The sequence below is a fragment of the Carcharhinus amblyrhynchos genome, chromosome 4 (genome assembly GCF_965287045.1).
Source record: "Carcharhinus amblyrhynchos chromosome 4, sCarAmb.v2.hapA, whole genome shotgun sequence".
NCBI classification, from domain to species: Eukaryota; Metazoa; Chordata; class Chondrichthyes; order Carcharhiniformes; family Carcharhinidae; genus Carcharhinus; species Carcharhinus amblyrhynchos.
Genome location: NC_137327.1, coordinates 49,434,483 through 49,493,252, shown reverse-complemented (window position 1 = coordinate 49,493,252; position 58,770 = coordinate 49,434,483). Strand labels below are relative to the sequence as shown.

Here is a 58,770-nt window from a genome sequence, read left to right as displayed (position 1 = left end):
GGACCCTCCATGAATGACTCTGAGTTATAGACAGATGCTTTGGAGAGTTGCACAGTGCTTACCTGGCTGGTTATCACAGAACTGCTACAGCACAGAAGGAAGCCATTGTGTCTGCACCAGTTCTCTAAATGAGCAATTCATTTAATGTAATTTTCCCACCTCCTCCCTGTAACCCTGCACATTCTTCCTATGCAGATAATAGTCCTGTTCCTGAACCTTCCTTCACCACACCCTCAAGCAGTGCATTCCACACCTTAACTACTCGCTGTGTAAAAAAGTTTATTCTCAAGTTGTTTTTTTCTCTTTTGCCAATTACTTTCAATCTGTACCTGATCTTTTTGATCCTTTCTTGAGTGGGAACAGTATCTCCCTTCCCACTCTATCTAGACCCATCATGACTTTGATTACCTCTATCAAATCTCTTCTCACCTTCTCTACGCCAAGAAAAACAAACCTAACCTCCAATCTATCTTCATACCCTGGAAACATTCTCATGAATCTTTTCTTCACATCCTTCCTAAAGTGCAGTGCCCAGAATTGAACACAGTAGTCCAGCTCCAGAAAATATTAGATAGTTTAACGCCTAAACTAATGCCCGAGTAACTGCACAACTGAACTACCCCGCATTACCCCTCCAATAACCCGACTATTCCTTCCCCTCCCCCAACCTGATAACCCTCCCTACCACACCCCCCTACCCCACCAATCTGACTACACCCCTGACAACTCGACAACCCTTCCCAACCCCAGACCCAACCTGAATGCCACCTTGGCCACCTGATTACCCCCAACCCAACTACACCCCTAACCTAACTAACCCTCTGACCCTCCCAACCAATGCCCTGGCCACCCAGCCACCTGCCCCAACTACGTCAAACCCTACCAGAACACTATTCCCAATAGATCTTTTCAGTACAAAACTGGTCATGGACACTGAGCTTTACAAGACAGTTATGTTTTGAAACATACCTTTAACTCAAAGTGAAACTGAGAATTCTGGATAAAGACCTCATATTGGAGACATGTCCATCTGATCCAGTTACCACAGGGAGAGCAGTTCAAACAGAAACCCATTGAGGTGGGGAGGGAGGACTTCAGCTTTCACACCTTTCATAGTATCTCACTGAAAAGGGACAACTGCTGTTTGAGGCGCAGTCAAAGAAGATACTGCGTAGGAGAAGCTGGTGGAGATGCTTTTGTTTGTTTCCCAACAGGATGCTGGGGAGTGTTCAGTTTCTGTTCAAAAGAAAGACAACAAAGACATAGCTCTTCAAGATTTAAGGGATGGAGAATCAACCAGATATGCCTCAGTGGTAGTAATTGTACCTGGAAAAACTTAAGTTGAGTGGAACAATGATTGAAGGATTCTGGAATGTTTAACCTGGTGTGGTGAGGAGAATTAAACCTCCACTGGACAGCTGTAAGTGACTGCTCCTGGAATGCTACACCTCGGCCAGAAGCATGCTACTGTGGCAAAGTGTTTTGGTGATACATTTTTATTGTTTTAGTCAGTGAATGCAAAACTTCTGTTCTCCACAGATGCTGCCAGACCTGTTGCATATATTGAACATTTTCTGTTTTTATTCCTGTTCTCTGTTGATTTTAGTTTGCTTGTTATAGTAAATGCCTTGAAAAGTGAAACCTTGTCCACTGTTTTATTTCTGTTGGATGTTTGAGAAATTAGTTTCTCTTTTTAAAGTTTTCCACCTCTACAGCCATTGTACTATAGGCCCCACAGTGGCCCAGTTGTCAGCACTGCTGCCTCACAGTGCCAGGGACCCAGGTTCAGTTTTGACTTTGAGTCACTCTGTATGGAGTTTGCATGTACTCCCCGTATCTGCACTCTGGGCACTCCAGTTTCTTCCCACAGTCCAAAAGATGTGCTGGTTAGGTTGATTGGCCATGGTAAATTGCCCCTTCGTGTCAGGACAATGAGCAGGGTAAGTATGTGGGGTTACAGAGCTAGGAGCTGGGTGATATTATAGTCAGTGCAGGCTCAATAAGCAGAATGGCCTCCTTCTGTCCTGTAGGGGATCTATAATCTATTTCAAGGCAATTACTTTGGAAAATATTGGATTCCATGCTTCACATAAAATGCATACACAACACATTCTTGAGTAGAGTTACACTTTATTAACTTTAAGAAAGTACAAAATGATTTGTATTTTTGTCAATATTTATACAAAACAAGATAATTTCACAGGCTTCAGAGCTTTTCTATTGGACTGGGAGGCATGGGACTTACAGATGACTAGTCTTGGCTTTTTCTCTGAATGCTCATTGGGCTCAGATGGGAAGAATATTTAGCTGCAGCCTGGAGCCAAAATTAAGAAGGATGGTGCTTGACATTGAAAACAGATATGTGGGATGAAGCAAAGAACTTGCAGGAGGGACATAATCGATCAACCAAGCCCAACTCACTAATACATGCTTCAGCTACATACTGAAATTTGAGGCTGAGGCATTGCAGAATTTGTGCAATTTTAGAAAGGTGAAAACGTCTTTTAATTTGCAAACTACTCAGTTGAAGGGTCAGTAGGGATGAGCAATAGATACTTGTAATCCTGAGAATGAAAGTGAGATTTTTCATAAACCAGAAACCAAACACAGACAGGCAACAAGCTCATCAAGGGCTGTAATGTAGAACTGGTGACCTATTCTTTGCTGATCACTTAGTTGAATACCTTCTTTACTTATCTTCATTTTACCTGATTGCTTGTGTCCAGGAAAGGTTTGAGATTGGGGAGGTAAATGGCATAGTGATGGTGTCACTGGACTGGTAATCCAGACCCAAAATAATACTCTGGGTTCAAATCCCACCAGATGGTGAAATTTAAATTCAATAAAAATCTAATGATGTGTATGGGCCCTTCTCTGAAACTATTCCAATGAATTAAAGCAATGTACGGTGATGCCAGCAGATACAGGTTTATGTTGTTCTATTGCTTTCTTATATTCCAAACTCTCCATCTGTTCAACTGGGAAAAATTCAAGATGGCGATGGCAGTTCCACCTAACATCAATAGGCAGTTTTAATTAGTGGTAGCTGGTTCTGATTTCCCTTTTTGTTTTGTGAGCTCTCCCAGTTTAATTTTAGCATGATGGGTTTCAGTTGTTGTTAGAATGATTCCTCCTGCTCAGTGAAGATTTGTTTCTGCTTAATGAGGCAGTCAACAAGAATTGTACATATATAGTATAATATTGAACAGTGATGATAGGAAGTATGACAATTACTTTTGACTCTCGTTTAGTCATGCTCCGTGTTCTGCTGATTATATGGAAACGATACGATATAATTTTTAAAGTGTATTATTTGTGTGGTGCAGTGGTGAAAATGCTCAGCACCTGAAATGTAGGTGGGATTCTCACTCTATCCCTGTGATTAGCCTGCTCAATACCCATCTTCTTTTTATTCATTCATGGAATGCTGATATCTACTATTGGCCAGTATCTATTGCTCATCCCTACTGACCCTTCAACTGAGTAGTTTGCAAGGCCATTTAAGTGTTAATCACATTGCTGTGGCTCTGGAGTCACATATAGACCAGGGCAGGAAAAGGTGGCAAATTTTCTTCAGATGAGTTTTTAAAACCATAGAATCCCAATAATACAGAAGGAAACCATTTGGCCCATCAAGTTTGTACTTACCACAATCCCATCCACGCCCTATCACTGTAATCCCAATTATTCACCTTGCTAACCCCTGACACCAAGTGTCAATTTAGCGTGGCCAATCAACTTAACCTGCACATCTTTGGAATGTGGGAAGAAACCAGATTTCCCAGAGGAAATCCACACAGATACAGAGAGAATCTGCAAACTCCACACAGACAGTGACCTGAGGTCAGAATTGAACCTGCAACCCTGGCACTACAAGGCAGCAGTGCTAACCACTGTGCCACCCAGTTAACAATCTTTTCATTGTCATCATTAGATTATCACTTCTAGATTTTTATTGAATTTAAATTTCACCAACTGCTATGGTGAGATTCAAACCCAGGACAACAGAGTATTATCCTGGGTCTAGCTGGATTACTAATCCAGTATTATTACCAGTAGACCATTCACCTCCCCAATCTCAAACCCTTCCTGCACAAGAGTAATCAGGTTAAAATGAAGATACATAAACAGGGTATTCAACTAAGTGATCAGCAAAGAATAGGTCACTCTCATTCTCAGGATTACAAGTACAAAATAAAAGACATTTTCACCTTTCTAAAATTGCACAAATTCTGCAATGTTGTCAACTGAAGGAGATAAAGAGGATTCTATCAGTGCACGTTGACTGATTATAGCAAATCAATAGGAACCAAATGAAAGATTTGAATCTTACACAACACAGCTGGGCACGTATGTGATTCTGGATCCATATAAAATATTTCAATTCAGCAGGTTTTGCATCTATTTTTGCTGATTTTGACTTGAAATTGCGAAGCAGCTGGAAACATATAGCTGGTTGTGAAATTAAATCCGTGCTTTTCAGAATTTCAGGAAGGTTTGTTGCTGATGTAGATCTTGTGATTTTTATAGTGATGCTCTTGCAGTATTTGCAAGGTTGGTAGAGACAAGTCAGCTGCAAATGAATTACCTGGACAATGAAAAGAGCTGATGCAACAATTTTAACAGCGGTTATACAGTAGGAGAAGGAGTGAGGGGAGGTATTCTGGGGGCTTACCCCAGAATAATTTTAGTTTTGGTATTTCATTTGGTCTATTTTACAATACATAGCAATTGGAAGGATTATGTTCTTCATCAACAGACACCACTGAAGTGAAGTAAAAAGTATTAAGTGTGACTCTTGGATTGTGTGGTAATTATTAGCAAAATCTTCATCTTTGAATAACTTGTCAACTTTTACGTGCAGTCTTCTTGTAATGACTTGATGGCTCCCAAATCTCTTTGGCCTGATATGGAGTTCAGGGTCTGTAGGAGACGTGCAGGGGAGCTCAGAACCGCAGTCTCCCCAGTTAAATGGCTCACAGATCAAACTAGAAAAGGGCCAGAAACAAAAAACAGAAAATGTTGGAAAGTCTCAGCAGAACTAAAGAGAGGGAGAAATGTGTTGGGTATTAAATTGTGGCTGGGACAGATTGCAACAAGATGCAGCAATATTAAGAACAAGAGACAGGTGGCTTGGTGTTGTGAGAGGGGGTTGAAGGGAGGGATGATTTTATATTGAGACAATAAATGTATGGCACATAAAAAAGGGCTTAAGATGGATCTGCATGTTAGCAGGGTAAATATGTGGGGTTTTGGGGACAGGGACTGGGTGGAATTGTTGTCTGTGCAGACTCAATGGGCCAAATGGCTTCCTTCTGTACTGCAGGGTTTCTGTGGAGGAGAAAAATTGCAGTTTAATGCTGTTGAATTCAATGTTGAAAAGGACCAGGATCTCCACCATTTCGCTCCTCCCAATTGTGAAGTCTGCATTCTATTATGGCACCTTAAGTGACCACTAATTGGACTGGATTTCATGGATTCAAATTTGACATTCCCCGCACCCCCCCCCCCCAACATCCCCCAAGCCAGAATATTAAATACTCCATTACAATGATGCCCAGTTGGCAACATAACATCACCATGCCAGTCTCAGTACGGAAAGTGAGCAGATGCAGAATTCAGAAACCCATCACCCATTTCAAAACAACCAATTAACAAACAATTGTTACATAGCCAATAGTCTGCAGTTCTTCACTGCATTTGTTGGTCATTGGATGGGGAACAAAAATTTGGAAGTGTCTCAGAGCAGGTATGGGGAGATAGAAAAGGGCAGTGGAAAAGGCCTGTCACTAGGTTTTGAGTCTGGCATTAGACATAAGGAGAGGTTGAGGTGAGCAAGGAGCCTGTAAATTTGTAATCACAACCAATTTCCTGTTCATGGCATAACCCTCTACGACATGGTCTAGACTCCAGCTGATTGGGCATGGGCCCCTCCACCATCACCACTGCTAATAGGTTTTCAAAGGTATTTATTAGTATCACAAGTAAGTTTACATTAACACTGCAATGAAGTTACTGTGAAAAATCCCCCAGTTGCCATACTCCGAGTACGCTGAGGGAGAATTTAGCATGGCCAATGCACCTAACCAGTATGTCTTTCGGACTGTGAGCGGAAACTGGAGCATCCAGAGGAAACCCACACAGACACGGCACAGTAGCACAGTGGTTAGCAGTCTCTTCACAGCACCAGGGACTAGGGTTCACTGTCTGTGTGGAGTTTGCACATTCTCCTTGTGTCTGCATGGTTTCCTCTGCGTGCTTTGGTTTCCTCCCACGGTCCAAAGATGTGCAGGTTAGGTTGATTGGCTAAAATTGCCTCTTAGTGTCCTGAGATGCATAGGTCAGAGGGATTAGCAGGTAAATGTGTAGGGATATGGGGGTAGGGCCTGGGTGAGATTGTGGTCAGTGCTGACTCGATGGGCCAGATGGCCTCTTTCTGCACTGTAGGGTTTCTATGATTTCTATGACACAGGGAGAATGTGCAAACTCCACACAGACAGTGACCCAACCTGGGAATCGAACCCTGGTCCCTGGCGCTCTGAGGCAGCAGTGCTAACCACTGTGCCAGCCAGCTTTCTATTGCCCAATAACTTAATTCTTCATGCTGAGATAGTGGGGGCAGGATTGAGCAGACAACTCATTTTCCATTCCACTTCCTCCACCCCACTAAAAACTGTAAAATCACTATTTCAAAAACAGGTTTGAGAGTGAAAAAAAATTTGGAGAATAAAGAGGGGCAAATCATTTACAGTGAAACCAGTCATAACTCAGCCTGTTTTGGTTCCCTGCCAACAGAACATATTTTGTTTTGCAAAAGTGCACTTCATTCATAAAACATCTATCTGAAAGATGATGACACAACATGGGCAGCACGGTGGCACAGTGGTTAGCAGCGCTGCCTCACTGCACCAGGGTCATGGATTCAGTTCCTGTCGTGGGTGACGACCTGTGTGGAGTTTGCACGTTCTCCCCGTGTCTGCATGGGTTTCCTCCCATAATCCGAAAGATGTGCAGGTTAGGTTGATTGGCCATGCTAAATTGCCCCGAGTGTCAGGGGAATTAGTAGGATAAATATGTGGGATTATGCGGATAGAGCCTGAATGGGATTGTTGTCAGTGCAAGCTCAATGGGCCGAATGGCCTCCTTCTGTACTGCAGGGATTTTATGATTTCAACAAGACTATCACAGTGCAATCATGTTTAACTTTTCTGCATAGATCCTGTTGAAGCTGGAGATGCTTCAATGCAATCAACAAAAACCCTTTTTTTAACCAACAGAATATCATCCTGCTGGGAAAAACTAGTTCAAAACTGTCAAATGGTAGTAAATAAATAGTCACCAGTAATACTGGAGTACCATTTAAGGTGGACAAGCAACCATAATTTCCAAGTTTTACTGTGTTTTTTTTTGGGAAAGGGATTGGAGAAGCAGGTAGCGATCAGTAAAAAATATGATTTCACTTTATTAGTTTCCTCTGGTATACAGTCAGCCCTTACTGCTTTGTTTTTCCCCTGATCTGACGACCAATCCTCGGCTTATTGGTTTATTTGTCAAAGGCGTACCAATGGAATTCCGAGAGGGTGTTGTTTCTGTGTCTCTCTAGGCTCGATTGGTATAGGCTGGTGTGTCTTGTTGTGGCTGCTGTGCTCGCCATGGACGGGCTGAGTGGCGGCGTGCGTGTTTCACGTCAATTTCCCTTTGGAACTCAGCCTTAGTTACATTGTATCCGCCACGTTCCACTGACTCCCTCCCCGGCCCGATCCCGCTCGCTGGTCTGAATCTCCCCGGCCCGATCCCGCTCGCTGGTCTGAATCTCCCCGGCCCGATCCCGCTCGCTGGTCTGAATCTCCCCGGCCGGATCCCTCTCCCCGGTCTGTCTCTCCCCGGCCGGATCCCTCTCCCCGGTCTGTCTCTCCCCGGCCCGATCCCGCTCGCTGGTCTGAATCTCCCCGGCCGGATCCCTCTCCCCGGTCTGTCTCTCCCCGGCCCGATCCCGCTCGCTGGTCTGAATCTCCCCGGCCGGATCCCCCTCCCCGGTCTGTCTCTCCCCGGCCGGATCCCCCTCCCCGGTCTGTCTCTCCCCGGCCGGATCCCCTTCCCCGGTCTGATCCCTCTCCACCTCCCTGGCTCTCTCTTCCCGAGTTATGAGAGCTGGGAAATGATTTCCAGGACTGGCCTCTTTCTCCTCCTCTCTCTCCTCGCCGTTCCCTGCCCTGGAGCTCTCTCCTCCGGCTGCACGGACAAGCCACCGCCGCCGGGTTGCTCCAATGTGAGCAGACCTCCTGTCGTGCTGGGTGAGTCTATCTGTATGTGAGTCGGGTATTTTAATCATTGGTTTAAGGTGTGGGGGGATACATTTTCTCTTTTTTTGGCAATAAATCCATCGCTAGTTACTGTGATCAGTTTATTTGGAGTGGGGGACCTGCTGTTGAAGGTATCTTTCTCCTTTTAGGTATGGTTTCCTTTTAACAGTGTGAAAACAGATTGTTTTGGGACTGATTTAATTATGTTGACTTCTCACAGCCTCCGCCTGACATTCAATTGTGAAATGTTCTTTGCCTGGACACTTTCTTTTAACATCCCCATAGATTGGGCTAATAATGTGCAGAGAATGCTGCTGTGGTCTTAACACAATCTTAATGTTGGCCAAACATTTTTCTCATTCAGTTGAAAACACCGAACTGTTTAAGTAAACAGCTAAGAATAAGCTGGTTTTTGTTTTGGTAGCTCGCCAGACTGTGTTCGAGAGTTTTCCTTATGATCAGGAATGTGTCGTGACTAAGAGGAGCCTCAAACCGATGAGAATAGGCAGTCCTTTTGAGATTATGCTTCCAAAGATAGGTACAGGTGTCTGTCAGCTTCTCTATACATTTAGAATGCTCTGGAACTAGGGAACACATGTTGAGACATCATAGTGGCAGTTTAACACCATAATAACTGTCTTACAGTCGCTTGGAGCTGGCGTTAAGAATTTGTTGTGGCCTCTCACGACTTTGGTATTATCGCAAAGCACATCGAGATGCTTGAAGTCTAGTTCCCTGTTGAAATATAGGAACACACAGCAGTCAGAAGACTACGATAATTAGCAAAGGAAGTAACAGCCGCATGAGCAAAAGTTTATTTTACGCAGTTAAGTGGTTAGAGTGGGAATGCAGCGCCTGCAAGCATGGCAAATTCAACCATGGGCTCTCAAAAGAGAATTGCATGATGATTTAAAGAGGATACAGGGGAAAAGACCAAAAGATATAGGAGCAGAATTATAGGCCGTCCGGCCCATCGAGTCTGCTCTACTATTCGATCATGGCTGACTAGCCATAAATCATTAGTTGCCTTACCCTTGCAGAGAGCCTTCTACACACGATTGGCAGAATGGCTTCCTCCTGCACTGTTACTAAAGTGCCAAATAACCTGTTTCAGTGATGTTGGCGAGGGACAGATGTGGACCAGGACAGCAGGTGAATTTTATTCTTATTTCTCTAAGATGGCCTCTGTTTATTGTCTCACCCTCCAGGAGAACACTTTCTTTATTATTGCACTGGAGAGTTAGCCTAGGTTTTGTGCTCAAGTCACTGACTTGTACTGTCTACAATATAATTCTCTATTTAAACATCTAGGCGAAGCTCAAAAGATTATCTAAGTTGTTGGGAACAATAAAGCCTGTTGCTCATTTGCTTTTTGCAATTATTAAAAAGTTGAAGTGGATCTGGCTGAGCCACAGGGAGCTTGGTTTCAGAGCTTAGAAAGATGCCTTCGTGCAGGGTGAGGCCAGCACAATGAGGGAGCCTAATGTATGCATCTACTCCTACAATTCTGTTTATATTGCATTTTGCTCCAGTTTGTAAACAGGTGGCCAAGGTGTTTAAGAAGGCATTTGACGTACTTGCTTTCATCAGCCAGGGCATTGAGTATAGGAGTTGAGAAATCATACTGCAGCAATTTAAAATGTTGGTTAGGCTGCATTTGGAGTATTGCGTGCAGTTCTGGTCATCACACTACCAGAAGGACATGGAAGCTTTGGAGAGAGTGCAAAGAAGGTTCACCAGGATGTTGCCTGGTCTCAAGGATGTTGGCTATGAGGAGAGGTTCACTGGAAAGACAGGCTGAGGGGAGACCTGATAGAGATCTATAAAATTATGAGGGGCAGAGATGGGATGGATAGTCAGAGGCTTTCCCAGAGGGTGGAAGTTTCAATGACAAGAGGATACAGGTTCAAAGTGAGAGTGGGAAAGTTTAAGGGAGATGTGTGGGGGAAGTTTTTCACGCACAGAATGGCGGATACCTGGAATATGCTTTCAGGGAAGGTGGTGGAAGCAGGTACATTAGTAACATTTTTGACAAATGGAGAGAGTGAGCCTTAACTAGTGTTAGTGTAACTGGTCAGGCCTACCTCTCACCTCTTGATTCAGGTGATGTTGGGTTAAAATTGCAGTCCAATGCAAAATTTTGATTCAACTGTCCATTAAACACTCTCCCCTGCCCTGCCCTCACCTCACCCCACAACATTTTTATTACCAGACTTGAATGTAAGTGCTAATCTGCAGAGATTTATTAAAGGCAGTAGATCTGATATTATGCACTTTACACTTTTTCTGCAATGTCAAAATGACCTCTCTGGACTGGTGTGTGTAATTAAGCATTGGCACTTCAGTACAAGACTGAAGCAGTGCTGCATTGCCACATGTGCCCTCTTTCAGACAAGATGTTCAATTGTCTGTCCTGGTGGTTCATTAGATCATAAGGAATAAAGGAAGGCTATTTAGCCCATCGTGCCTGCTTCACCATTCAATACAATCATGTGCTGATCTGATTGTGGCGTCACTTCCACACTACTGTCTGCTACCATAACGTGGACGCCTTGGCTGATCACAAATCTGTCTGACTCGGTCATCGATATATTCAATGACCCAGCCTGCACTGCTGCCTGGGGAAGAGAATTCCAAAGCTTAATATCCCTCCAAGAGGGACATTTCCTCAAAGACCTGGGATCAATCTCAGCCTTGAGATTCTGTGTGGAGTTTGCGTGCTCTTCCCCATCTGCGTGGGTTTCCTCTGGATGCTCCAGTTGCCTCCCACAGTTCAGAGATGTGCAGGTTAGGTGGCCCCTTAATGTCCCAAGGTTAGGGGGATTAGTGGGGTAATGCGTAGGGGGTGTGGGGATAGGGTGGGGGATGGGCCTGGGTAAGATGCCCTGTCAGAGAGTCAGTGCAGACTTGATGTGCTGAATGGCTTCCTTCTGTACTGCAGGGATTTTGTGATCAATAGGAGATGCCTTGTTTTTAATTGTGCCTATTGGTTCTAATTTCTCATGAGGGGCAACATCCTCTCAGCATTCATTCTCAAGCCCCCATCAGAATCTTGTCTATTTCAGTAAGATCACCTCTCATTCTTCTAACTACAAAGAATATAGGTTCAACCTGCTCAATCTTTCCCCATCAAACAAATCCCCTCATCCCAGGAATAAACTTAGTGAAGCTGCTCTGAATTGCTATCAATGTAACCATGTCATTCTTTAAATAAGGAGACCAAAACTGTGCACTGTACTCCAGCTATAATCTAATGAATGCTCTGTACAGTTGCTGTAGTAAAGGTGTTCCTTCTGCCTTTTTAATGACTTGTTCTGGTAAATGTTGACACTTTTCAGGTGACAGCAATGAGTTCTTCTGGTGCTGAGGGCAAAATTTCTCCTTTAGTTCACACCATAGAGAAAGGAGAACCTGGCACACTTATTGACTGCCTACATTGCAGGAGTCACTGCACATGAGATGTAATTCATTAAGTTGTACAAGACTTGATGATGTCCTAAGCATCTGACAATTAAATAAATTGAAGTTCTTTGTGTCGATTTAACGGAGGTAGTTGGGGAAGGGCAGTTTGTGTTGAACAGTTAACTCATTCTTTTTGGCCCCAAATAAAGGGCAAAGTGGAAAAATATTCAGTCTGTCAGCAGTGCCTTGGTTGGGAACTGAACTGCTTCCAACGCCTATTTAAATTGAAGTTGAGAGCTTGTGACCACAGTTCATGTCATGTGCTTTTAACTTTGATTGCCATGTGCTATATTTAAGTGGCAGGACAGAGTGGGAAAAGCTGTTTATTGTTATCGTTGATTCTATCATTAGCCAGCTTGATGTACCTTTCTCTCTTACTGATATTTGCTATTGTTTGCAAATTTTTTGCTTTGCTTAATTCTGCAGCCAGCAGGGAAAGGAATGTCAGTGTTTGTGGTTAAAATATTTTTGTACACTGTTACCAGTATCAATCTGTTCTGCTTTGTATACTCAAAACTCATTCTGCATTTCTTCACTCAAAAGATAGTGGAAATTTACACATCTCTGCTCCAAAGTGGGCAGGGTCAGTTAGAAAACTATGACAGAATTTTATGAGAAACGGTATTTGGGATTATAGAACCAGTGAGGGTGGATAGAGTTAGGTCACTGATCAGCTATGATCTAATTAAGTGGTGGAACCAGCTTGAGGGGCTTGTACTTTCGCAGGACCCTTCCATTGTGTCAATCAATTTTTCCCAGCCATTTGTGTTCTTTTCATAATATTCATAGAATCCCTACATTGCAGAAGGGGGCCATTCAGCCCATCGAGTCTGCACTGACCACAATCCCACCCAGGCCCCATTCCTGTAACATCACATATTTATCCTGCTAATCCCCCTGACACTAAGGTCAATTTAGCATGGCCAATCAACCTAGCCCGCACATCTTTGGACTGGGGGGGCGGGGCAATCAGAGCACCCAGAGGAAACCAATGCAGGCTCATAGAAAATGTGCAAACTCCACACAGACAATGACCCAAGCCGGGAATCAAACCCAGGTCCCTGGCGCTGTGAGGCAACAGTGCTAACCACTGTGCCACTATGCCTTGCTGGATGAGATTGGGAATCAGTGTTATGGTATGCCCAATTCTGTGCTGTTGACTGTTCACTAGGAATGCAGTTAGGACTGCTGTAAGCTATCAGGAGCCTCAAGCCACGATGAAGAATTTAGGAGTAAGAACATAACTTGGTGAAAAAAACCTTTTTATCCAATAGGTGAAAAAATTGAAGTAAGTTTGTGAGTGCAAGCCATTGAAGTAGATTGAGACAATTGAGTGGGTATGTAAAGGATTGAATTGCAGTAGGTGGGATAGTTCTAACAAAAGCAGAGAGAGACTTATTGAACCTAATAGATTTGAACAATGCAAGTAAATGCTATGAGTACAACTTTTTGTTATGATCTGGAAACTGATGACACATTCGCAGCTATATCTAGCATCAGTTTTTATCTGTAATTTTTTTTTCACAACTCTCTCAGCCACCCTGATCAGAAAAATCCTGTGATTTGATCTTTAATCAGTATAGAACTATCTGATCTCAATCAGATGTGGTCAAAGTGCTACAACCGGCCCTATGCTCTAAATCCAAGAGAGACCGATGATAATGGGTCCTCCATCTTTACAAAGTTTGGTAGCTGAGTCATTAATTAACCGGATGGGTTTTCAGAAACAAAAATAGGTGGTTCCAAGATGAGAGGGATGGTTACTCTTTAAAGCTGTCCTTGCTGAAACAGTAACTGCAAGAGGCTGGGTTCTTGAAACTAACCACACCATACTGTGTTTTTCATCTACGGGTTTATCTGCCTTTGGCGTCACTCACTGAAGTCTCTGTTCCCGGAAGCATGTCTCTGTTTATCTTTCATGACATCTTCCTGCTTTCTCTATCTGTTTTCCCATTTGTCTTTCTTGCTCATGCATACATTTCTCTGTTCTGTGTCTACCTCTGCCTTTCTTTCACTCCTCCATCTGCCTCCCCGCTTTGAGGCAGCGGCATAAAGGTATTGTCACTGGATCAGTAATCCAGAGACCCAGGGAATGTCCCCGGGACCCAGGTTCGAATCTGACCACGGCAGATTGTGAAATTTGAATTCAGTAAAAATCTAATGATGACCATTGTTGAACCCATCTGGTTCATTCATGTCCTTTTAGGGAAGGGAAACCTGGTCTGGATGTTGACTCTGAAATGGCCTAGCAAGCCACCCACTTAAGGGTAATTAAGGATGGGCAGTAAACACTGGTACAGCAGCGATGAATGAATAAAAAAATTCCCTCAGTCTGCCACTGATAACTAAGGAACTTATGATTACAGTTAGATAATCAATTATTTAGAGAAAGAAGCTGAGTATATCTGTTTAATTCACAAGTACTTCCTCAAATCCGCCTCTCTTCATATCCTTAAATAAAACATGCACACAGCTTCATCCCGTTGATATCAGGTGCAAGCCAGTCTGGAATACTGAGTGCAGCTGAAGTTCTTGGTTGGGAGGTGGGGTAAGGTTGTTTCCTGTTGCTCTCTGTACCACAGCAATGTGTAGTAAATAGGCTGTGTCTCACTCCTCGCTGTTTCACAAGGTGCCCAGCCAAAAGAGCCACTTTGTGGGCAGAACCTCAGTTTCCCAGAAAGGAAGCAAGCTCTGGGATATTCCTACCTCTGGAGAATTCCTACAGTGCAGCAGTGACTACGCTCCAAAAGTATCTTTCATTGGCTTGAGTGCTTTGGGACTTCCCACGGTTGTGAACGATGCTATATGAATGCAAGTCTGTCTTTCTCAAATGTGGAGCAGCAAGGGGAGAGAGTGGGGTTAGGACAGAGCAGAACTGGTGATGTTCCAGAGCTGACGAGGTCAATTTAGGATCAGCAGAGAAGACAGATGTTTCAACAGCGGTGTACAGCTTGGCACCTCATGACTAAATAAATAATCTTTCAACATCATGGGATTAGATTGATCTCATCAGGGCATACTACCTTATGTATGGGAGATCTCCTGTAATGTTGTTGGCTTATAGATTATCTATGATTTTAGCTGACTATGATTTTACTTTGAAGCCATGTTTAATGAGGCCTACCCCTTTAAGGCTGCTGTTGGGGAAATTGATCTGAATAAGCAAATCTGAGGATTTGTCACTGCCTGCAAGCTCCTGGCATCAATTAACGGGAATCAAGTCTGACTAGGTATGCACACACACCTCTTCCTAGTCCTAGCAAAAAAAAACACATTTAGATGTGATACCAACGTCCAGACAAAGCATTGTTATAAAAGCAGGTCAGAGATTTGAACTTTCCAATTGGTGCTGATGGAGTTGCTTGGTTAAAGTGACCATTGTCCTCAAATATATCTTGTGGTGTTAAACTGCAAACTTGCCAAAATGCAAGAATTTGTAAATGTGTATAATATTTCCATTTTCTCATGACTGCGTATTTCCATTCAGGTGTTCAAAACTGCTAAAGATCAGCAGTTCAGAAAATGTTTTCTCTTCAATTCTTCCCCATCCTCCTCATCTTAAAGAAACCTCTCACATCAACATGCATAAAAAACACACAAATACTGTCTGAATTAATGGCTCATTGGAGACAAAGTTCTTAAGTTTTTGCATTAATTACAATTATTCAACTGTGTGAATGTTGGAATGGCAGTGCTAGAAATAGTTGGAAACGGAGACCAGCAGATTGATGTTAGCAAAGAGGGGGTGAGCATGTGCCTTGAACAGCTGTAGCCCATCTGGTGAAAATAATGAGATCTTTTGGGATAGGAGTAGGAATGGGCCATTCAGCCCATCAAATCTGTTCTACGTTCACAAATGTTGTGGCTATCTGATTGAGACCCTAACTCCAATTTTCTGACTGCCCCATAAACCTTCAGCTTCTAATTACAAACAATCCCTTGTTCCAGTTGACAGAGTGAACCTTACACTCACAGTGCTGTTAGGTCAGAAGCTCGATATAACAACAGTGGAGAAACACTTTCCTTTCAGAGTCAGAATGGTGTCCTGGGAGGGTGATAAATGGGGTGAGTGGTGCTATTTAATCTGTGCTCACTGGACTTTCAAAAACACTTGCAGCCGGAGAAGAGCAATTCCTTTTGCCGTTTTTTTCCTTGCATGTGTTTATAAGTCAGTGCTTCATTTTGTGTTGAAGGAGGTGAACCTGGGGTCTTCCTGCAAGGAGGGCCACACACTTCAGTCAGACGACTGACTGTTACATTAAGATGAGCATTTCATAATTGCACATCACAAAGGGGAAATTAAATTGACAAGGAATTCAGGTCAGGTTCCTTGATGGAAATCCCTCAGATTTTAGGTCACATCATATGTGGAATAAATGGAGCTTTTGGACTGATTTTAACCCCAGTCAATTACTGTGATGGATGAGAGATTAATAGTGTGATGAATATCTACTGGTTACAATGTTTAAGCTTTCCTCCTGCATATTTATCTTGAATAATGAGGGAGTGAGTCATAGATTTATGATGAATCAGAATCCTTACATAGGCCTAAGGGGTGCCCCTGCCTCTGGAAACAATATGGGCTCCCCAGTTCAATCTTGTGTATATTTTAAAAAGCCAATGAATGCCATCCTGTCTGATCCTTACTGTCCAGTTTATTTATAAGTAAGGTAGTTTCACCAGCAGCAGAAATGCACATGCATTCTTCATGATAAATTTGTTGTTAGAAAACGAATCAAAAAAGAATACCAGAGGAATTAAAATACCTTTGTCTGAAAATTAGCCAGATTTCTAAAGGTCTTGTGCTGTCTTCCTGCTGTGTAATTTGCACATGGGAGATGCAACTTCAAACTTGATCCAACGATCCATGTGTAACGAGTTGGGTGGAATAAACTGAAGTTGAAACAGTCTTGCCTTTCTTCTGAAGGAGCCTTTTTTTAGAATCATCGAATCCCTATAGTGCAGAAAGAGGCGATTCAACCCATGAAGCCTGCACCAACTGTCCAACAACAATCCCAGCTAGACTCTATCCCCATAACCCCACATATTTAACCCACCAATCCACCTAACCTACACATCTTGGGACACTAAGGGGCTATTTAGCATGGCCAATCAACCTAACTGGCACATCTTCGGACTATGGGGGGAAACCGGAGCACCTGGAGGAAACCCACGCAGACACTGGAAGAATGTGCAAACGCCGCACACAGTCACCCAAGGCTGGCATTGAACCCGGGTCCCTGGCTTTGTGAGGCAGCAGTGCCAGCCACTGTGCTATTGTGCTGCTTTGCAAGTGTTAATATCAAAATGATGTTCCTTTCAATTACACCCTATGTGACAATGCCTAATGCAAGGTTAGCAACCTTTAAGACCAGGAAGAATTATTTTTAAAATAGCCTCAAAACAGTATTGTCTGGAGCCAGAAGAGAAAATGCTGGAAAATTTCAGCAGATCTGGCAGCAGCTGTAAGGAGAGATGAGAGCTGACATTTCAAGTCCAGATTACCTTTTTTCCAGCATTTTCTCTTTTGGTTTCAGATTCCAGCATCCGCAGTGATTTGCTTTTATGCACTATCTGGAGAATCGCATTGCTGTACTCATATGCCTATAATAATGAAAAACAAGAGCAGTGTGTTTATTGATCCCTATGCAACACCAATTTACTGATGCTCAAACATGTAAATGCATTAATTCAAATACTAATCATTATTGCATTATGCTGGGCTGCTACTTTGCTATCAATTCAGCCACGGGTCTTTGCAGACAAACCTGATCCTCCCATCAGCTAGTAAACGCAGATGTGCAATTTGCAGCCAGGGTCACTGGTAATGATGTGGATCGGATACATTGGCTGACCAATTTCCACTGGCCCTGCCCGAGGCCAGGCTGAGTATGGCCCTGGGCAGCATTTTGAGGTCAGTTGATTCTGCACAGACCAAAAAAAAACAGCCATCAGGCATTTCCAAACTGGCTGAGCCGAGCCTTCAAGGGAGTTGTTAAAATAAAACTTGTAGAAATAGTTGAGAACATGTGACATCACACGTTTGGAATGGGAATTTGAATACTGATTTTTAAGTGTAATTTTTTTTAAGATAATGTCACAAGTAGGCTTATGTTAACACTGCAATGAAGTTACTGTGAAAATCTCCTAGTGTCCATTAGGCACAGGTTTATGTGAGTAAGTTCTTGCTTGAGTCCTTTTTAATAAAGATTCTGATTCCAGAGTTAAATATTTAGCCTGTAGGAGTGGATTTCTTTCTATTTACTGTTTATTATGGTGCACTTGCTGTCAGTAAAAAGACATAGGACACCATCCTGCAGTTTTCCTGCATTTGTTGGTAATATGCTACAATGTGGTGTAACATATTCAACATATTGCAAAAGTTTGATAGCATTGCTGCTGTTAGTTAACTTATCTTTGTTACAGCAGGATTTCATAATATTGGTGGATTGAGGCAGCATTATCTTAAGATGCAGGTTTATTGCAAGAAATTACCATGTTCTTAAGATTACATATTTTTTAGTGGATCAAATCCAAAAGCTATTTTGCCTAAACGTAGAAGATGGAATTATTCCAGAAACTTATTATATTTCAGTTGGCAATCATGTTTCGTTTTGATAAAAGGGCCAGTGACTTTAAAATAAAAACAAAACGGTGTGGACACTGGAAATCTGAAATAAAAACCAAAAAATGCTGGAAAAATCCAGCAGGTCTGGCAGTATCTGTTGAGAGAGAAAAACAGACTTTATGTTTTGAGGCCAACTTTTCTAAGTGACCTTTGGGATCAGTCTGATTGCAGTCGTAATATTAATGCCCAGTTTTGGGAATACCCGCAATGATTGCATGACTGGTTCCACATGCTGACCCACACTGAAAGCACAGTTAGTAAGAGATCTCAACTTCCTACAGCTCTTGTTATTTTAAATCCCCAGTGGAACTTTGTCTCATATACTTTCCCTGCATCACTCCCATGTAGCAAACTAAGGGATGGATTCTCAGTTTGCATTCTCACAAAACTAAACATTCCTACCACACCCTCTATTGTATTGTCCTGTTGAATAAAATGTTTTAAGGGGCTATTAACCTTGGGAGGTTGCCCAACTCTCCAGAGCATGTGACTGCTGCAACTCTTGCTGAGAAATCTGAAAGACTCTAAATGTGTCCAAAGATGTGCAGGTTAGGTGAATTGGTCATGCTAAATTGCCCCTTTATGTCCTAAGATGCGTAGGTTAGGTGGATTAGTGGAGTGAATGCCTCAGGTAAGATGTCCTGTCAGAGAGAGTTGGTGCAGATTTGATGGGCTGAAAAACCTCCTTCAGCACTGCTGGCAAACTGTGAATACAACACAGCAGCAATTTAGAAAACAATGGATTAGATGTGAATGTAGAATTGATGGCCAAGTGATGCCAAGTCAGTCACACGAGGGATAAGCTGAGAGAGGAAAAATGTCCCATGGTCTTGGAGCCCTGTACTGCAAACAATGGAGCTGGATAGTGATCTTTAGTATAATTATCCCCACACATGGTACTTGGCATGTAAAAACAACATCTAATGTGTTATAAAACTCAGATTATAATGTGAAGGAATTCAGAGAATCGGTATAAGGCTTAGCCATAGGACTCCATTTATAACGGGGTTAGAAACTTAGAGTTAAACGATGCAAAATAATGTCAGAGTGGCTTTATGATGGAGAAGATGAGATGGATCGATAAACTTAAACGCAATGTGGAAAATTTATAGATGCATTTGGGAAACTATGGTAAGGTTTCCTGCAGGAAATGTGCCATTAATTTCTGAAAAAAAAATTTGGAGAGATTGCACACCTTACACTTGTCTCCAGATACTGGAGATAGGGACGGCACGGTGGCACAGTGGTAAGCACTGCTGCCTCACAGCGCTAGGGACCCGAGTTCAATTCCCGGCTTGGGTCACTGCCTGTGTGGAGTTTGCATGTTCTCCCCCTGTCTGTATAGGTTTCCTCCAGGTACTCTGGTTTCCACCCACTGTCCAAAGATATGCAGTTTAGGTGCATTGGCCATGCAAAATTCTCCCTTCAATGTACCCAAACAGGTACTGGAGTGTGGCGACTAGGGGATTTTCACAGTAACTTCATTGCAGTGTGAATGTAAGCCTATTTGTGACTACTAAATAAACATTATTGTTTACATTTGCATGGAACATTTTCCTCCATTAAAGGCCCCAACCTGCTTCACATGATCACTATCAACCAAAATGTGACATTTAGTCACGTAAGGAAATGTTTGAGCAGATGGCCAAAAGCTCGATCATTAAATGTAAATATTAAACAGCATCTTGAAAAAGGAAAGCGAGGCAGAGAAGCTTAGCAAAGGAATTCCAGATGTTAGGTTCTCTGGCGAAGCGGTTAAAATTGGGGCTATGCGAGAGGTCAGCAAAGGAGGAACACAGATACCCTGGAGACGGTTAGAGGTATTTGAGAACAAGAGGAAGAATTTTAGAATTGAGTTGTTGTTTAGCCAAGTATCAGTGTCGGTCAGTGAGCACCAGGCTGATGACTGAATGGAATTTGGTGCCAGTTAGGACAGATGCAGTAGAGCTTTAGATGAGCTTGAGGTTGGAGGGTGGAAGGGAGGCTGACCAGGAGTGTGTTGGAATCGTTCACTCTGGAGATAACACAAAGCACAGATGAGAGTTGTGGTCTATGGATTGGATTGGATTTGATTGGATTGGAATAAAGTTTAAAAAAAACAGTCAAGTTCAGACTGGAGCATGTTGGGAGTGTTATGGCAACAGAGATATTGTGTTCTTGGTAATATGGGGATGTGATCAGCAACTGATCTTGGGGTGGTACATGTGGAATCAGATGTGTTTACAGGTGATATTGTCAAGGGGCAGCATGCAGGCGAAAAATGGGAGAGGGCCAAAGAGGGGCAGTTAATTGAAGAATTTACGGCTGTCATTATTTCCATTCTTAGTCATCCAAACTTGGAATGTTTCTGGTGGTTTTGTGGTTTCATACTAAGGAAGTTGAAAGGAGTTGCTAAAATGTTCAACTTTTGGCAATGTAAAGCATTCTGTAACTGCTGGATGCTATTGTCTACATCAGGCCAGAGTCTGGCCAGAGTCCAGAGTATTTTAAAACAGAATAATTGGAGTTGTTGAAAAGGCCGTGAGTGTTTGTGCTGGTGTAGTAATGGAGAATAATACAAGAGGCAGAAAAAGTGGATGAGCTGGTGGCGCATATCGACACAAATGGATATGATCTGGTGGCCATTACAGAGACGTGGCTGCAAGGTGACAGGGACTGGGAGCTGAATGTCCAGGGGTATCAAGTGTTTAGGAAGGATAGGTGGGAGGGAAAAGAGGGGGGCGTAGCTCTGCTGATTAAGGATAGCATCAGGGTGGTAGCAAGGGATGATATTGGAACCAAAGAGCAGAAAGTGGAATCGTTGTGGGTAGAGATTAGGAACAGCAAAGGGAGGAAGACGCTGGTGGGTGTTGTCTATAGGCCCCCGAATAATGATCTGGAGGTGGGGCGGGCTGTTAACGCGCAAATAAGTGCGGCGTGCAGGAATGGGACGGCCGTAATTATGGGGGATTTCAATCTGCATATTGATTGGTCGACCCATGTTGGATGCGGTGGGCTCGAGGAGGAGTTCTTGGAATGCTGCCGGGATAGTTTCCTTGAACAGTGTGTGTTGGAGCCGACGAGGGAGCGAGCTATCTTGGATCTGGTGCTGTGTAATGAGGCGGGTAGAATCAGGGACCTTGCGGTGAAGGATCCTCTTGGAGAGAGTGATCATTGTATGGTGGAGTTTCTGGTGCAGATGGAGGACGACAAAGTGGGTTCCCAGACACGCGTCCTTTGTTTGAACAGAGGGGAGTACGGTAGGATGAGAGAGGAATTGGCGAATGTGGACTGGGGGAGCGCGTTGGAAGGTAGGTCTGCTGAGGAGCAGTGGAGGATCTTTAAGGAGATCTTTCTTGGTGCTCAGCAGAAATTTATTCCGATGGTCAAAAAGGACTGTAGGAGGAGAGGTAATAAGCCGTGGATAACGAAGGAGGTGAAGGAAAGTGTTAAATTAAAAGTGGAGGCGTTTAGAGTAGCTAGGAGTAGTGGGCGAGAAGAGGATTGGGAGAGGTTTAAATGTCAACAAAGATTGACAAAGAAATTGATAAAGAAGGGTAGGAGAAACTATGAAGCTGGGCTAGCGCTTAATATAAAAAAGGATAGCAAGAGTTTTTATAAGTATATAAAAAGGAAGAGGCTGGCTAGGGTGAACGTTGGACCCTTAGAGGATGAGAAGGGGGACTTAGTGGTAGGGGATGGGGAAATGTCTGAGGTCTTGAATAACTTTTTTGTTTCTGTCTTCACGGAGGAGGATGTGAATAATTTGCCGGGTGTTAGCGATGGAAAGGTGGTAGGACTGGAGGGTCTCGATGACATTACTGTTACTAGAGAGATGGTGCTCGACAGACTGGAGGGACTGATTGTGGACAAGTCCCCAGGACCGGATGGAATGCATCCGAGGGTTCTGAAAGAAATGGCGGAGGTGATAGTGGATGCCTTGGTGGTTATTTTCCAGACGTCGCTGGATTCCGGGGAAGTGCCGGAAGATTGGAAAGCGGCTAATGTTACGCCATTGTTTAAGAAGGGTGCCAGGCAAAAGGCGGGGAATTATAGGCCGGTTAGTTTAACGTCTGTTGTAGGTAAAATGTTAGAATCCGTCATCAAGGAGGAAATAGCGAGGCATCTTGAGGGGAATTGCTTGATAGAGCAGACGCAGCACGGTTTCGTTAAGGGGAAGTCGTGTCTGACAAATTTACTTGAGTTCTATGAGGACGTGTCTAGGGCAGTGGATAGAGGAGAGCCGGTGGATGTGGTCTTTCTTGATTTCCAGAAGGCGTTTGACAAGGTACCTCACAAGAGGTTATTGCAGAAGGTCAGGGGACATGGAGTTGGGGGTAGGGTGTTAGCATGGATAGAGGACTGGTTGTCAAATAGGAGGCAGAGAGTGGGGGTTGGTGGGTGCTATTCAGATTGGCGGTTGGTGACTAGTGGAGTGCCTCAGGGGTCGGTGCTGGGGCCTCAGCTATTTACCATTTATATAGATGATCTGGAGGAGGGAACCGAGTGTAGGGTGTTGAAATTTGCTGATGACACCAAGATTGGTGGAAAGGCAAATTGTGCGCAGGGTGTGGAGAGTCTGCAGAAGGATCTAGATAGGCTGGGCGAATGGGCCAGGAACTGGCAAATGGAATTTAATGTTGGCAAGTGTGAGGTGGTCCACTTTGGTAGGAATAATGGTAGGAAGGATTATTACTTACGTGGAGAAAAACTGCAGCAGGCGACGGTGCAGAGGGACCTCGGGGTCCTTGTGCATGAGTTGCAAAAACCCAGCTTGCAGGTGCAGCAGGTGGTCAGGAAGGCGAATGGGATGCTGGCCTTCATAGCGAGGGGGATTGAATATAAAAGTAGGGAGGTCTTGCTGCGGCTATATAGGGCATTGGTGAGGCCGCAGCTGGAGTACTGTGTGCAGTTTTGGGCGCCGTACTTACGCAAGGATATTTTGGCCTTGGAGGGAGTGCAGAGGAGGTTTACTAGGCTGATGCCGGAGTTGAGGGGGTTGAGCTATGAGGAGAGGCTGAATAAACTAGGCTTGTACTCGTTAGAGTTTAGAAGAATGAGGGGAGATCTCATTGAGACGTATAAGATGATGAATGGGATGGATAGGATAGAGGTGGAGAGACTCTTCCCGCTCAAAAAAGACAGTAGGACTAGGAGGCACAGCCTCAAAATAAAGGGGGGGGTGGTTTAGAACGGAGTTGAGGAGGAACTTCTTCACTCAAAGGGTGGTGAATCTCTGGAATTCTCTGCCCATTGAAGTGGTGAAGGCTACGTCGCTAAATATTTTTAAGACGCGGGTTGATGGGTTTTTGATAAGAGAGGGGATTAAGGGTTATGGGGAGAGGGCGGGAATGTGGAACTGAGCCACGAAAGATCAGCCATGATCTTATTGAATGGCGGGGCAGGCTCGAAGGGCCAGATGGCCTACTCCTGCCCCTATTTCTTATGTTCTTACAAGAATGGTCTTTACACAGCCCCCAGTGTGACCAGGAGTCAATCTTTCTCAATCTGACTGCTTTCTACATTCCATCAGCAATTCCAATATTCTTGGGTACTGTGGGAATGCCACATGAGGTCTGAGCCAGTAGTGACGATGGAAACATTATGGATGTGGTGCTGAAAGTGACTGAACACCTCATTAGGAACGTACTGTGTTCCGCAGTCATCATATTAGTCAATCCACCGACAGCTTGGCAGTCCGCTTTCCATCTCCCAGAAAGTGCTTTTGTGTGCATTCTGGTTGAGTGGATGATGTGTGTTGATTAGCTAGGGGTGGAGGTGGTGACTAGGGGAATATAGATTTATCAATGAGCTTTTGTAATTGCGTTTTTGTTTTTTCGATCTTTTTATCCTGTGTCGCGCTCTTGACACAGACAATGAATGGGTTAAGTTGCCAGTTCACAGGTGAAATGCCCTTTTGATTCATAGCTGGTTGTTGGAACAAGGGTGGACTGCAAGTCCTCATGAGATGTTCATGTGCTTTTTGTCTGCTGACATGGTAACACTGCCATAACCAAATTGGATGCACCACTTCTATGCTGGATTGGTTTCTGACAGATACTTTATCATTGATTGTTATCTATATATAAAAAGTCTTGCATCTAGAGCGCACCTTTAATACTCTTGATGTATGTCATGAGCACCGTGAGTACATTTGAGATGTGTTTTCGGGATGAGGGTGCCACCAACCAGGCTGGCACATAGTCCTGTTGGTGTAGTGTTAGGATCACATCCAGACCAGATTGTGAATGAAGGGCAGCCTTCCTTTCCAGAAGGACATTAGTGAGCCAGTTGGGTTTTGACAATAATCCAGAAAGGCTTCATGGTCACTTTCACTCAGGCCAGCTCTAAATTTCTAGATTTACAAAGAAAATGGAATTCAAATTCTCAATCCAATTCCTACCCATCAGCCCTTCTGGATGTGCTTGTGGCTGGAGTGATGACCCCCTCCCACCCCCCAATACAGCCTCACACATACTTGACCCACTACCAGTGCGACAAGGCGCTCCTATGATTCGTTCACGCACATCTCGCTTCTCACGACAGCAAAACTAATCCTCTTGCAAAATCCAAAATCTTCTATGATAAAACATAGTCCAAACATAACGGAACACCTATTAGTCAAAGAGAGTAATGTACAGGATATACATGGTGCTGGAGAAGCACCAAGTGATGAGGACCCCTCTGAGGGCTAGCTACCCTCCCCTATGCATTGCCACCCTTGGGTTACGTGCTGAAGAGTTGTTCCCACGATCCACAATACTGACCAGAATCTACTGCTGCTGTATTGTGCTATAGCAACTGATTACCTCAGATAGTGGGTGATCACAGTCATATTACTGAGCATTATTTGCTCTTAATACAGAACTGTGTGACTATGTTTTACTGTCTGTAAGAAACCAGAGCCTACATCGTGTTAACTATAAAATGAGTTGAATCATATCAGCCTCATTTCATACTCTTTCTCTGACCTAAGAGGGAGGCAGTGGATTGGTGGTATTATTGCTGGACTAGTAATCCAGAGACCCAGGATAATGCTCTGGGGACCAGTGTTTGAATCTCACAATGACAGATGGTGAAATTTGAATTCAGTAAAAATTTGGAATTAGAAAAGTCTGCTTATCATGGAACCATTGTTGATTGTTGTAAACACCCACCTGGTTTAATGTCCTGTAGAGAAGGAAATCTGCCACCCTTACCCGGTCTGGCCTACATGAGACTCTTGACGTTGACTCTTAATTTCTCCTGACAGATGGGCAATAAATGCGATGCCCACATCCCGCAAGCGAATAAAAGAAACCAGGAACACTGGGATACCTGCAACCTGGCCAGTGCATCTGTTTATCTGGGGAGTTAGCTGGATCATACGGCTGAGCTGTACAGAGGGAGCCCTGTACAATCCCTGCCACTTTGCTGAGTTGATATATTAGTGACTGGGTTGCTATATCTATGCTGGAATTGAATGATCGGGGTGGGGGGGGGGATGCTATGAGGTTTTTTTCCCCCTTCTTCCTGTGAGTTTTTGACTCATTTTGTTTGTGTGGACATGATGAGCAGATGGCAACTTGCTTCCTATTTGTAACTTTGTACTTTCTCTTTGGAATTGACAGTTCCAGGCGATCTGGGGAACCAGTTGGAAGCTAAGCTGAACAAACCTCAAGTTGTGCACTACCTGTGCGCCAAAAAAACGGTGGATTATTTCACTCTGTGGCTGAATCTGGAGCTGCTCCTGCCTCTGGTCATTGACTGCTGGATTGACAACATCAGGTACAGTACGAACAACATCTGCCAGGTCTGATGTGACTAAGAACAGAAAATGCCGGAAGTACTCAGCAAGTCAGGTGGGAAGAGAAACAAAGTTACCCTTTCAGCACGATGACCTTTGGTCAAAGGTTAGAGATGTAACAATGTTTAAACAAGCAAAGAGAGAGGGGGTTGGTGGGGGGACATAGTCTGGGGTAGGGTGGGTGGCAAATGTTTCTGCCAGGTCTTGAACCACCAATCTTTGCGTGTGATAAAATGACAGAGCAGATGAAAGGTGGCAGCAGCACAGTCAAATGTGGGTTGACTGGGAGTCCTCAACATCAACTTTGAATCCCATGAAGTCTTATGGCACCAGGTCAAACATGGGCATGGAAACCTCCTGCTGATTATTGTTCCCCCTGCCCCGCCCCAGTGATGAATCAGTATTCCTCCATGTTGAACCCCATTTGGAGGAAGCACTAAGGGTGGCAAGAGCACAAAATGTACTTTGGGTGGGGGAACTTCAATGTTCATCACCAGGAGTGGCTCGGTAGCACCACCCACCACAGACTGAGCTGGCCAGTCCTAGAGGACACTGCTGCTAGGCTGGGACTGTGGCAGGGAACCAGTAAGAGGGAAAAACATACTTGACCTTATCCTCACCAACCAACCTGCCTGCCACAGATGCATCTGTCCATGACAGTATTGGTAGGACTGGCTACCAGACAGTCCTTGAGACAAAAGTCCCATCTTCACATTGAGAATAGCCTCTGTCATGTTATGTGGCACTACCACCATGCTAAACAGGGCAAACTTCGAATAGATCTAGCAAGGGGGGCTAATAAGGGCCATGAAATGCCTTCAGCAGACAAAGAGAATCCCAAGGTTTTATATATATACTAGGCGCAAGAGAGTAGCAAGAGAAAGAGTAGGCCCACTCAAGGACAACGGAGGAAAATTATGTGTAGAGACACAGGGAGTAGGTGAGATCCTTAATGAGTACCTTACATTAGTATTTACCAAGGAGAAGGACATGATGGATGTTGAGTTCAGGAATAGATGTGTGAACCTCGAGAGAATGTCAATTTATTGAAAGAGGAAGTGGTGGGTATCCTAAATTGGATTAGGGTAGACAAGTCCCCAGGCCAGATATGATCTATCCCAAGTTATTGTGGGAGGCAAGGGAAGAAATAGCTGGGGCCTTAACAGATATCTTCACATCCTCTTTGACCATGGGTGAAGTTCCAGAGGACTAGACAATAGTCAATGTTGTTCCCTTTTTTAAGAAACGAAGCAGGGATAATCCAGGAAATTATAGATCAGTGAGCCTGCGTCAGTAGCGGGGAAGGTTTTGGAGAAGATACTGAGGGACAGAATATATGCACATTTGGAAGAAAATGGCTTGTTAGTGACAAGCAGCATGGTTTTGGACAGGGAAGGTCATGTCTCATCAATTTGATTGAATTTTTTGAAGAGGTGACAAAGATACTTGATGAGGAAGGGCTGTGGATGTAGCTTATATGGACTTTAGTAAGGCATTTGACAAGGTCCCATGTGGCAGACTGGTACAAAAACTAAAATCACATGGGATTCAGTGTGGGCTGACTAGATGGATATAGAACTAGCTTGGTTATAAAAGATAGAATAGCGGAGGAAGGGTGTTTTTCAGAATGGAGATCTGTAACTAGTAGTGTTCTACAGGGATCAGTGCTGGGACATATGTTGTTTGTAGTGTGTGGTCTATTAAGTTTGTGGATGACTCGAGGATTGGTGGAGTTGCTGATAGTGCTGGGGAATGTCAGAGGATACAACAGGATATAGATAGATTGGAGACTTGGGCACAGAAAGGCAGATGGAATTTAATCCAGACAAATGTGAGATGATGCATTTTGGACAATCAAATTTAGGTGTAAATCATACTGTAAATGGCAGAACCCTTAGTAACATTAACATACAAAGGGATCTGGGTGTGCAGGTCCACAGTTCCCTAAAAGTGGCAACACAAGTGGCCAAGGTGATTAAGAAGGCACTTGACGTGCTTGCTTTCGTTAGCCAGGATATTGAGTACAAGAGTTGGGAAATCATGTTGCAGCTATATAAAACCTTGGTTAGGCTGCATTTGGAGTATTGCGTGCAGTTCTGGTCACCACACTACCAGAAGGAAGTGGAAGTTTTGGACAGAGTGCAAAGAAGGTTCACCAGGGTGTTGCCTGGTCTTGAGGGTGTTGACTATGAGGAGAGGTTGAATAAGCTAGGATTGTTTTCACTGGAAAGACAGAGGCTGAGGAAAGACCTGATAGAGGTCCACAGAATTATGAGAGGCATGGACAGGGTGGATAGTCAGAGGCTTTTTCCCAGGGTGGAAGTTTCAATTACAAGGGGACACAAGTTCAAAGTGAGAGAGGAAAAGTTTAAGGGAGATGTGAGGGAAAGGCTTCACGCGGAGAGTGATGGGTGCCTTGAACGTGCTGCCGGAGGGGGGTGGTGGAAGCAGACACATTAGCAACATTTAAAACGTTTATCTGGATGGGTACATGAATAGGGAGGGAATAGAGGGATATGGACGAGTAAGGGCAGAAGGTTTTTTTAATTTAGTTAGGGCATTATGATCGACACAGACTTGGAGGACTGAAGGCCCTGTTCCAGTGCTGTAATTTTCTTCGTACTTTGTTCAACTCAAGACTGGGCACCCATGAGACGCTGTGGACTATCAGCAGCAGCAGAATTGTAATCTGTAACTTCATGGCCCAGCACATCCCCCACTCTTATCATTACCATCAAGCCACGGGATCAACCCTGGTTCAATGAAGAGTGCAGGAGGGCATGCCAGGAGCAACACTAGGCACACCTAAAAATGATCAACCTGGTGAAGCTTCAACACAGAACTACTTGCATGCCAACAGCATCAACAGCAAATAATAGATGGAGCTAAGTAATTCCACAAGCAACAGTGCAGATCCAAGCTCTGCAGTTCTGCCACATTCAATCGTGAATGGTGATGGACAATTAAACAGCTCGCTGGAGAAGGAGGCTCTCAAATATTCCTACTCTCAATGATGGAGGAGCCCAGCACATCAGTGCAAAAGATAAAGCTGAATCGTTCTCAATAATCTTCATTTAGAAGTGCCAAGTGGATGATCCATCCCGGCCTCCAGTGGTCCCCAACATCATAGATGTCATGTTCAGCCAATTTGATTCACTCCACTTGGTATCAAAAAACAGTTGGAGGCCCTGGATTCTGCAAAGACTATGGATCCCGATAACATTCCGGCAATAGTACTGAAGAGTTGTGCTCCAGAACTTGTCGCTCCCCTAGCCAAGCTCTTCCACTACAGTTAGAACATTGGCATCTACCCAGCAATGTGGAAAATTGCGCAGGCCTGTCCTGTACATAAGAAACAGGACAAACCCAACTAGGCTAATTACTGCTCCATTAGCCTACTCTTGATCATCAGTAAAGCAATGGAACGTGTCATCAACAGTACTATCAAGCACATTCACTCAGCAATAGCCTGCTCAGTGATATCCAGTTGGGTTTCACCAGAGTCACTCAACTCCTGATCTCAAAGAACAAAAACAGCCCGGGAAACAGACCCTTCGGCCCAACGAGCCCGCGCCGCCACTTTAACATTACCAGTCCCCCCTCCACCCATGACCCTTATCTATTGTTTATGGCATTCCATATTGAGGGAAACTAATTTAGGGACAATTTATTACCTCCAATCAGCCTAAATAGCACATCTTTGGGGTGTGGGAGGAAACCAGAGCACCCAGAGAAAACCCACGCAAGCACGGGGAGAATGCACAAACTCCCACAGACGCTGGCCCAAATCCATGTGTCTGCACAGCAAACACTGATGGTCACTGAGCTGTCGTGTTGCCCAGCATCTGGTCCAGCTTAAGCACACACTAACGACTTGAAGCAATAGGCTACTGCCGAACATCCAACAACAGTCCCAGTACGACCCATCACGTGTATGTCCCTCATTGGACATCAAGGTGGACCGATTTAAAACCTGTGAATTAAAAGAGAAAAACATTAGTATCATACCACATCCTTTTACATTACCAGGGACGTCCCAATCCTAATGAACCTTATTTAAAACCATCTCCTATATCCTCCCATCTCCAACCCACTCATGTCCCTGTCTAAATTACTCTTAAACAACTCCAGCGTGCCTGCCTCCACCACCTTACTTGGCAGAGCATTCCATACCCCCACTACCCTCTGTGTGAAAAACCTCCCTCTAATATCTGTGTTATACCTCTCCCCTCTCACCCTAAGCCTGTGGCCCCTCGTACTGTGTGTCTCTAACATAGGAAATAGCTTACCTCTGTTTATTCTATCTATACCCTTCATAATCTTATATACCTCTATTAGATCCCCCCTCAATCACAGTCTTTCAAGGGAAAACAGCCCCAATTTGTTCAATCTTTCCTCATAACCCAGTTCTTCCATACCAGGCAACATCCTGGTAAACCTCTTCTGCACTCTCTCCAGAGTCTCTGCGTCCTTCCGGTAGTAAGGCGACCAGAACTGGACGCAGTACTCTAAATGCAGCCTAACCAACGTTCTATACAACTGCAACATTAGACTCCAGCTCTTATACTCTATACCCCTTCCTATAAAGGCTAACATACCATAGACTTTCTTCACAACCTTCTCCACTTGTACTGCCACCTTCAAAGACTTGTGCAGTTGCACCCCACGTCCCGCTGTGTTTCTATACTCTTTATAGGCTTACCCTTTATCATATAACTCCCCCCTACATTGTTCTGGCCAAAATGCATCACCTCACATTTGTCCGGATTAAACTCCATTTGCCATGGATCTGCCCAATATACCAGCCTATCAATATCCCGTTGTATTGCCAGACACTGCTCCCCACTGCCCGCCAATCCAGCCATCTTAGTGTCATCTGCAAATTTGCTGATCACACCACTTACTCCCTCTTCCAAGTCATTTATATACACTACAAAGAGAAGAGGTCCCAGTACTGAACCCTGCGGCACACCACTAGTGACAGACCTCCAGCTGGAAAAGGACCCCTCCACTACTGCTCTCTGTCTCCTCTTAGCAAGCCAGCTCTCAACCCATCTAGATACCCGGCCTTGTATCCCATGAGCCTTAATCTTTTCTACCAACCTACCATGAGGGACTTTGTCAAACGCCTTACTGAAATCCATATAGATGACGTCAATGGCTCATCCTTTGTCGACCGTTTTTGTCACCTCCTCAAAAATTTCTACCAAAATCGTAAGGCAAGACTTCCCCTTTACAAAGCCATGCTGCGTATCCTTAATCAGATCGCAACGCTCTAAGTGCTCATACATCCTATCCCTAAGAATCCTCTCCATCAACTTGCCTACCACTGATGTCAAACTCACTGGCCTATAGTTACCCAGGTTATCCCTCCTACCCTTTTTAAACAGCGGTACCACGTTCGCTACCCTCCAGTCCTCTGGGACCTCATCTGTGTCCAATGAAGAGACAAAGATTTGCGTCAGAGGCCCAGCAATTTCATGTCTTGCCTCCCTAAGCAGCCTAGGATAAATGCTATCAGGCCCCAGAGATTTATCAGTTTTAATGCTACCTAAAAGCCCTAACACTTCTTCCCTCGTAATCGATAGTTCCTTCAATTGACCTAAAGCTCCCCCGAAGACTGTACCAGACATCAAGCCCCTCTCCTTCGTGAATACCGACGCAAAGTATTCATTCAGGATCTCCCCCATTCCCTCGGACTCCAAGCACAATTCCCCTCCTCTATCCCTGAGGGGACCAATTTTTTCCCCTAGCCACCCTTTTGTTCCTAACATAGGAGTAAAACGCCTTTGGATTTTCCTTAATCCTACCTGCCAAAGCCATTTCATGCCCCCTTTTTGCCCTCCTAACTCCCCTTTTGAGATCCCTCCTACTCTCTCTGTCTCTGTTCCAGAGACAGATCTCATTCCAACCTTTGTTCAAACATGGACAAAAGGTGAGGTGAGAGTGTTTCCTCTTCAGCTAGCTAGTGGGAGAAATGAGAGGGAACAAAAAAAACACCCATTTGCATTCAGGTAGCACCTTTCAGGACCTCAGGATGTCCTGGAGTGTTGTCAGTGACATATTTCTGAACTGTTGTCATTGTTTTAATGTAGGAAACTTGACCCAGTGAACTACCAGAAACAGTAATATGACAGTGACCAAATAATCTGTTGGACTGATGTGGGGTGAGAGATTAATAGACCAAGACCCTGTAATATGGGCTGATTGCTCACTGCCCAGTCACCACAGGTTGGCAAGAGCTGAAAGCTGGGAATTCCTCACTAACAAAGAACACTTGTTATCGCTGTTTTTTTTAGAACGCACCTTCGCTATTCAAATGTTGTTGATTCCACGCTCGAGGTGGGTTTCTAGAGATCTAAGCCTGAATGACAGATACAGGCGCTGAGTGTAACAATGTCTCAAATGCATCTTTAATACACAGTATAAAAACCGCTCAACAGAAAAGCAACTAAAACATTTTGTACGTAATAATACTCTGGAAGTCCAGCCAGTTTTCTGTCCTTATCAAAACCTGTTTCCTGATAAATCACCAATGAATGAAATTTCAATAAAATAGCTCTCTTTGGCACATACACATTCTGTCGCCACAAAAACTGGAATAGAGGACTATCCTGTGGAGAAAAGAGGCTGGAGGTGGAACAGCTCCCTGATATTTTTATTTTGCTCTCTGAATTGGGCTCACTGGGGAGCTGCCTCACAACACTGATTCCCCTGAGAGGTCCTTCCCCTGTCACTGTCTGAATGTTTGACTTGTTAATGTCTCTTCAGATAGACCAAAGCTTTTAGCCAAAGCCAGTATGGTAACTGTGCTAGGCAGGATGATGTATTTTTACAGATTAGGCCAATGGGAGGATATTAAAGAGACTGTTTATCGATCATGAGCTTGCGCTTTATAAAACTCACGGTTGCTCTTGTGGTTCACTATTAACCACCTCTGGGAACAGAGCAAATTGGAGCTTCTATTGGCAAATAATCATTAATTGTGCAGTAAAATGAAAAGCACGGCATTGAAATGGTAGGAATATTAACAGGCTTTCCTAATAGATCAGTTCATAGAATCATAGATTCTTCCATAGGAGGAGGCCATTTGGCCCATTGAGTCTGCACTGATTACAATCCCACCCAGGCCCTCTTCCCATAACCCCATATATTTACCCTAGCTAGTACCCCCTGACACTAAGGGGCAATTTTAACATGGCCAATCCACCTAACCCACACATCTTTGGACTGTGGGAGCAACCTGGAGCACCAGAGGAAGCCCATACAGACACGGGGAGAACGTGCAGACTCCATATGGACAGTGATCCGAGACCGGGTTTAAACCTGGATCCTTGGCACTGTGAGGCAGCTGTGCTAACCACTGTGTTGTCCAGTGACAAAGGGTCACCCTGACTTGAAACGTGGGCTATATTCTCTCACCACAGATGCTGATAGACCTGCTGAGATTTTCTAGTATTTTCTGTATATTCCAGCATCCACGGCATTTTGCCTTTATTTATATGTTTTTGTGGGCCGGGGTGACTATAATATCCCATTGCTAGTCCACAAACAGGGGTTTTCATTTTTAATGAAAGCTATCTCATTTGTTTTCCATAATGGTGTATAGAGCCCCAAGGTTAGCAGTGAGTTGTTTACTGTTAATTACATTGTGTTCCATTTGCAATTCCTTAAATAAATAAGCAATCTGTGCCTGCCTGTAGCAAGACTGGGACAACATCCAGGTTTAGGCTGCTAAGTGGCATGAACATGAGAAGGTATGACAAATTCTCCACATTCACTACAGTGCTATCATCAAAACCCCTACCATTGACATCATATTAAGCAGAAACTTAAGTGGACCAACTGCATAAAAGCTGTGACTACAAGAGCAGAAAAGAGACTGGGGATTCTACAGTCACCAACTCACCATCTGAGTCGCCAAAGCCTGTCCATCATCTGCAAGGCACAGATCAGGAGTGTGATGGAATACTCCTAACTCGCCTGAGTGCATACAGCTCCAAAAACACTGAAGAAGCTCAACATCATCCAGGACATAGCAGCTTGCTTAAATGGCACCCCATTCACTTCCTCCACCGCCTCACAGTGGCACAGGTGTGTACCATCTACAAGATGCACTACAGCAACTCACCGAGGCTCCTTTGATAGCACCTTCCAAACCTGTGACTGCCACAAAGTAGAAGGCCAAGGATAGTAGGCGCTTGTGAACCATCTCCAAGTCACCCACTATCCTGACTTGAATGACATGTTACCACTGGTTAACAGACTGGAACTCCCTCCCTAACTGCACTGTGGGAGAACTTCCTGCAAACAGATTTCAACGGTTGAAGAAGGCTGCTCACTATCAAAACCCTAAGGGAAATTAGAGCTGGCTAATCAATGCTGGCCTTGCCAGTGACACGCATTGTGAATGAATGAATTAATCCTAGATGATATTGGGAGAGGCGACCAAATACTTGACTGGAGAGATGGGGGAGTGTTGTGGGGAGATTTGAGAATGTGGAATTTCGGGAATATCAAAAAACGTAAAGAAAATGGGGCCAGAGTTGGAAATGCAGAGTTTTGAGGCGGCTACATTGGTGAAGGAGATTTGAGTGAAATGGGGAGGATGTTGTGGTAAGATGGTACTAGGAAGCTATTTAAACACAAGGATGAGAATTTTTAAGTGTTGGTACATTGGGGATTAATATGATGAGGTTAACGTGATGTTAATATGAGACGGAGTACAGGAAAGAGAGAGAGAATCTGGTGAAGGGAGAAAGGAGATTGTGCAGAATGTAGTGTTACAGTCATAGCTAGGGTGTAGAGAAAGATCAACTTAACGCAAGGTAGGTCCATTCAAAAGTCTGACAGCAGCAGGGAAGAAGCTGTTCTTGAGTTGGTTGATACGTGACCTCAGACTTTTGTATCTTTTTCTTCACAGAACAAGGTGGAAGAAAGAATGTGTGGGGCGCTAGATTATGCTGGCTGCTTTTCCAGGGCAGCGATAAGTATAGACAGAGTCAATGGATGGGAGGCTGGTTTGCATGATGGACAACGACAATAATCTCTCCCTCAATGTCAACAAAACAAAGGAGATTGTCATCAACTTCAGGAAGCATAGTGGGGAACATGCTCCTGTCTATATCAATGGGGACAAAAGTAGAAATGGTTGAGAGCTTCAAGATCACCAATAACCTGTCCTGGTCCCCCGACACTATAGTTAGGAAAGCCCACCAACAGCTCTACTTTTTCAGAAGACTTTGCTATGGATACACCATAGAAAGCATTCTTTCTGGTTGTATCACAGCTTGGTATGGCTTCTGCTTTGCCCAGCACTGCGGAAACTACAAAAGGTCATGAATGAAGCCCAGTCCGTTACTCAAACCAACCTCCCACCCATTGTCTACACTTCCTGCTGCCTCAGAAAGCTACCAGTATAATTAAGGACTCCACAAAACCCGGACATAAACTTTTCCACCTTATTCTGTTGGGAAAAAGTCTGAGGGCATGTACCAATCGACTCAAGAACACCTTTTTCCCTGCGTCATCAGACTTTTGAATGGATCTACCTTGCATTAAGTTGATCTTTCTCTACACCCTAACTGTAACTTGCAACATTGCATTCTGCATTTCCTCCTTTCCTTCTCTATGAACTGTATACTTTGTATAGTGCACAAAAAAATGCTTTTCACTGTTTGCTAATACACGTGAATAATAAATCAAATCAAAGTTTAAGTGCTAATGTTGATCAGAAATGGATGGACAGAATTTAATACAGATGGTAACTCGGACATTACTAGATTTGACTGGAATAAGTGGATAACCTGCTGATATATGCTACATAAATAATGATCACTGCTCAAAAAAGCAGAGCACCTTAAAGTGTTTGTGGAACCAATAGCAACAATCCAGTCTTGAACATGCTGAGGTTTTATACAGAGTTGAGCCTTGCTGATTTGGAAGAGAATGCACTTGAACACAGAGCAACGCTCTAAGCAGCAACAGAAATTGAGCAAAAAAGGAGCTGCATTTGAGACGAGAGGAAAGGATGAAGGCAAAAATGTCAATAAAGGAAGAACAAAGACTGGAGTCACTGGATTTGTAAGAGATATGAAGAAGCTGGTGTCTACAAAGACTTGGTGAAGCTAAGCTTTTGTTGCTTCATTGAAGGGATCCAGATGAAATGTTTTAACCATTGTGTGCGCATGTGCGCGAAGTGTGTGTTTGGGGCAGATTGTACTTTTTCAGGGAAAGATCAAGAGATACTTGAAGCAGCAGATGATGTGGGGTGAGAGCAAACCATTGGGTTACTTTTAGACTTGACTTGCAAAAGCTGGCACAATGAGTGGGCCACATTGTCTCCTTCTATGCTGTAAGCATTATAGAAACCTATAATGTGAGGTTAAGCTAGCAGTCTGACAATTCAGAAAATTGGAAGGTTGAGTACACACCACTAGTTAGGATCCAGAGCAAACCAATGAGGATGCTGGCAAATGACTGGAGGGAGGAGGAAGCAATCTTTGTGATCATTGAGTGCTGCATTTAGCACTGAAAAGATACACTGAGAGACTTAGAAATTGAGCTAAAGGATTTCCCCATTTTGGCCTGTTTCCCTATGCTGTCGGCTTCTCCTTTGGCTGGACAACTACCTGAGGGTACAACCGTGGTAGAGTTTCCTAAGAAAATGGCAGCTGGCTCATTGCGTTGTTGGAGTCTGCCTTCCTTGTGGCCTACCCAGGGGCTTTTTGTGACAGTGTGACCTAGCAATCCTGGAAAAGACTTTTACTCATTTTACTCTATGAACTTTTAGATTTCGAGGTTGTCTGATTAAGTTCTTTTCACAGAAAGTTGTCTTTGTGTACCAAATTGCTGCACTTTGAGTGTTAAATGATCCTGTAAACTCAAATCCGTCAGGTGTTGGCCCCCCTCAGGAATTTTTTCTGTAAAGATGCACTTTCTGGTAAATATATTGGATGTGTTATTAGCAAGAGGATACTCGCCCCACTATCAGCTTTGGAATTTTTGATCAGCGGAGGTTTGTTCCTAATAAATAAGTTTCTTTCCTTCCGCCCTGCTGCTGTGTACCACTATTTCGAAATTGAATACTCACCATTATAATGGAGAGTTGACAAAGAGGAGCATTTTCTGTCGGAAGCTTTGTACCTTGCAATGTAGATTTCCTCTTGAGTAATGTCACTAATTGAGAAAACTGTCCAAAATGTAACGGCATTAACAAAGTGCTTCCTGATGTCCTACTTGCTCACCCCCATTGTTCCCCCTTTTTTACGTATTGAGAAATGTTACTGTATATCGCAGCTGAATAATTGCAACTTGCTGCCCTCATCATTGCATTTTAGACAAGGTCCCTCTCTCCAGATATAACTCTTTCAATTATACAGTAACATTTTTGGGCTATGGAGCAATTCAGAACATTTCCAAGAATGAGCAGATGACCCAATTCCTATCGACGTGTTCTCTTAAAGCTCTTTGTGCCAAATGAGACCGAGACTGAATGTGACTTTTCATAGAATCTCTACTGTGTAGAAGAAGGCCATTCGGCTCATCAAGTCTGCACTGGCCACAATCCCACCCAGGCCCTTTAATTCCATGTGTTTATCCCGCTAGTCCCCTAACACTAAGGGGCAACTTGATGGGAAATCCATCAAACCCGCACATCTATGAACTGTGGGAGGAAACCGGAGCACCCGGAGGAAACTGACGGAGACACAGGGAGAATGCGCAAACTCCACACAAACAGTGACTGGAAGCCAGAATCGAACCCAGGCCCCTGGTGCTGTGAGGCAGCAGTACTAACCACTGTGCCACCATGCCACTCCAGACTTAAGTGGGAGGTAGTGATTGGTGGAACAGGCAGACCTATTTAATGGTTGCCATACCCTGTTTATAGTTTAAAGTAAAGTTTATTATTATAAGGCTTACATTAACATTGCAATGAAGTTACTGTGAAAAGCCCCTAGATGCCACACGACGGCACCTGTTTGGGTCAGTGCACCTAACCAGCACATCTTCCAGACTATGGGAGGAAACCAATACTGACGAGGGAAGAACATGCAAACTCCACACAGTGAGCCAAGCTGGGAATCGAACACCGGTCCCTGGCATTGTGAGACAGCAGTGCTCAGCACTGCACCACTGCGCCGCCCACTGTTAGACAAGTTGGTTAAGTATGAGAATGCAGCTTCCCTCTAAAATAAGAAACAGACGCTCTCATGAAACTTGCAACATAGTGTTGACAGGTTTTTCATTTTTATGTTGGGCAGAGGTTCAAATCTGCTGTGACAAACTGATGATCCCACCCAGGGCTAAAGATATATGCAAGAGGCATGAACTTGAAAAGGAGCGAGTAGGAGAACATGCTTGGACAGTACTCCCCAGACGCTTTCCTGGTGTGACCCTATTTTGATTCCTCAGATTTTGTCTGACCCCCAAAGTGGGGGGAGTAGTCTAGCTCCTTAGTTGGTGGCTCGGGCAAAGGGTTAGCTCGTGAGTGAAAGATTTGGGAAGTGGAGGAAGGAGTTAGCTCTTGAATTAGTTGCTTAGGGTTGATGGGAAATGGCGGGGGTTGGTTAGGTCCTGAGTGGGTGGCTCAGACGAAGTGGGGGTGGGGAATATTTAGCTCCCAGGTTGGTGGGTTTGTGGGGCTGGTGGGGTGGGTTTGGTGCTCAGTTGGTGGTTCAGTGGAGGAGAAGGGCGGGGGGGAGACTTCAGCTTCCGAGTCAGGGAGGAGGAAGAAGTTCAATGATGTGAGAATTGTTTAAATGACAAGGGTTTTATAAATGACAAACAACTACCTTTTCACAGATTTTTTTTGTTTTGCAGCAGGCCACAAAGATTTATTTTAGGCCACACCCAGAATTAGGGGAAAACGGGAGGATTTAAAGCAGCCTTGTAGCTGTTGAGTTCAGTCCAAACTCCAAGGCAGCCATTGCTGCCTCACAGTTCATGACCCCACTGGCATACAATAACTACCAATAGTGGTAATGTGACAGGATTAGTAATCCCGAGGCTTGGACTAATGATCTGGAGATGAGTCCAAATCCCAAAATGACATCTGGGGTATTTCAATTCCCTTCATCAAATGAATTGGGAATAAGAAGTTGATAATAATAGTGGTGACCATGGAACTATTATTGATTGTTATTAAAAACCCACCTGGTTTCCTAATGTCTTTTTAGGGATGGAAATCTGCCATACTTAGGCAGTCTGGCCTACGTGTGACCCCAGACCCACAGCAATGAGTTTGACTGAACTGGCCGAACAAGCCATTCAGTTATATTCAAGATGGTGGCTCACTATTGCTTTCTCAAGGCCAGTGAATGCTGAATGTACCAGTGAGTTTTCACTCAGTGAATGAATGAAGAGAAACGTTAGCAGGGCCCAGTGACTGTTAGAATTTGGTTATATATTTGTTTTCTTTTGCTTCGAAGGCTGATCTACAATACAACAACTAAAACAACAGAAACGCCACCTGGTGTTGATGTGAGAGTCCCTGGATTTGGCAAAACCTACCCACTGGAATTCCTGGATCCCAGCAAAAGGGCTGTTGGTAAGTTTTTGTCAAAAGTATCGCGTAGTCGCAAAATCCTAAAATGGGGCAAGACTTTTTGTTTTGGAAAGGGGCCTGTAACTTTGAAACCTTGCACTGATTTTTCAACTTGTGTTTAACTCGCGCTGCTCTAGAAAGGAGTGCGACACCCTCAGTATTTGTGTTGTGCATAGGGGTCCCTGAGGTGGCTGCATGTAGCTCTGATTTAGCTTTGTTTTTCATAGAATCCCTACAGCACAGAAGGAGGCCATTCAGCCCATCACGTCTGCACTGACAACAATCCCACCCAGGCCCCATCGGTGTAATACCACTTATTTACCCTGCTAATCCCTCCAATCTATGCATCCTGTGGTACTAAGGGGCAATTTAGCATGCACAATGCACCTAACCTGCACATCTTTGGACAGTGGAAGGAAACTGGAACACCTGGAGGAAACCCACATAGACACAAGGAGAATGTGCAAACTCCACATCGACAGTGACCCAAGCCAGGAATCAAGCCAGGTTTATCTTGTATAGCATGGAGGATGAGTGGAGGCAGAGTTCAGAGACTAAGGGATATTCACCAAGAGAGCTGAGAGCAAAGGGTTACAGAGAAGAACAAAAGAGGAGGTGAGAGCAAGGAGCTTGAACTTACAAAGACATTTTGTGACATCACCAAGTACTTTGCAGCCACTGAAATGCTTTTGAACTAAAGGCCTGTATTGCAGAGAATAACCAGAGTTGGTTGTGGGGTTAATATTGGCTAGGATGTTGGCATTTGAATGGTGCTGATGGAACATTTGTGCCTATCTGAGAATGCAGGTGGAGCCTTGGTTTAATGTCTCATTTGGAAGAGAATGGCAGGAACTTTTTGGCTGTTCACGAAGGTGGGTCTTGTGGTCCTGCCGATGGCACAACTCCACATTGAGTTTACCAGTGGAGAGGGGTGCATTCATAAGGAAACCACGTGGACAAGGATGGGACAAGAAAGGGACCAGAAGATCCCACTGCCAGCCAGCGGCCCCCGCCACCACGGAACACATGGCGGGTTGCGCAGAAAATCCCACTCAGTATCTCCATCAGTGTAGCACACGCACAGTACGGCACACGCAAGTGAAGATTTTTTGTTTAGCTGGAGTATCTAAGGGTGAGTCTTGAACCTGCGAACTTCTGACTGAGAGGTGACTGCTGGCTAAGGCTGCCAGCAGAGCCAAGCTGAGGGAAACAGGACACAGGCAGCCAGAACGCCTCAATGCAGCAATGTGGGAAAGAAAGAAGATGAGTTAATAGTGACCAACTTAGAGGGACAGGTGAGGAAGGAATCAAGAGCGATCATGTTGAGAGGTACATTGGCAATTAGAAAGAAGACACGTATTAAAAAGACCATTGCACCCACTAATGTCAGAGCTTTGTGCTGTAACTGTAGATTGCCAGTGTCATGCACTGCATTGATTGACCTCATTACTTGTCGAGATACAAACGGTGCCGTTGTTTACCCACATCATGCATTTGTATTTCAGATTCATTTTCTGCACGTGCCTCAAAACATTTTAAACCTGTTTCCCCCAGCCAGTTATAGTTCTGTGTTTTATTATAAAAACAAGTGCCATTGCTGTCATAGTGCTCCTTGCTCTATTAGAATTGAGCACATCTGTTCTCACATCTCGAAAATAGCAGCTGTTTATGGGAATGAGGTTATTGTTTCACTTTGAAACATGGTTGTCAGTTTAATTCCCCTTTTTTTTTAGTCAAGCTTTTAACAACATTCGGAGTGTAACCAACCCTCTGTGCATTTGAGTAGGATTCTCTCACTTCTCAGAATGGAGGATCAGACTTTGATCCTCCATTCTGATTCTTCCGTTGTTGTCTGAGGGGTCACTTTATCTGCTTGTTATCTCTCTTCCTCCCCCCTGCTGGGTGGTTTTTGTGGTCACAAACGTAATGGTGCAAAAAATGGAAGAGCTTTCATTTCTGGGGCGGCACGATCGCACAGTGGTTAGCACTGCTGCCTCACAGCACCGGGTTCGATCCCAGCCTTGGGTGACTATCTGTGTGGAGTTTGCACTTTCTCCCTGTGTCTGCAAGGGTTTCCTCTGGATGCTCCAGTTTCTTCCCACAGTCCAAAGTTGTGCAAGTTAGGTGGATTGGACATGGGCTAAGGCAGGGTGATGGGCCTGGATAAGATGCTCTGTCAGAGAGTTGGTGCAGACTTGATGGACTGAATGGTCTCCTGCTGCACTGTAGGGATTTTGTGATCAATCACTACCAAATCTAAGGAACACAGACTAGATATGGAGTAACTGTGCCCCAACAATGTACCTTAACTCTAGGCTCGAAACGCCACCTCTGCTGCATTCTGAGAGAAATTTATCTTCACATTATGGAGGAGGATAGGAACGGTAGGCCATTCTGCCCCTCCAGGCTGTTTTGCCATTTGATTTTGATCATGGTTGATCTATATCCTAACTCCATCTACATTCCTTTCATCTGAATCCCTCAATATCCTTACTCAATTAAAAAAAAGGCACTATCACAGTCTTAGAAATTACAATTAACCCAGCGCCCACAACCTTTTGGAGAAATGTTCCAGATTTCCTCTACCTATGAAAGTATTCCCAAGTTGAACCCTAGGCCTAATTCCAATCCAATAATTGTGCTCCCTTGATTTTGATATTCTTCATTCAGAGGAAATAGTTTCTCTGTGGAAACAGAGCAATATAAATGCAGTATAAATTGTCGTTCTCTTTACATTTGGTATTCTTGTGAATTGTCCTGATGAGTGCAACATGAAAAGCTTCAACAACACCTGTCTTTTTTTCAGCAGTGTTCAAATTTCATATCTTTCCCCCATCAAACCATTTTGCCATTTTATACCTTAATTTGATCACTCAAACCATCTAAACCATGGGGAATACTGATCAAGGTTACGCAGCCTCCTTATTTTTCATAACTTAGCCCTTGAAACTTGGGAAACATTTTTGTAAATTTGCATCAGTCCCCCTCCAAGACCAAAGTATTCCTTCCTGCTTCCCATTTGAAGATAAAGACCAACATTTCTTGTTGACCAATTTTTTGCATCAGCCCAATAAGTTTTAGTGATTTACTGTGTGTACACAGACACTCAAATCTCTCTCCTCCTCCATAACTCCCAGTCTCTCGCCGTTCGGTAGCTAGTCTTATTGTTTACCGCCCTCACCAGATCCCTTTACTGAAGACATTGCCTTTGTTGTGGTGCAATTGCTGTGGCACCAAACTTTCTTGCAGCTCTTCCCTGTGACCTAAACAGGTGTAAGCTTTCATACAGTGGAGTTTAGCAAGTTATCAAACTGCAGTGAGTGTCACAGCTGGGCCCCTCTACATTTGACATACACATACCTAGCCCAGAGGCAATGAGGCCATTTGCAGCACCCCTTCCTTCCCCTGCCCCACCACCCCAACTGAGAAGCTCTAACACAGCACTGACTCTAATTCAGCTCCTTTCACATGGGGTGTCTTAGTTACCCAGCCGGACGATGTCATGTCCTTCTAAGAATGGCAATGGTTTTAGTTTTGATGTTGCACTCAGTTATGCTGAAGCCTGGTGTTTGGATGCTTGTACGATGGCGATGGGCCCATAACCAGATTCACCAAGGTCAACTGTCTAGTGGACCTGGTTTAAAGCAAACTGACCCAGGTCAGTTAGTCTTTAGATTGCTGCAAGCTGCTGCCGATTCTGTAATAGGGAGGCAATACCCCAGCATGTCACTTAAACCCAGCTTCATACTCCTTCCCTCTTAGGCAGCAAAGCCATGGGGCCCTGTTATTGGAATTTGCTCTTGCTCACTCATCACCATTTTTGATCTGAGATTATTTTGATTTTAACATATTTCTTTGTTTTCAAAACACTTTGTGGCCTCCCTCCTCTCATCTCTGTAATTCTTCCAGTCTTACACTTCTTTGAGATGATCTGTGCTCCTCTGATTCCACCTCTTGTTCATGCCCAATTTTAATCACTACACCACTGGCAGACATACCTTGAGCTTGACAGCCCTGGCAATTCTCTCCCAAAACCTCTCCCGTTCTCTACCTTCATTCCCTCCTTCAAAACCAACCTTGAATCAATCTTTCTAACCAAACCTTTGGTCACATGTTCTAATTGATCCTTGCAGTGCTCAGTGTCAAATCAATAGGTTCTTGATCAATAAGGGGATCAATAGTTATCGGGAGAAAGGAAGAAAATGGGGATGAGAATCATATCAGCCTTGATTGAAGAGCAGACTCGATGGGCTGAATGGCCTAATTCTGCTCCTGTATCTGATCGTCTGATTACACTGTAGTGATGTGTCATGGGATCTTTTGCTATGTTAAAACTGCTCTGTCAATGTGTGATTTTATTTAAAAGTTTATTAACTAATCTTGTAGGACGGGATTATTTGCGAATCAATCCAATATTTTTCCAGAGCAGTTGTTCTCTTGTTTAAATAAATTCCTTTCCACTATGTCTAATGTGTTGGTGTGGAAGAAGTCATCAGCCTGTGATGAATGAAGTTTTTTGTGGCTCTATCCCAGAGTTCCATCAAATCCCAGATTAACATCAGGAAGACAGCAGGACCTGGAGAGAATTCTTGTCAAAGTGCGTTACGGGCTTGGTTTGCAGTTGAATGGGTCTGAGCTAGAGGAGCTCACAAGCACATCTGCAGCCCTAAATCATTGAAGCATACTATGAGGAAGAGGCCACTCAGCCCATTGTGCTAATACTGGCTTTTTGAAATAGTTGTCCACTTAATCCCATAGCTGTGCAATTTCTTTTGTTCCTTTTTCAGTTGAAGATTTATTCCCTATTGATCTGCTTCCTCTACCCTTTGCAACTACATTCCAGACCACAAGAACTTGCTGATTCAAAATAATTTCTCCTCCGTTCCCTCTTGGCTTTTTTGTCAGTTTATTTTAAGTTTGTGTCCCCTGGCTTGTCGATGAACCTACCAGTGGAAATATCTTTTCCTATTGCCCAAGCAAAACTCCGAAATAATTGTGAACAGTAAAATCTTTTCAGTGAAAGTGAAAGTGCAAAGTTGTGTAATATTCATTACATACAAGAGGCACTGGTAACTTTAACAGTGTAGCTACTGATTTCCTATTAACCACTAACACATTAACTATTGCTGTTTCTGGTGGATTGATTTTGATGAGCCATTCATAAAGAACCCAAATTCAACTTTGGAACTTTCACTTAAGAGATTCTTTGAGTTAAAATATAAGAAACTAGTGCCCCACGATCAAGTTATAAATATATACCCACACTCTTGCACTCACCAGAATGGGAAACTATGAACTGTCCAAACAATTGCCCCCTTGCCCCCATATCCAGGTTTAGTGTGATTTTGCCCACCACATACAGTCCATATGGTGCTGAGACATGGTGGCACAGCAGTTAGCACTGCTGCCTCACAGCATCGGGAACCCAGGTTCGATTCCCGGCTTGGGTCACGTTCTTCCCGTGTCTGCATGGATTTCCTCCAGGTATTCCGGTTTCCTCTCACAGAAAGACGTGCTGATTAAATGCTTTTGCCACACTAAATTCTCCCTCAGTGTATCCAAACAGAAGCGGAGTGTAGTGACTTTCACAGTAAATTCATTGCAGTGTTAATGTAAGCCTACTTGTGACAAATAAATAAACTTTAATTTTACTTTGAACCCAATGGGAAAATACTGAATAAAGTAATGTGTAATATCTCAACCCTCTACCTCTCTGCCTGTTAATTTGCATTTAAATCCGTCACCTAGCTGCCAGGCATCATCATCCAATGATTAAAATCTGAAGGCATGAGATGCTTCATTTGTAAATGTAAATGTTCAGCATTAGAGAGATTGTTTGGCCAAAATTAAGACTTGTGCTGTTAAAAATTCACTTGAATAGACCCGTGTTGAGAGGGCAGGCATTGTGAAGTCACAGCCTTCAAGTCTATTGAATTCTGTGTCTAATCTGTCAGTTACCGGTGTGGTGATGCTTATGATGAAACTGGATGAATCTGGGTACGTGCGCAAAGCTTATTGCCCCGGTGACTCCATAATAAGTGAGCACTGTAGGCATCACCATTACATCAAATCGTGGGACATTGTTTTATTTCTCTGCTTTATCAGCAGCAAACCTCATTGTATCGGGAGGAGAAGAAAACCCGAAATGTTCAAAACACTCAGTGGGTGTGGAAACATCTGTTGGAAGAGTAACAGAGTTAATGTTTCATGTTGATGGCTTTGCTCCACTGTACTGGTGCTTGATACTGGTCAGGATGTTGGTTTACAGAGTGAATTATTACTTTGAGGTCCAGAAAAATTATTTGTGATGGAGAGTTCAAGACATGTATGTACTTTGAACAATCAACAAACAATCTGATTATAAGCTGCTAAATGCAATGGACCTTGTACCCATATGCTAATGAGTGGGTGTCCTTGAAGCAAGTACAAGGCCTGCATTACTGCTACATGGTGCTGGTCAAATTGGCTGAACTGATGCAAAAGAGGGAGGAATTTCAGCTCTAAATGCACCCAGCCCAGTGGGAAACTTGAATTACGCTGAAAGATACTGACAGCTATATACAAATACAAATAAAGAGTGAATGTTGCTGTATAGATTTCCTTTAAAATTGGGTTATTTGTATGTTAGCTGGACTCTGATTTTAAAATGTTTTTGTAATAAGCCCCGCATTAATCAAACCTTACCAAGTTACTACCTACATTTTTTAAATGCAAAACCTTTCTTCAACTGCATTCTAAAACACTGCCCAATTGTGTTGGTTCATGGCAGATTTTACATTCAAAAGTATGCAAATCATTTTAAGCAGTAACATAAGCTTAGGAATTTTCTTTGCAAAGTGGATGCATTTTGTACCAGATCACTATCAGTGCCAAGTGTAACCTTTTGGCTCAGAATTGACTGTTAAGGGTGCTCTGCTTCAATAGATAAAGAATGGGTTGAGTACTTGATCCTGGATTCCTGCACAAAGCCAGAAACTGATCTCCATCAAGGTCTCCCCAATGAGGAGCTTTCCCTAACTCTGAGAATCCTGACCACCCCGTCATATCACAGAATCATACAGCATGGAAGAGGCTCTTCGGCCCATCGAATCTGCACCGACACGTTAGAAACACCTGAACCCCCACCTAATCCCATCTGCCAGCACTTGGCCCAAAGCCCTGAATGTTATGCTGTGCCAAGTGCTCATCCAGATACTTTTTAAAGGATGTGCGACAACTGCCTCTACATCCCTCCCAGGCAGTGCATTCCATGCCCAGAGTATCCCACAATTAACCTCACGTCTTCCCTGAGTTTCTCTTTTGTGTTGAAGATGGGCATAATGAAGGGTCAGAGTTGAGAGGGAGAAGTGCATTGGAATCACTACAGACTGAGGAGATACTTTGCTCTTTTGCAGTAACTGGCTGCCACTTTGCTCATTGTTTTTTGCCTGGTTTCTGCAGGGATTTACTTCAATACTCTGGTGCAGTCTATGGTGGACTGGGGCTATGCGAGAGATGAAGATGTTCGTGGTGCTCCATATGATTGGCGCCGGGCACCCAGTAAGTGAAGCCTAAGTTCTGAAGTGTGGCGGGTCTTGGGTTTATTGATTTTTGTGAAAGGAAGAGCAAGTCCTTTAATGGCCAAGTGGATATGCTGCAGGTTGGTGATTTAGCCCAGGTTACCACTGGTGATTTGTCCAAATCAGATCCGTTGAACCTTGACTGTATCATTAATAAAGGTGTTGAACAAAAACAGGCACATATCTACAGATAGGGACAGACAGTGAGACATCCTGGGTGATACAGGTACGGACAGACAGTGAAACAGCCTGGGTGACATTTAATGTGTAGTGGGAAGACCTGGGAGCCGGTCTTAGCTGATGGCATTTGGTACAGAGAGAAGAAAGATTGTGATATAATTCATGGCAGAGCAAGCTCTTAAATTGTTCAGCTTCTGTTTCTGTAAGTTAGCCTCTCCCCCTATACCTCCCTGTTGCAGCAAGACCTCAGCATGCACAGCAGCTCCTGAGGACCTCTATCATTAGTTGACCTCTGACCCATACTAAAAACAGCAAGGTCGCCATGTTTAGAATGCTTTTCCAATTCCTTATGAGTAACATTTGCAGCTGGTAATTATTCTATAATAGAGTTTGGCTATGAGGTTGGAGGTAACCATTCCTGTGTTTAGGAGAAAAATGTTTTATTGTGCATACCTCTCATTAGTTACAAATGTTTTAAGGGTTGTAATAGTGAAGAGTTCTCCATGATTCTGGCATGGTTCATGGACAGGTTTCTGTCCAAAGTACCTATGGAATGACCAGAGTCTTTAACAATGTTATTCCTGTACATGTTGGGTTAACCTATTTATTTGATAATATACTCGCAAGCTTTCGAGGGGTTACCCTCTTCGTCAGGTGAATGGAGAGTTCTGGCCTCAGACAGAGCATATAAAGCACAGACAGTTTAGAGATTACTGATTAAAATGTTAGGTGTAAGGATTCGCATTTTAATCAGTAATCTCTAAACTGTCTGTGCTTTATATGCTCTGTCTGAGGCCAGAACTCTCCATTCACCTGACGAAGAGGGTAACCCCTCGAAAGCTTGCGAGTATATTATCAAATAAATAGGTTGGACTAAAACCTGGTGTTGTCAGACTTTTTACTGTGTTTACGCCAGTCCAACGCCGGCATACCCACATCATGTTGGGTTATACATGGAGCAGAATAATTTTATACAGAGGGGGAGGTTGCTTTTGCTTCATAATGTAACTTTACTGTATTTTGCAAAGAAAAATGGGTTCAGGCTCAACACTTCATTTCAGCCCTGTCAACCACCTCTTTCTTTCTCTTTCTCTCCCACTCCCCCCCGCTGTCTCGCGCTTGCTCTCACGCTCGCTCTCTCACACACTTTCCCTGCTTGTTGCTCACTCAGTGACAGGCCTGACAGCATATTCACTGCACCCTAGCCTATTGGTCAAAACCAGGACCCTGATCCTCATGGAAACATTAATTTCTTCAAGAAAACTTGTACCAAGGTCCCTGTTTGTACAGTGACAAATGACATTTCCGGCAATGGTTTCTCTTCGATTTCATTCTTGCCCTGTTGAAATCCAGGTCCTTAATTCTGTCATCAATAGACTTTGCTTATATCTTTTGGCTCCTCCTGTACTTTAAGTACTGTTTCTTGCACGCTATACAGACAAAGCATACTGTACATAAAGAGGGAGAGGATGCAGAATATAGTGTTACAGTCATAGCTAGAGTGTAGAGAAAGATCAAATTAATACAAGGTCAATCCATTCAAAAATCTGATGGCAGCAGGAAAGAACCTGTTCTTGAGTCAGTTGGTATGTGTCCTTAGACTTTTGTATCTTTCTCCCGACTGAAGAAGGTGGAAGAGAATGTGTCCGGAGTATGTGGGATCCTCGGTTATGTCAGGAATATGTCAGTCAATCTCATTTTGCTTAGGAGAAAACTCACAGTGTTGTTCCAATGTTTTTATCTCCAGATGAAAGTGGGCAATTTTTTAAAGATCTACAGAAGATGATTGAGTTCATGTACAATAAGTATGGCGGCCCTGTTGTCCTGATAGCACACAGTATGGGTAATCTCTACACACTCTACTTCCTCAACCATCAGCCCCAGGAGTGGAAAGACAAGTATATTAAATGCTACATTGCGCTGGGGGCTCCTTGGGGAGGCGTGTCAAAGACTCTGCGAGTGTTGGCTACAGGTAGGTCATGGGGGCACATTAAGCACAAGAGAGTAAAAGCTCTCGAGGGTTATGTTCGCTGACAACAGTATAAATGATACTTGCATGTAGTTATCTTGCTATCATTTGTGCTTATACTAAAACTTAATGCGGGCTGAATGATGGCACTAAGTGGTAGGGAAGAGTTGAGACAGAGCCCATTGATTCCTGCAAATTAATGGAGAGGGAAGAGCAGTGGGATTAGTTTAGAATTGTTCTAATCTAACAAATAGCTGGTAGAGACAGAATGGGTCAAATAACATAATTCTGCATTATAAACTTCTGTAGTTCCATTTTATGTTAAGAGGAATGCGTGTAACTTCAGGCTGGCGTTTTGTGCGAGTGGTTAGAATGTATAACAGCATGTTCCATCGAAAATGTTGAGGCAAATGGCGAAAAGGGAGAAAGAAATCAAAGGATGTGCTGGTTGGCTGGGAGGGATTGAAATATAGGAGGATGTTGCCATTGAAGCATTTGGGCCAAATGGCCTGTTTCCGTGCTGTATTATTCAATGAGCACTAAAGACTGGGTTTAATCTCTGCTTAACCTCCATAGGAGACAATGATCGAGTTCCTGTCATCAGTCCACTGAAGATCCGTGAGCAGCAGCGTACTGCTGTCTCCACAAACTGGCTCCTTCCTTACAACAACACCTGGTCCATGGACAAAATATTCATCACCACACCAACATACAATTATACCATGAAGGACTACCAGAAATTCTACCAGGATATCAACTTTAAAGATGGGTGGCTTATGAGGCAAAACACTGAATCGCTGGTGTACAACTTAACTGCCCCTGGGGTGACAATACACTGCCTGTATGGAACAGGAGTGCCAACACCCGAGTCCTTTTATTACACTGTTTTCCCTGACCAAGAACCCAAAGTCCAAAATGGAGAAGGCGATGGGACGGTTAACCTAGTGAGTGCCCTTCAGTGCCAAAACTGGGCAGGGAAGCAGAAAGGCAAAGTATACATGAAGGAGCTTCCTTCAAATGAACATATCAATATGTTGTCCAACTTGACCACGATATCCTACATCCGGAAGGTCCTCTTCGATTTACCTCTATTATGAATTCACCTTGGTTATCCTAAAAACCCTTTAGAGTCTCGCCATGTTTTGATGGTGACCTGTGGTAGAATATTGGTGATTGAATTTTGTGTCATGAATCTATTCTTCACAGTGGTTGACATCTGGCTTTTTTGGAGCGTGAGTGTGTAACAATCCAACTAATTTCCTTTCTCTAATCGAGGAGCTCCTAGTAGCGAAACCCTCACTCCTGCGACTCTGAATAGTGCATGTATAATCCAAACAGGTGCTAAGTAAGCTGTGTTCCACATTTTATGGGGTTAATGCTGTTTGATTTGGGTCTTTCCCGTTTTGACCTGGCATTAGGCAGGAACATAGGAATGACAGTATGGTAGTCAGCATATAGAGTAACAAGACTTCTTCAACCATGACTGAGCCTCTGGTTAAAATGAGGTTGTGGAGGAAAGTGAAGGGATTTGTGGCAATAATTCATGATGAATACAGTTTGAGAAGTTAAACCGAAGTAACCCTATTTATTCTTCACAACCATTTAATGATTACAATCAGACCACATCTATCACTTCCTGGGAAATAGATTGCTGCTAAATCCTTTAACCAATGGATACTGAAGCAAGACGAACATTAGCAATCTCTGCTTCCGCAAGGACAGTTGTTCTCAAATTGTTATTTAGATGGGGCACATACACACACTCTTGTCCCATCATGCTGCATGTAAGGAATGTTTCAATATGCTTTTTAAAAAAAATAAGTATTACGGATGTCCGTGAGATTGGTGTGCCTGTTCAGTCTGCGGAGTCTGTCTATCCAGTGTGGTGTTTGTCCTAGTCTGCCTCTACCTCCTGGCACACACCAAACCCATCACTCATGCGCTCACTCCTTGACCAAAATGCCACCCCCCACCGGACCATGGCACCCCTGGTGGTCACCACTCATAAAGCCGGCTATGTTCAGCAGGCACCTCCATGTTATTTTAAAAAGTCTGTTGGTAGACCTTGCTTTGAGACCATTGTTAAAGAGTGTGAGTTCACTCCACACTGCCTGGCCCAATTTGGTGCCAATCACATGTGAACTATTGTGATTAAATACATTAGTGTGCTATTTGTAAAGTAGAATTAGGAAATATTAGCAAGGGAAATCTAGGGAGCAGTACTGACCATGGTGAACGTGCTGAGCTAGTAGAAAAGCAAAACTAAGAATGACATTCAGCTCATTAAAGTCGTTCCTCTCATACTCTAACCCCTCTCATCTAGGCATCTAAACTGTATTTGGAATTTTTGTTATTTATCCCTATACTTAATTTCCATTAGACTATTTGACAGATTATACTGTTGATCAATCAGCATGGGTATTTTATAGCTTTCTAATTTTGGATTTGCTCTCCATAATTTGAATCCTCCTCCTTGGGACTTTTTTACAGTTATCGCTATTCAAAATAGAGGAAAAATAGTGCCTTGTATTCCCCCGAACTGATACTCGTCTTTTCTGAGGGCAAATCCACTATTGGTCATGAAAATCAAATCTTGTCCTTTTGACAAGATTTAATTTTCATTACCAATAGTTGCTATTTGATAAGGGAGACTAGGAGGGTAAACACATGGGGTTACAGGGATAGGGCCTGGGTGGCATTGTGGTCGGTGCAGGCTCAATGGGCCAGATGGCCTTCTTTTCCACTATAGGATTCTATGACTCTTATCACCTTTTCTAAATTTAAAGTTGTTTAAATTTTTTATGACTTCCAGCCAGGAATATTAGAGTATGGTTGTTTAATATTTTGTTCCTGTTAGTGCAATAGATGTTGATAAATAATTTGTCTATCTATCTCTGTGCCTTTTTCACTTGTGGATTTTGTCACCACTTGTTTAGATTGCTCTATTTCCCTTCTCTTTCTCCCACCCTGCCCCCCGCCCCCTATGAAATCATCTGTCTCCCAGCTCTCCCCAATCCAAATCCTTCATCCACTTTCTCTCCTATTCTGTATCATGTCCTACCCAATCTCATCCTGTCCCATGACTCACGTTCTTTTTCCTTCATATTCCAGTCATGAAACTGCTGACACCTTCTCCCTTCTGGCTCAGATACCAAACAAACTTGTAATCCTCCATGGTTTGTGACAACAGTCTAGATGCTTGAAAGCTGGGTGGGCTTAAACTCGTTAGTACAGGGGGTGTGGCATTCAGAGGAAGGGCCACACTTAACAGTCTGACAGCAGTGAAATGGCATCTGGATTTAGAAAGAAAATTGACTCACGCACATATTTGTACTTAAAATGGGATTAGCATTACACATATGGTACATCCTCCATCTCGGAGATGGGGCAGGGTGTCTGGGTGGTGGGTGGGGCAGTGTGGCCAAGTGATGGGTGGGGCCGTGTGGCCAGAGAGTTGGCAATATTTGTTGAGACCAAGATAGGATGGATCAAGATCCAGTCTTCAACTTTGATGGGTCCTTGGCTTCCAAATGACAATTAATTGAAAATCAGCAGCAGTGTTCCTGAAACTAGAGAGGTGAAATCAGGCTGGGCTTACGGAGAGAGAGATTTTTAGAAATAGCCTTTAGTGTCTAGTTTACATTTCAAAACGTTTCTGACGATTTAAAAATCCTAGATTGACGTTGACTCTGAAAGTTTGTTATAAATGTTGAGTGTTGACAGTTTCATAAGTCTAAGTCTAATATTTGAACGGTATATTTTAATATATAGTACAATGATTGTAAATGCAGCATATTCCAGATATTTGGTCGGTGGATTTGACCAGTGATTATTTATGGATATGAATATTTTCTTAATGTGGTTATATTTTTGATATGTGGCACATTTACATTGCCGAGTCTGGATGCAGCATAATGCGAGCTGCTACAGATAAACTATTTCCATAATCGCTGGTTCTTTGTCCTCCGTTCTGATGGTGTGATTCTTCAAGGCTGCACGGCAATTATCCCGTTAACCATTGGAGAGACTGGCTGTAGCCGTCACAGTCTGTTTTCGGGGGTGGTTTTTCTATTGCCGGCCAGCCCAGCAGCACTCCATTCCCCTTGGCTGGCTGTTCCCCGTGGAGGTTGTACTGCAAGAAATGTGGGCAATGCCAGAGGCAAGTCAGTGAGCAGAACCATTAAGTGCTCCGTGAAAGGGCAGAGACTTGGGAGCAGATTGGCACTCGCCTTGCCCCTTCCCCACTCCCCCCTGCAAGCAAGTGGTGTGTGGTTTGAGGTGGGAATAGAAAATCAAATATTTATTACTTTGAGATGGTAAGAGTTGATGGTTAGCTTGATATCTCAGCCTGAGAGGCCTAGTACTGTTGTGTGTTAATGCTGTTGCCTATACCTCTACTGTTACAAACCCAGTTTTTTTGTTGCTGACAATGTGCTGGATAATATCCAATGCCTCATTGACAAATGCCAATATTGCTTCACTAAAAGCGCTGTCTGTTTCTACTAGAGTGTTATATTTTTCACTGCATAATAAACTTGATTTAACACACAATGGATCTGTGTACCCAGTTTCTGATTTTCTGTGGTAACAGCTGAAAGCGGTCAGGGCGATAAGCTGAAGGTACAATTGGCAGCAAAGCATGGTACCTGCTTTCAAGGTGTTACATATTTAATGTCGTGACTCACTTGTGCAGCAAGATAACAGAATGAAAAGGTTGCCATACGGTGGCTTGTTTAACTAGTTAGTGGAACCTTATTAGATGGGTGTTGCTTGTTAACAGTCCTCGATGGAAGAGAAGGAAAAATCTGTGAATGTCTCTGCTGATAGCATTACAGTCACTGACTGATCAAATAGAGATGCATTGGTTTACAAATCACATCCCTCCCCCTTTATTTCAACAGTACAGCCATAAATTTTAAACATTAATACTTGCCCGTTATGAGCATGGATTACAGTAAGTATTATGTGCATATGTGCAATTAATAGGAGTCTTTTTGGTGGATGTTGTTTTGGGAAGATATGACATTCTGGAACCAAAAGAGAAAATGCTGGAAAATCTCAGCAGGCTTGGCAGCATCTGTAAGGAGAGAAAAGAGCTGCCGCTTCCAGTCCAGATGACTCTTTAACATTCTGGATTCTTGAATTGCTGTCATTTTTTGGGTACTATGTGGAGGCTGCTTTTACCAGGTGACAATTTCAAAATTTCTCAATCATCTTTCTTTGCACAAAGATTGTGCTTTTCAAAATGCTCTAATGTTTCTTCTAAGTTTTGTAAATGTTCTGTGCATTTTTGTCCATGATTAGAATGTCGTCTAGATAACATCAGACTTCGTTGAGGCCAGTTGGGATTTGATCCATGGATTTTTGGAATAAGGCCAGTGTTAATGTTGTTCTGAACAGTAGGCGTTTATACCAGAACAACCCTTTGTGGGTAACAATCATTAACAGTAGTTGCAACTCAGTTGCCACCTTCATTTCAAGGTGTGCTCCAAGTCTATATTACTGAACTGCTGGCCCCTAGACAATACAGCAAATAGGTCCTTAATTAAAGGTAAGGGGTACTGGTCAATACACAGAACTGGATTTATCATTGTCTTGAGGTCATCGCAAATTATTATAGATCTCTTTGATTTAATGACAGGGATAATTGGAGTTGCCCAATCGCTTGTGGTTCAGTCACTCCTTCCTCGTTTCTCTAGTTCCACTTCTATTTTTAGTTTAATTGTGAATGGAGTAGTTATTTAAACATCTAGGGATGCTAATCATGTTTAATCTTGAGATTTGCTTCTATTCCAGTCAGGGACCCGAAAGTATTCTCAAACACCTTCCTATACTTCTCTAGAAGATCTTGTAGTGTGTTCTTGTCATCAACCAATTAAGAACATAAGAAATAGGAGCAGGAGTAGGCCACCTAGTCCCTCGAGCCTGTCCCGCCGTTCAATAAGATCATGGCTGATCTGAAGTGGATCAGTTCCACTTTCCTGCTTTTTCCCCATAACCTTTAATTCCCCTGTCTATCAGAAATCTATCTACCTGTGACTTAAACATACTCAACGAGGTAGTAGTGGTTTAGGGGAAAAGTGATTTTGGAGAATTTTGTTCAGTTTCTCATGGGTTTTTCCACCAGGCTTCTTGGGTTGGATGAGCTCTGTATTGGTGTATAGGTTTTATGACCCACTTCGCACAGGAAAGTAATGATTTTATGTTTATCTGTTATCCTGTTTACTGCAAGATAATATTGAAATCTATCTTTGTAAACATTCCACGTTTTCATTGAATGTTTCCATGGAGTCGCTTTTGCTCACCATTGCAATTACCAGTTCTTGGATCATAGTACTTCTTTCTCTTTCTCCCCTCATTTCTTTTCCCATCCTTTTCAGTTTGAATTCTTCTGTTTAAATTTGGTTTTTTTTTGGAATTTAGCTTTTTTCAAATATGCAATCACCAATCCAATCCAATCCAAAACAAAAAGATTTAAGCATTAATTCTTGCTTGGTTCTGTTACTATAACTTTATTTCTGGAGCAGTAGCTTTCCCTTTTTAAAAGAATGCAGTCTCTATCTACCCCTGTTTGAGTGCAAGGTTCCTAATGCTGCAATGCACCACTTGTGAGGGCTCACAATTCAGAAAAGTCTCTCTGGGTTTACCAGTAAGTAAACTTTTTTTTGAAAACGGCCTACTCACTAATTCTATTACTTCCCTCGATTTCTGGCAGGATTTTTAAAATCATTTTTATTGCATCTGCTGGTTTACTTTGACTGACTTTGCAGTTAATTCACTGACTTTTTCTGGTTTCCTACCTCTGACACTCCAGGGTCACAGCCAAGCGAAAACAAAGTTAGGGTCAATCCGGAGTACTTCCTTTTAATTTTAAAAAGTGATCACTACTCCTAGCCTTTGCTAATACCCTATCCCCACAGACAGCTTTACTGTAATGCAATCGACAGTGGTGTGGTCTTCTGAGAACCGTTCCTTAATGCCCAGTTCCAGATCAGAGCTGATTTTCTTTTTTACCATATTGCTGGAAAACTCTTTTGTCTAAAACTGTTCTTTGTTGTTGATCTTGCTGGAAAATTCACTTTGTTGTCAGTTTTATCTTTTACTATTGTAGTCAGCTAACTTGTACAGCAAGATAAAAGGAGGAAAAAGATTGCCACATAGTAAGTTACCTAACCAGTTAATTGAGCTTTATTAGATAGCTTTGACAAAGAGTCATCTGGATTCGAAATGTCCAGATTCTCTCTCTTTTCTCTCCTTACTGATGCTGCCAGACCTGCTGAGATTTTACAGCATTTTCCCTTCTGGTTTCAGACTCCAGCATCTGCAGTAATTTGCTTTTATTAGATAGGTGTTGCTTGCTTATAGGCCACGATGGAGGAGAGACAGAACCTGATGAATGTCTCTGATGATGTTGCTACATGTTACGTGACTAATCAAACAGAGAGGCTTGTAAGTAGCCAGGCACACAATACCAAGCTGAGACTGACAATGATACTCGTGGATCGGTACAGGACATCCTGCTTTGGTGTTTTCTTTCCACCAATCTCACTCACATTGCTCATTTTTTGGTGCACTTATTTTCACAGCAAAGCAAAATCTCAGTATATTTGGTTGAGCACAAGAGGCAATTGGTGTCTTAGTGATCTCGACTTCAAGCTAAATTATTCCAAAATTGTATAGGTTTTCCAATCCATTCTGGAGGGATTAAAGTGGAAGACTGCAGAAATGGACAGGGATCTGATGTGTACTGGTGTTGGAAGGTTCTGGGTGTTCATCGGAAGTTGGGAGGCCTTGTCTGCAACGGAAACCCCCTCTGCCTATTACACATGATCACCAGAAGCAATGAGTATTCGCTAACCTGCGGGTGCCTGCTTCCCTAACCTATACTGGATCTGGCCTGCTGTTGGGAGCCAGAACACCTAGTGAGAGGAGACACAACAGCTTCTAGAATGATGCAAGTGACCACCACCCCCACCCCCCACAACCCTCCCAATGCAGTGAGGAGCCACAGCAGTGGGATGGCCTGAATTCCAAAGAACCTTTCTAAATTAACCTTTGAAAGGGTGCCAAAATTTTTTTTTGCAGGGGTTGGGGGGGGAAATGCTGTGGAGGAGTAGGAAAAATCAGATGGCACTCTAACCCCCCATATCCCCTGGCACGTTCCAAGATGCATCTGGCCAATGAATATGTAATCTCCTTGGGGTGACCCTGCTTTCTCTGGCACAGTCAGCCCTGGAAGGTACCAGCTGGAACAATCCTGCAATAACTGGTAGTATTTCAATCTTTGCCATCTTGGGACCATTATCTCCAACCCGAGCTGCCCGTCTCAGGGTTTATATCTATGACTGAGACCGAAGCAGTTCAGAGAAGACTTAACAGACTAATACTAGGAATGAGCAGGTTGTCTTTTGAGGCAGAGTCAGAGAGATTAGTTTTGTATCCATTAAAGTTTAGAAGAATAAAAGACAACTTGATTGAACCCTTTAAGGTCGTGAGGAGTACTGACAGGATGGATGGGGAGGGATGTTTCTTCTTGTGGGAAAATCCAAAGCTGGAGGTCACTGTTTGAAAATAAAGGGCCCAATTTTACCATTGCAAACAGGCGTAAAACTGCGGTAATGTTGGGCTTGAGGCCATTAACACGATCTGCGCAGATGCCCACTTTACCGAAGCCCGGGAATGGCCGCGATCCAATTCACGCCCAAAAAGGCGCAATGGTGATTTAAATGCATTTGCATGCATTAAAATTGAACTATTGAATTGCCTGCCCGACTTTATTAGCATTTCCCCCTTTATTACCGCGTTCACCAATCTGGAATTGCACCAAAATGGACATGCTAATTGAAAGTCTGTTTCGGGTGCTCCAGCTGCTGAAGAGGGAATTTCCAATGGCTCTCTGACTCAGATCGGGGATGGGGAGGCAGGTCAGATATACCTCTGGGGTGGTGGGGCAGGGGGGAGGGCTGAGCGAGGCCAGATCGTTATCTGGTGGAGAGGTGAGTGGGGTAAGGGGAAGGGAGTGAGCCCAGATCATTCTCTGGGAGGGGGAGGCCAGATGGATTTCTGGTGTTTTTTTTAGAGGGGGGGGGCAGTTGCTGCACAGGAGGGGGTCCACTGCTACTCTGCGGCCGATTGGCGGGGAGAAGGCCAGGGCATCGCAATCAGTCGATCAGTCTTGGTAGTGGGGAAGGTAGATATGGGGATGGTTGTCTATGGGAGCCATCACTCCAGCTTTTTGCCCCCAGGCCACTTTCTCCGCTTTCTGCAGCCCAGGAGCGATCTGACATGGGTGCACTTTTACAAACTCTTTTCTAACTGCACGTGTACAGTTTAGAGCTCCAATCATTTCAGCCACGCT

General features: G+C 43.6%; 1 protein-coding gene across 1 annotated transcript; it reads left to right on the top strand.

The window, feature by feature from the left end:
• The first annotated feature begins 7,979 nt into the window (after positions 1-7,979).
• On the top strand, positions 7,980-53,965 carry pla2g15 (phospholipase A2, group XV). Its single transcript, XM_080187125.1, has 6 exons — positions 7,980-8,294; positions 25,983-26,139; positions 39,589-39,707; positions 47,145-47,243; positions 49,191-49,415; positions 49,989-53,965. Exons 1-6 carry the CDS (start codon positions 8,159-8,161, stop codon positions 50,507-50,509), a joined length of 1,257 nt encoding a protein of 418 aa, XP_080043251.1. The 5' UTR covers positions 7,980-8,158; the 3' UTR covers positions 50,510-53,965.
• Positions 53,966-58,770: the final 4,805 nt, after the last annotated feature.

Bases quoted from the DNA above. Each gene is read 5' to 3' on its own strand.
- pla2g15 (XM_080187125.1), top strand. From the start codon at position 8,159: ATGATTTCCAGGACTGGCCTCTTTCTCCTCCTCTCTCTCCTCGCCGTT. The intron at 26,140-39,588 runs GTACAGTACGAA...TTTGCTTCGAAG, and splicing joins TGCTGGATTGACAACATCAG to GCTGATCTACAATACAACAA. The intron at 39,708-47,144 runs GTAAGTTTTTGT...TGGTTTCTGCAG, and splicing joins TCCCAGCAAAAGGGCTGTTG to GGATTTACTTCAATACTCTG.